At 41.1% G+C, this 72,089-nt stretch overlaps 2 protein-coding genes, 1 long non-coding RNA gene and 1 pseudogene across 4 annotated transcripts; all 4 read left to right on the top strand.

The window, feature by feature from the left end:
• The first annotated feature begins 13,266 nt into the window (after positions 1-13,266).
• LOC134637810 (filamin-A-like) lies at positions 13,267-16,056 on the top strand. 2 transcript variants are annotated; one of them, XM_063488334.1, is made up of 4 exons: positions 13,267-13,415; positions 13,622-13,825; positions 15,755-15,872; positions 15,982-16,056. In XM_063488334.1, exons 1-3 carry the CDS (start codon positions 13,301-13,303, stop codon positions 15,775-15,777), a joined length of 342 nt encoding a protein of 113 aa, XP_063344404.1. In that variant the 5' UTR covers positions 13,267-13,300; the 3' UTR covers positions 15,778-15,872; positions 15,982-16,056. The 2 variants fall into 2 exon arrangements, with proteins under 2 accessions (XP_063344404.1, XP_063344405.1); XM_063488335.1 differs by lacking the exons at positions 15,755-15,872; positions 15,982-16,056 and adding an exon at positions 14,945-14,997.
• A 2,120-nt stretch (positions 16,057-18,176) lies between these two features.
• Positions 18,177-19,846, top strand: LOC134637820 (uncharacterized). Its single transcript, XR_010095179.1, has 4 exons — positions 18,177-18,822; positions 19,279-19,426; positions 19,580-19,702; positions 19,821-19,846. It is a non-coding gene; the product is annotated as an uncharacterized LOC134637820 (long non-coding RNA).
• Positions 19,847-25,628: 5,782 nt separating this feature from the next.
• LOC134635377 (piggyBac transposable element-derived protein 1-like) lies at positions 25,629-27,299 on the top strand (annotated as a pseudogene).
• A 2,670-nt stretch (positions 27,300-29,969) lies between these two features.
• Positions 29,970-52,852, top strand: LOC134635375 (von Willebrand factor A domain-containing protein 5A-like). The gene is given in 17 exon segments (XM_063484764.1): positions 29,970-30,012; positions 30,638-30,840; positions 30,930-31,152; positions 31,470-31,636; positions 31,720-31,834; positions 35,280-35,455; positions 35,536-35,624; positions 36,550-36,694; positions 37,160-37,239; positions 37,315-37,429; positions 40,458-40,555; positions 40,557-40,596; positions 40,672-40,775; positions 41,516-41,736; positions 52,008-52,162; positions 52,550-52,673; positions 52,764-52,852. Coding segments are annotated over 17 exon segments (2,178 nt in total). The 3' UTR covers positions 52,844-52,852.
• Positions 52,853-72,089: the final 19,237 nt, after the last annotated feature.

Genomic DNA, 72,089 nt, shown 5'->3' with positions numbered 1-72,089 from the left:
CCAACATTTTTAACATTCACGTGACTTAAGTAATGTAAACTTGCTTGGGTTACAATGAAAAGCTCACAGTACAGTCCTGTAAACAGCAGTTAGAAATGACTTCAGTGGCATTTTTGTCCATATTTAGAAGAAACCTTTCCTTCAGATCTTAAACTGAAGTCCAAAGTTAGGACCAGTTTTTTTCAGTGTAGCTGGATGCTGCTAAAAGTTCAACAAGAACAAACAACACTGAAAAGTGAAAGGCCTCGCAGAAGTTCTTGTGGCAATTCAAATTGAACAGTTTATGAAGTGCAAAGAGAAGGGTTCAAGAACCTTGAAACCAATTCAGTCCTCTGTAGTTCATTGCAGGCTGTTTCACTCAAGCGGTTTGTTTTTCAGAACCTGCACCTTCATGGGTCGGTTGTTCCCATCCAACTCCATCAGCACCTTCTGAAGAAATTCAAATGTGTATTTCAGGTGCTTTGAGTAGCTCAGATTTAGACTGTAGATTAGTCCAAGCAGGAGCGCACACCTCTTTGCCACATCAATAAGCACTTGCAGCACAGTGCATCCTTCTATGATGACACCAATGTCCTCAGGTGAATCTGCAGAGTCTGCTCCTTCATCTCTCACAACATAGACTCCCAAAGTCAGCTGCCTCGTTTCTCTGCTTGCACCAAGATCCACATCCTTAAAATGGAAAAGAAAAGTTAATTGCATACGGATTGTCGGAGAATTTTTGTAAATAAAGTCTGCAACACGGAAAGAGCTGTGGTCAAGCTATTTATTACTGGGCGCAGGAGAACGGACACACACATCAAAACATCACAGGTTCATAGTAATGAGCCTTCTGAAACACAAGTGCTGCTCCCACTCCTTTATGCATTCCAAGGAAGAGGGAGGACATTACAAACTGATCATACCACACATCACGCACCTCGCTATGAAACCTACGGAACCTAACGGAACAATGGGAATGCTGTTTTGTTCCCTTGGCGTTATCAGCACCTGTACAGAGAGTTGTCTTCTCCAACTGCTCAGGCTGAAATATGTTCATCTAGTTTTAGAAACTTTCACTGAACAGTCTATTACAGTGTCACAACTAAGGATATGCATAAGCACTTAAATACCTTAAATGACAATAATAGAAATTTTCTATTACATCCCACCTTTGACTATTTTATCAAATCATAAATAAAATCACCAAAAGGAAATTTCTAATTCAACACCATTCAGCATCAACAGCATTGCATACTCAGAGAGGTTCACTATGTGCATCATTCTACAGTGTTAGAGGGAATATTTTACACTTAGTGTTCATTCTGACACACTGTCCTCTCGTCTTCATCTGAGACTAGAATTTGTATGCAAAATATTAGTAATTATACTCAGGAAAAAATTCCCAAAACATCAGATTACACGTGGAAATGTGAAACAGCATTAGTTCTTCACCTGCTTTAACACTTTACTTAAATGAATTTGTTCATTCATCACAAGCTCTTGATAAGTAAGTCATTCAGTGTGAAACATTTTTATCAAACCTCATAATAAAATCCATCATCCAATGTTTCCCATTTAGTGACTGTTTCTGTAAAAGAATCATTATCATCAGTATTGTTAGGGATGAAGACACATCACCAAACATCACACACACACTCCTTGTGCAATTCTATTTTGCCATGTCCAGATGTTTGTCATCAGGGACAGTGAATACAACTAAACCTGTGGATGAATACAAAGAACATCTCACTGATATCAGTCATAAAGTCAGTCTAAGGTAACACCACAAGTTGCCACGTGTTTCCACACAGCTGCAAATCCTCTTCTGTCCACGTTCCAGCCTTGTCTTGTGTCTAACCCTAACACTAACCCTGATCCCTCTTCAGTGACACAGAGCCTCGCTCTGCACCTCACTAAGTTGGAGCTTGGCACGCCCTTGTTGGAGGAGAGCATTTTTCACGCCTCACTTTCTCATTCCAACGCAACTGTAGGATGAAAGGGGCGGAGCACATCGTACACCCTTGTTGTCTTCCTCAGGGTCTAACACAGGCATCTTTCTCAACCTTTTGGGTTGTTACTGTGGCTCTGAACTCTTCACACAAACGGCTGTAGCTCAGATGGCAGAGCTTGCCATCACCAGTGTGTAAATGTGTGTGTGAATGACTGAATGTAGTGTAAAGCGATTTGGGGTCCTTAGGAACTAAGTAAAGCGCTATACAAATGCAGGCCATTTACCATTTACAGAACACAGAAAAATCATTGAAAATTGTAGAAAAATCAGCAAATAGTAAACCTGGAATCCCTCCTTTTGACACATGGCCCTTTCCATGTGGCAATTTAACAGAATTAGGAGAATGAGGAAAAGAAAAAGGTTAGGTTACTGTCTCTTGGACAATATCAGGGCTTCTCCTGTGAAGTAGCTTCGCTCCGGGCGTGTAAACCTGTGCTAGCAAATGAAATTAGTGTGCTTTTCATGTTAGGTCTGCTTAACTCCTGGTTTCGACACCACATCTGCTCTGTAATTGCCTAGAAAACAGAATCTTTGACTTAATAGAAACTTCACATTTACAAACAACTGTAGGTCACAGGAGTAATAAGGCATCCAGCACTGCAGCCACTATTTTGTCATGTGCAATGGATTTCTCTCACATCAGGAAAAACATTCTTTCCATAATGTGCCCAAATCATGGATCACCCCGCGTGTTTATTCAGAATTACTGTAAATAGTGAGTGGTCTTAAGCAATATCACTCACTTGTTTCAATGTTTTGACCTCAGCAACTTGAGAGAAAGAGTGATATAATAATAACACTAAGATGTTCTGTGATCACTGCACATCCTGCTTTATTTTCACTGGTGTCTGTCTGTGTGATGCCAAATCCTCGACAAAAAGCCCTGAGGGTGGCTGTCTCCTCCTCCACCAAGGAGCCACTAAAAAAATACATAAAAATTGTATAAATATGGTTACAGCTGTTGATTGTTTGTTTGTTTTTTTCTAAAGTACAAAAGCCGGCATTGCCACATAAAATATTTCATTTTTGTTTGATGCAATGATGATGATGCAGTGTGCATAAAGTTAAAAGATTAAAGCTAATAAAACAAATTTCATTTGATTCAATTTTATATGTGTGCATGAGCTAACTTGTAAAGCCATTTGGTCAGCTGAGTTGCCTTTAAACCTGCTATAGAAATGACATTGGACAATGGAGAAAGGATAAATTGAACCCATTCATAACCATTCATGGCCAGCTTGATCCAAGCTTGGTAGCCATGACAACGAACGACATCCCACAAATCCCACTGAGCGCAAGCAAAAGGGTTTGTTGCACACCCTGCAACTAAATCGAATCATCTAAGGGTGTTTACTCACTTCATGTCACTTCCACGATGTTATTTCTCTCTCCTACAGCTTCCATAAACATGATGAATTCTGCAAATTAGTCGTTGACGTCATTTAGCCACTTGTAATGACTTTACGGAAAGTCAATAGCGATTTTCCTTAGTGAGAAGTTGGCAACACTGTTTGAAGCAGACACACATTGCCAGGGTTGTGCTTGGATGAGCTGACTGGGTAAGGCCTTGTGAGCAGCTAGTGACAATGGCAGGCGGCAGGGATGCACTTTAAATATAACAGAAGTGGCTGCATTCTACTGGCAGACAGACGTCAGAGACTCAAACTTGGGTCATTAAACTGCTTGGGTCCCATTTTGTGAAAGCCAATCAAAAAAATACGTAGGCGTTGACTTGTAATTTGTGTGGAACAATATTGCACAAGAAACTTTATATATATTTAAGAAAAAGAAAAAAATAAAAGATAAATGTCCTTTTTTTTCAGCCTATTACTGGCCGGCTGTGTGGTACACGGCGTTAAGAGGCCAGCATTCAGACTCCAGAGTTTAACGACCCAAGTTCGAGTCTCTGACAGTCTGTCTGCTATAGCGGGGTGGGCCTAGCGAAAAACGAAGCTCCGGGCTGCCTCCTTTTTCTCTCTCTCTTTTTTTTTTTTTTTAACATATATTTATTTATATTTGAAGCTCAGGGAAACACTTAGTTTTAACGCGGCCTTTAAGGTACCCTATATATGTCCGTTTCACATCTTATCAGTCCATACAGTGGGAAGGGCCAATCTTCACCTGATACTTTCTGCACAAGCTTTTATCACACTGGAGCCGCTGTTTACAGGTAAGAAATGGACTGTCAGCAAGTGTCAGTAATGTTATAGTGGCTGTGTGGAGTAGCATAACCACTGCTAATATAACACTTTTCACCTGCATTTCTACATATTACAATGTCTTTTACCCTCTTTATGGTGCTAGCTTAAAGTCATGCTGTAAATGTTAGCTTATTTTCTAGTCAAACATATTAAAACCATGTTAGGACAGAAGTATTACCTTCTATCATGACTAATTACCTTACTAGTTAATAAAGTTACGGCTAACATGATAGTGCTAACCCATAACCCCGAACTCTGTAATACTGTAAATGATGAGTGATTTAAGTTAACACTAAACGTTAAACAGTGTCTCCTGAACATTTATAATCAGGTTTGAGTCTGGCTGCACTGAGTTTTGAAGATGCAAATTTAGCATGATGGCTGATGGTGCTGTGTAAGCTTCAGTGTTGGGACTAACGCGCACGAGCACGGTAACTAGTTATTATGCCAAAACCAGGAACGCGTTACTCGTTACTGGGATTTAGATAGGCTCGTTATTCGTTACTTCGTGTGGTGGCTATCGGGAGCTTCCACAGATTCAATAACATTAGCAAGTGGTGGAGGCCAGCAGGTGGATGAAGGAAAAGGGAGGCAAGAGGAGAGACCCAAAGCGGTCCCAGTGTCAGGTGAACTGAACTTCAGGTAAGAAGTTATGACCTGCAGTCTATCTGGGTCAGATAGAAACCAAGTTTAGGTGGAGTTTATTTTCGTTATGCTGACTTTTTCGTACTGCGTACTAGCTAGCATGACGAAGTTTCTATACAGCTGGGTGGGTGCTATGTTACTGATGTTGAACTTTATTTTGTTCATACGGTTAATTATTAGAGTTTCCAACCTTCCCGTAAAAAACAGAATCCTCTGGTATTCAGAGAAAATATTATGCGTTTGGTATTGAGGTGAAAAGGAACACAGTTTGTCCCGGACTTCAGCTACAATGAAAAAGACACAAAGCTGGAGTTATGCCTCTTCTCCTCTCATTCTCTCCCCCTCCCTCTCCTGTTGCTACTTCAATCATGAAACTGATCAATGATCAGCTGATCGGCTTTTCTCTCTTGTTTATTTATCGCCCACTTTGCGCCAGAAAGAGGAAACCAGCGGATGTCGTGCTAAACAACAGCAGCACGTTTAAGCTTGATCAGCTGTTGTTAGAATTTATTTAATATTAATTTCTAGTATCAGCTGATGTTTGCTGGAGCCACAGCTGTAAAAGCTGCTGGTCATGATATGGGTTTGGTTATCTGGTGAGAGGGAAAGATGAAGATGAAACCAGGAGATGTCCTTACTGAATCATCAGAGCTGAACAGGTGATGGAGAAACAGGTTTACCTTTTAGGTGACATGAATGAGTTGAAGTTATGAACTGTTTCTGAGAGACAAATAACACCAGGATCCTTTTCTAAGTAGCGGACATCTGGTAACTGTGCAGGGGCGGGTCTAGCAAAGTGTTGCCAGGGGTCCATGTAGGGCATTAACAGGGAAAGGGTGGCACAAGGAAATACTTTTCTTTCTTATTCTCATTTAAAATGTCTAGCTTTTAAAAAAAGAATTATCTGAGTCTTACAACAAAGAATTGATAGATTGATACATATATACCATCAGAACAGTGTACATCACTGTCACAACAGTGTTTATTTTCATTCAAAGGCTTTATGATTTTTCCTATAATGGTGGGCCGGTCTCTAGTCAAAATGCCCGGGACGATTTTTTTGTCCCAGTCCAGCTCTGTATGCAGCTCATCTGCAGTCTGGTGTTGAATACATCTTCCTATTCAGAAGGCATAATTTCCGAGTTCTGAGTACAATCGAAAGCACCACGACTGCAGTTTTTGTGTTGGATGTAAAAAGCAGGCTAGAATCATGCGGCGGTCAACGACGGTCCAGGCGTGGGATTTCTCTCGTGGAAATGTGCACATTATTTTTCCTTTCTATTGGTAGGTGGCACAATGCCCTTGTGGCAAGTAAGCAAGCTAGAAGACTGGCAATCTTGCTGGGTATCCAGTTACAGAAGCAACACATTAACCAGAGAATTCTGAGTAAATCCAAAGTTACTTTCCCTAGTAACTAGTTACTGTGAAAGTAACGAGTAACTTGAAGTAACTGAGTTACTTTTGATAGAAGTAACTATTAATGTAACTAAGTTACTAATTTAAAGTAACTTACCTAACACTGGTAAGCTTCTACTTACCTTCTACACTGTGTTTAACACAGATTTCAGAATAGCAAAGAGGAGCGCTGTTGCTTCATCCTTAATACTTTAGAGAAGAACTGGATTGCAAATCAAAAGGTCCTTAATAGCTTTTTGTCCTCCCCGACCCTCAAAGCCAAAGTTCAGCCATGAGAGCTGATGGGACACGATGAGTAAAAGTGACATAATCAGAAACAAAGGTGATTAAGATAACATAAGATAACCTTTATTAGTCCCATACGTGGGAAATTTGTTAATTACTTCATATTTGCAATACTTGCAAATACTCTATTTGCATTCTTTGGAGAAAAGAATATGAAAAGGCTGTCTGCGATTTTGGATTGATGTCCTTCTCCTGAGGCTCAAAGAAGTAGGGCAGTGTCACAGTCCTTTTGGCAGCAGAAAGCTGCTGAGCGCTGGAAAGAAGCACGGCCATACCAGCTGAAATGTCTCACTGACACAGAAACTGTTGGTCATCCTCTGTTTTGCTACTGTCTTCACCCTGCTGTTATTTGGTCTCATCTCAATAACGTACTTTTCTATATAGCTAAGCTTGATGAGCGATGCCTTGTTGGCTGACATTTATGTCTTTGAGCGTGTGAGAACTTTAATAATTATAAAACCACATGAATTTGACAAATGTCCTTTTAACTGTCAGCTCATAGTGAAGTACACTGAGCCACCCTGAGCTATAATATCAAAATAGAAGCTGCTACCTTTGTCAAGAGTGGCTGGATCTGAGTGCGTACTACTTTCAGTTATTCAAATTTGCTTAATTTGTTAAAAGAAAGTCCTGTCTATGTGCAGAGAGTGTCTTCCAGAGGAATGGTTCTGTGATGTTCTACATCACAAACATCAGCCACTCCACAACAGAGAAAGTGTTATTGATGTTTTTTTGAAACCATTCCTCCAACCACATGTATTATTAGAGTGGACGGTCAAAATTGCACTAATATACAAGGTATTTCCTCATGAGATACTCAGTTTTGGTTTTCATATGTTTCTACAGCCAGTTAGAAATAATCTATTTAAGTGGTTTTCTCTCTTTTGGTAGCTCGCATTCTGCCAACAGTGAAGCTTCGAAACTGCTCCTGTGGGGACGTAAACTTCACAGTGTCAGCAGGAAAAATAGTGATTTTAATCAACATTAATAGTAAACAGCAACCTGCTATTTAGGTTAGGGTGAGTGAAGTATTTCTTTGATATTGTTTTTCAATAAGCAGATGCAAATATTTATTCCTCTGTTATATTTCTGTACATACAGTCTTTATGCCAGTAGCGATGCAGTGCAGCACAGCTTTCTTGATGAGGAAGAGCAGCTGTGCTGTGATGTCAGCTTCAGCTGCCCAGCATGCACACCTGAAATGTTACCATCAGTTGATGGTAACAGAAAGCTATATCACTTTCAGCAAAACGAAAGGTGCTCATTGTTGATGTTCTTTGTTTTTGTGTTTTTATGCATTTATTTATAAAAACCTTCCATGGTTGAAGACAGCCAAGTGTCTGCATTTGTTGACACTTTACAGAAGACAGTGACAAATGCAAGTTTAGTTGATTTCGTTTTTCTCTTTTTGGTTAATTTGACATAATAGTTTTTTACTATAGTAAACAAATGTCTGTCTTCTGCAAAATGATTAGTGTTAAATTAGAGTAAATGAAAAATTTTATAATTCCTTGCTATTTTATTAATTGTGTTACATGTCATAGACACGGGGAAGAGGCACCATGGGGATTCCCAGTGGACAGCAGCACGAGAGACTTCAAGGAAGTGGAGGTCGCTGTGTGTCGACATGGATTAATGTGTCTTTTGTGTCACTTTCACTTCAGGGACAGCAAACAGGTCGCCGTGGTGTATTTCAGGAACGGTTACATGCCTGACAACTACACTTCTGAACAGGTCCAACTTTTGATTTGCACTCAGAATGATTACATCAAAGAGTTTAGTTAAAAACACTCAAATGAAACCTGCAGACTTGCTTAAAGTGATTCGTATTCATGAGAAACTGGAACGTCATTATCATTGAGTTTATTTCTTTCCCTGCTTAGCAACACCAAGTCTAGCCCTGATTGGCTGATATAAGTGACAACAGACCTGTCGCTGTGTCAGTCTGAATGGGTGATTAGAGACCAACACATGTTTGTTGCTGTTTCATGTTCTCCGCAACATTGTGTGCAGTTACTGCAGCTGTGTGTGCATTCTGCTGGCAGGAACAGGAAACAAGTGAAAGAAAACTGGCGAGCACCCTGGAAGGAAAAGTTAATCTGACATAACAAGTTAAAACAGTTTGCAAGTTTCAAGCCAAACTGCTGAATCTACTGTCCAGGTTCTCCTTGATAGCGTGACTCTGTTGTTCTCCTTCATTCTTCTGTCTCTGTCACATCTCAGCGTAATATAAACCAACTATTGTGACGCTCTGCTGGTCGGTGTGCTGGCTGTTTTGTCAGGAATCTCAACCAGCAGAAAGTTTGTACGAACGAAGCTAAAAAACCTGTGACAGCGTGTAAAACGTTATTAGCAGCAGTGAAATAAGATTCTAAACATTAGTGAAATCGTAGAGGCTATTTTATGCTGGAAAAATTCTTCTAGCACAAAGTGTCCCAATAAACTGAACCTTTTAATACAGAAATACATCTTCTGTCATGTGAAGGCTGTGTGCAGGCAGGAGTGGTAGTAGGAGGATCCAATGTGCAGACACTTGGAAGCAGAAAGTAACTCAAACTCAGATTTATTGCTAAACTCAAACGGAAACAAACTTGCAAATAAACTTACGCAAACAGAACACACAGCATGAACGAGGGTAGATCGCAACACAGACAGATGAAAGCACAGGGCTCATATACACAGAGGGAGCAATCAGGGAATGAGTAACAGGAGGGAAACACAGCTGGGGCAAATCAGGCCTAACGAAACAGGGGAAGCAAAACCAGATAAAGTAACATAAGACATGGACCTCCAAAGTAAAACAGGAAACATAACACAGACTGAACTTACACACACAGACTCACAGGCAGGCACTACAACAGAGGGAAGAGAGACGTGGGACCAGGGCAGACACAGACACTGACTGGACACGGGGATACAGCAGACAGGGGAGACAGCAACTATGGATCACAGACAGAAAACCAGAAAACTAAAACTCTAACAAAACCACCCAGAGAACCTAAACTAAGAATAATCTTATAACCCATAAAGCAAAGCTAGAATATAATGAAATAACAAAATCAAAGAACCAAAAACACAAAACACTGGGTCGAGGACCCAGGCACACTAACATCTAATGATAAAAAGACAAGCAGAGAATTCATTGTCTGTTTTCAATTGCAGAGCTGGGATGCTCGTCTTCTGATGGAGCGCTCTCGAGCTGTGAAGTGTCCAGATATCAGGGCTCACCTGGCTGGTACCAAGAAGGTTCAGGAAGTGCTCGCCAGACCTGGAGTCCTGGACAGATTCTTCCCAGACCAGCCTCAAGCTGTGCAGCAGATCCGAGCGACATTCGCTGACCTCTACACTCTAGACATGGTGAGAAAAAGGACACGAGTTTTTCATTGTTTGGAAAATTTGGCATTAGATAATCCTCACCTGGGTGTTGATGTTCAGTGTAAGCAATATCATTCACATTTTATTCCTCTCATTTATTTCTCTGTGGTTGCGCTCGTCTACAGGGTCCAGAGAGGGACAAAACAGTATCAATGGCCTTGGCAGCAGCAGAACGGTTTGCCTTGAAGCCTCAGCGAGAAGGAGGAGGTACAGCGGGAGGACAGAAGCATCTTTAAAAATGTTGAGAATGCAGCAAATGCTGAAACTTCTGTTTATTGCTCACCATTTGTTAAACTAGGGAAGCTTAAGCAGTGCATGGATCTGCACACACATGCAGCATTTGCTTGCATTCCATGTATGAGCTAGCCTCAGTCAAAACAGTGACGACACATACATGACTGCCTGCTGTTTTGCATTACTGTGTATCTACTGTGATTCATGCATGCTGTACTGTGACTGAGATAATAGTGTATACGAGACACACTTGACAACAACATTGATTAAGATGTGAAAAAGCTACCAGATACAAGTTGTTAGCAAGTTATGGCTGACTAACCACCCTGCCTTACATCACTCTGGGCTAATACTGTAAAAAACAATCATTAGTTTTCTTTGTAATATCAGATCATTTGTTTTGATAAATACATAGGTCAGTATCAGGGTTCACATGAGCTATTTTAGCAGTAATTTTACACCTCCACTATGACAGTATTTAGCTGTTAATCATGTTAGCAAGGAAGCTAGGGTTTGTAATTCATTCTTAATTTAGCCACGCTGCATAAATTTGGATGATAACACTTTTGAAATTGGCAGTTTACTTTATCGGGCAATTATAAAATCGTATTTCTTAGGCTGGCTTTTAAGAAAGGAGAAAAGGTATGTATCAGGTGGCTGGGAAGAAAGATGGAGGTGGAAAGGATGTGCAAGCTATGGGACAAAGTTGCTGAGACTAGGTTAAAAAGAGGTGACGATCAGTGAGCAGGAGTGTGGCTTCGTGCTGAAAAGAGCACAAGAGATTCTCTGGAGAGAAGGTGAAGGAAAGTCAGCTGAAGCAAGACAGTTTGTGGAGTTTGTGTTGGACTGTATGTTATGCTGGGAGCCTGGACTTTGATTCCAAGTTAATACTAGCTAGTGTTTCTCACTGGTTTTTGGGCGGTGGAGTAAAAGGGATTGGTTGGTGGCTGTTTCTAATGTTCCCTTGCCTTTACTTTGTTTCCTTACAGGCAGGGTAAAGACATGGTGATAAATGAGTGTGTGGGCCATCTGCTGAGGACCAAGAGCTCAGGACACTCAGACGGGGGCGTCGCAGCAGGAGTCACCGTGCTCCACAATCCTCTGCTGTTCTGAGATGTCACACTCCTGCCTGCACATATAAACCACAGTGAAGTCAAAGTTCCACCTGCACCTCCACCTGTTCTTGCAACAGCATGAAAACTGACAGAGGTGAGACAGCAGAAGAGTTTTTGTTTATTTTTGTAATAAGTTAAGGAATTAAGTTAAGAACAGTGATTAATTAAATTGTTTCTTGCAGTTTTGATTTAATGATTGTGTTTAGGATTATTTCAGAAACATGTTTAGAGGATCTTTGTAAGCCTGTATTTACTTTAAAAGAAGGGAAGCACTTCATTCTACAGAAAAGGTGACACATTACAGATGAGTTCATAAAAAGTGTCTCTGTCACTCTTTCAAGGCTGTCACTTTTTCTTTTTTACTGGAACAGCATGGTAAAGTAGGTCTAGGGTGCCATCTTGTGGCAGTGTGTTGTTACTACAACATATGAAATTGTGTTTCTATTGGAAATATAATTCAGCGCCACCGAGCCGCTCTCTCAGTTACAAACTGAACCTGTTTTTTAGACATATAAATCACTAAGCACAGTGAGGCCTTTGGTTTCTTATTCAAAATGCATGTTGATTTTTATAAGGTTGAAGAGCAGTTAGCAGTGCATTCATGGACATCTTTAAACTATTAATTGAAGAATCTTTGGTCATGATGGCATGAACTAGAAGCGCGAGCTCCAGGTGAGACTGCAATGAATGATTAGTTTTCATGATTGTTGCCTCAAGACCTGAGATCATGGTGGTGGGCTTGTGATGGACACACTTTTCATGGCTGAAAGCTCTCCTGTAGAGGCTAAGCCTAGGCTTGAAGCCACTGGGGTGTTCGTTGGCGGAGATGACGTGATGTCACTGGTATGCATGAACTTATTAAACTTGATACAGTCCAATAACTCCAGCCTTACTCATCTTGTCCTTCAGATTCTTTATTTCCAGGATTTAACATAGCAGCGCAGCGGTCACAAACTGTTTGCTTCCTCCCGACATTCTTGTCTAATATTATAAATGGATTGATCTGAAACGTGTAAGTGTGACAAATATGGAATAAGATACGAAATCAGAAACGAGGCAAAAAAAATTTCACAGTGCTATAGTCTGTAAATGGTCTTCTTTTGGCTATAGTAGATCTTTAAATTGTTCCTTTTTTAATTGTTTGTTTAAAATTGTTTTCTCTAGTTTAAGGCGTACGGTCCAGGCCTTCAGAGCAGTGTTCTGGCTGTTGGAAAACCCACTGAATTCACAGTTGATGCCAAGCAAGGAGGAAAAGCTCCTCTGAAAATTATAGCCCAGGTATATCTGGCTTTGTATATGACCACAAATATGTTAAATATATTGCATGTACCGTATTTTTCGGACTATGAGTCGCACTTAAAATCCGTTAATTTTCTCAAAAATCGACAGTGCGCCTTATGTATGAATTCTGGTTGTGCTTACTGACCTTGAACCGATTTTATGTGCTACACAGCGCTCAAAAATCTGTCAAAAAATGTTTTAGTATGAATTTGGTAAGCTACGAAGTCGCACCGCTTGATGGATTGTAGGAGCATTACGGCTACGTAGTCAGGAGCCTCGCAGAGTAACACGTACTGTGCTTCAACATAATATTACTGTATTGTGTGTGGATAAGGACCCCAAAATGGCACCTGTTAAGAGACATGCTTACGAAGTGGATTTCAAACTCAAGGCTGTCAGTCACGCAGTAGAACGTGAGAATAGAGCAGCTGCGAGAGATTTCAACATTAATGAATCAATGGTACAGAAGTGGAGGAAGCAAGAAGAAAGAGTTGAGTAAAGTTTGACTTATCTGACTGTTGCGTTTTATAATCCAGTGCGCCTCATGTATGAAACCAGACCTGTTCATCGACAGTGCGCCTTATAAACTGGTGCGCCTTATGGTCCGAAAAATACGGTGTGTTAAATCTGATAGAACTAATCCCTTGTCTTCTGCACAGGATGGTGAAGGCAATTCTGTGGATGTCCAGGTTAAGGATAATAGCAACAGCACATACACCGGCACCTACACCCCACGTAAGCCTGTGAAGCACACTGTGATGGTTCCACTGGACATAGGAGAGCTTGACCTCAGCCAGCTGACAGTCTCTCTTACAACACCCTCAGGCCCAGAGGAGCCCTGCCTGCTGAAGATGCTGCGTAACGCTCACATTGGTGAGTGTCCGTCTGATAAGTGAGAAGTTTGCTAAACAATGAGACTCATCAGAATTCAAATGCTTTATTAACCCCTGAGTAAAAGACAGAGAGGAGAAAATAATCAAAGTTAAAGCATGGAGAAAGAAGCAGGAGCAGCTGAAACGGGCTGCATGCACACACAAGAATAAGCGTTTGTTAACATCTGTTTTGTTTGTCTGTCTTAGGAATCTCGTTTGTTCCCAAGGAGATTGGTGAGCACCTTGTTAACATCAAGAAGAACGGTCATCATGTTCCCAGCAGCCCAATTGCTGTTGTGATCAAGCAGTCAGGGATTGGTGATGTGAACCGTGTGCGTGTGAGTGGACCGGGGCTGAGCGAGGCCAGGACTTTTCAGCCTGCAGAGTTCATCATTCACACTCGTGATGCAGGTATATGCTCAGTGAAAGCATAGATAGTGTGATATTTTTCTTTTTAAACATAAAAATAGAATATTTTTCAGTCTCATCTTGTTATATTAGGCTTCATCTGCTTGAGCCTTTCCATTGAAGGACCCAGTTACGTGGGCATTAACACTGAGGACCAGGAGGATGGCTGGTGACACGATGTGTTGCTTTTTGAGGCCTTTTAGCCTGTTTCACTTTGTCAGACAGGTTCTATTTAACTGATTTCCTGATTCACAAGTCTGCAATTAATCAGGCCTGAGTGTGTTTAGTAACACTGAACTGAAGTTTCCAACATTGGTTAATCACAGTTAACTCGTGATTTAACAAGAGGGGCAATTTGTTTTTACACAGGACCAGGGAGGTTTGGATAATCTTTCTCCCTAATCTATGAAATCATCATTTCAAAACTGCATTTTGTATTAACTTGTGTTATCTGTGTCTAATATTAAAATTAGTTTGATGATCTGAAACATATAAGTGTGATAAATATGCAAAACACTAGGAAATCAGGAAGGGGGCAAAGACCTTTTCACATCACTGTAGACGTGATTACAGAATACCTTTTACATCCTGGATTACAATACCATATCCATCAACGGCAGATACTGGTTTCCATGACACACAGATACTGGAGTGGTCTGACCTGACCACACTCGCACTGCTTACCTGCAAAGTGTCTAGAGACACGGAAAAAAGCCAGAAAACAAAGAAAAAACACAAAGCCAAAGAATGTCATTTGCACACTAGCATGGACAATAACCGTAGACACAGTGCACCCAGTAATTTTTGAACTTCCAACCAAGTATCAAGAGCAGTACTGTCATTGTACCGGTACTAGCTGCTGTCTCATTGTTCAGAGAGCCCATCATTATGCAGAGAAAGGAATCTGTGTCTCTGGACCAAAATGACTGTACGTGTAGTGCTGTAGAAACAAGACTGCCCACAAACCTTGATGTTTCTATATGAGGAGACCTTCAAGTATGCATATCCTCCTGTAAGGGTAAAGTTAAGGGACGTTTGCACTTTTTGCATGTAAGCCGGTCGGTCTTAACTGGAAGTTGCACTTGAGCTGTCTTGGCATCTTTCCCTTGTTTGACTCACCAGTTTTGCCCTGAGCTGAACTGCTGCCTCCTTCTCTGTTGTGGTACTCAGCGGTGACCAACATGCTGTAACGTGTATCTGGCTGCAATGACTCCAGCATCACCTGCTTCTCTCCACCAGGGACCAGCACCTGCAGACAACAAACCACACTATCATCCCAACACAGTCAGAACTCATTTAAAGTTTTGGGACTTATGGCATTTCTGGAATTCTCACACATGACAGCCGGCTGAAGGCCAGAATAGTTGAAGATGTAAAGACTAGAACCCACTCACAGTGTGACCCTGGCTATCAGCTCCAGTCAGTGCTGTGTAGGACACACGATACTGGAGGACATGAGCATCGGGAGATACCCAGCTGAACACCATGCTGATGGCAGTCTCATCAGAAACCGTGAGGCTGGAATAAGAATAAGAAGTGGAATAAGAAGTGGTAATCTGTGTACTGTGCTAGTGATCTGCATAATTCACTTGAGATGGTCATTTGTTTGGATGGCTGAAGTCGGCTAACGACTCAGCTAATTTCATCAGGCTGCTAATGAAACATCTAAAATGATAGATGGTTAACTACACAACGGAAGTAACAGCATTACAATCACTTGATTTAATTACATTTTTCCCCCCAAACCTTTGATCCAAATTAGCAAAGTACTGCAGCCATCTGAACCTTCTAGGTGTTACATGTTACAGTGTTCCACTCTGGCCAGCTTTAAAAATGGAAAACTCTTTGTTTGGTTGACCCAGTTCTGTAAATGAGGCTCCTTTCATTTGTGAGACTGTTGTTCTTCTCTCCCCTTTGGTCCGCCCTTACAAGGTGAAGGTGCTGCCCACCCATGATACCAGCAAGGTGCGTGCAAGTGGATCCAGCCTTAACACCACTGGAGTGCCCACCTCTCTGCCAGTGAAGGTCACCATTGATGCCAAAGATGCAGGTGAGGGACTGCTGGCAGTGCAGATCACTGTGAGTGCATGAACATGGACCACACAATAATGTATTCAAAGCATTGATATTTAGGTAACAGTTTTTGTTTTCTCCTGAAGGACCCAGAGGGGAAGCCCAAGAAGCAAATATCTGTGACAGCCATGATGGGACCTACCTGGTGTCTTATGTGCCAGACATGACTGACAGATACACCACTCTCATTAAGTACGGAGGAGACGAGATCCCTTATTGACCCTACTGAATCAGGGCCCTGCCCACCGGAGATGCCAGCAAGTGCACTGTCACTGAATGTTGTCCAGTGGCCAGGTAGGACTTTCTTGGTTGCTCATACACTTTTAGTTTTCTTTGAAAACGGCCCTTTAAGTCACTTGAGCCATGACTTGAGTAAGCACTGTCCTGTTGAGTTTGTGGGCTCAGATGACACTTATTGTAGAAACGATGAGAAATCATGTTTTAGTTTTTTGTAAATTATAGTCAAACATACAGTGAACTAAGGTATTCTTGTTGGTTAACAGAGCAATGCGATAATAAAAGTGGACAAAGCACATCGAGTTGCCACAAATATTTTTGTATATTATGCAGTTTACATAGTCGAAAAGGAGTATAAAGGAATGTGGGGCCTCCCTGCTGCTGCCGAGTCGGCTGCAGTTTGCTTTTCTCCACCCCAGGGAACCAGGATCATATTTTTAAAGGGTTTCTTCTTTTGGATATAAAAGTGTCATTATGTGCATGCACTGGACATAATCAGAAAAGAAGCACTCACAACAGTAACCGTGTATGGAGTGAAACCTGGAGCTGGACATGTAACGTGCCCCACTTTCTTTTAAGCCCATCCACCACCCCAGCATCCACCTGTATGCTCCTGGAGTTCTATGACTAACATATTTGCAGGGAGTGATCCACCCGAAGACTCGGCACCGAGCTCAAACTGTATTCTGCTGCTGTGTTTAATCAGTGAAATTAACTTGGCTTTGTTGCATTTTATTCTTTTTTATTTTCTTTTACAAGTTGATTTCTGTTGTAATTTCTGGATAAAAGGTAAAAGTATTACAATTGTTATATGAATAAAATATAGTTAAAATGTCCTGTGTATGGTTTGCTCAGCTGAAGCAGACCTAGATGTGGTTTGTGAAGCCTGTCTACCTGAGCTCCAGACAACCCATCAGACTGCAAGAAGCCTGTTTAAGGTAAGTCTTTATTAAGGACCGCTGTAGTCTTGTGAGTATTTGAGTGCAAAAATGAGTGGTCTCCAGCTAATTTCGAAAGGCTGGTTGCGCGATGAGCACGTTGAGCTCTTTTAATATAAGAATTTTCCCCATTCTGTTCGCCCGTCATGTGGCCACATGTGGCCGGCTAGCAGGTTAGTAACGTCCGGGTTCGAGCCCTCGGCTCACCTGGCTCTCCATGTTCATCTGCTAGGGGGAGGTCCAGGCAGGTGATCTTGGAGTGAAAATTCCAAGGGATGAACCTTGTTCAGCCTGGGCCTCCCCTGACTTATTTTTTTTGTGTGTGTGGTTTGTTTTTTTTCTTTTACCTGCCAGCAACAAACAGCCCAGCCCCTTTTATGGGACCTCCTTGTTGTCATGGCTACCAAGGACCACTCTTCTTGTGCCAACAAGTCATTGCCTGACAAAACATTATTTCCTATGTTTCTCTGTGTGTGTGTGTTTTTTTTTTATCTCCAATATCTTTACATATCTTGCTAGATAGACTTCCTTGAACAGGGTTTACAAACGCCTTATCCTCTTTGTCCACTTAAAATATCTTTACACAACTATTCTTATATTTCTTGCAACATCTGCTGTCCTCTTGCCCACATTACTCTTAAAAAACACTTTTTTAACGTCAACCACATTTTTGGAACTAGATAAATAAAGCATATATAAAAGTCACTACCAAAAACTCATTGCAGCTTGTACGTTGTTATAGGAATGTTGTTTGTGACTCAAGATTACTTGAATTCATCCATGAAGGATACATTTGATATATGTTTTCACATATTATAGACCAACAAGTTATTATAGCAGTTTAAATACGAGCGATCGGTTTTTGGCAGATGATCATTTTTTAGCAAAACACCGCTAAGCACCAAGTCATCCATCCTTTCTCCTTTTCTTCTTTTCATGCCGCCACCATGGGAAGCGCCCACAAATGTGTCATTTCACACTGGCAGCAGGCTGGCGGAGCTAGCTGTGGTGCTTGTTTTCTCTGACTTTGCTGTTTCACCGTGTTTAGATAACGTGTCATCTGCAAAAGGTTGCACTCATTTTCCTGCTTTAGCTTTGTACTCACACACACACACACACACACACACATGTCTGGTTTGCTATCCTCGTGGGGACATCCCATTGACATAATGCTTTCCCTAGCCCCTTACCCTAACCCTAACCATTAAAAATGAATGCCTAACCCTAACCCTTACCCTAAACCTAACCATAACCTAATTGTAACCCTGACAGTAAAACCGCATTTTGAGTGTGAAAATTGCTTTCAACCCCAAGGGGACCTGGATTTTGGTCCCCACGGTGCAGAAAGTCCCCACCAGGATAGTAAAAGTCAGATTTTGGTCCCCACCAGGATAGTACGAACCCGTACACACATACACACACACACACACACACACACACACACACACACACACGTGTGTGTTAGTTTAGTCTGTTTCAACCTCTCTTCGTGTGGAAACACACATATCTAGAACTATTCTTTAAGGATGTCTGCATTTCACACAACTGTCTAATAGGATAAAATAATTGACATTGTATACCCAAAGGTCAAGTCTGGATAAACGTGTATATGATCTCCAACTTGAATGCAAAGCCAAGGCATATAATTGTGTGGTGTGTCAACTCTAATTTGTTTCCTCTCTGTGCAGGGGGATGACTGAAGCTATCACCTTGCTAATCCTTGCTGTCCAAACTGGCCTCATTGAGCTGCAGGTCATCCACAGAGCCTTCCTCCTCTCTATCATCTTCTTTATTGTTGTTGCTTCCATCCTGCAGTCCATGCTGGAGATAGCTGATCCTATAGTCCTAGCCCTGGGAGCATCTAGAGACAATTAAGATAATATACCAAAGACTTTTTTATGTGTTTATTTTTAAGAAAACTCTGTGTCCCGCTGTTTGTTTTATTTTTTACTGATCATAAACAACTATTAATAACTATGGGCAGTTAGTTAATTATCACAGAATTCATTATCTATGGTCATCAGTACAACTCATGCTAACATCATAAATTAAGTAATACTAGGGTGTACTGTCCTTCTTTCTTCATTCCTAAACAGGCAGTTAGTCTTTTTGACATCAATAAATGTAATCTGACTGAAAGTGTGTTTGCAAAGCCTGCTATCAACCTGACTGCTTTCTCATATGCTGGTTTTGCTGCCCGTCCCGTAGGAGTTTGTGGAAGCACTTCCGTGCAGTTTCTCTCTGTCCCTTCCTGCTGACCTTTCCAGCGTACATGGCTTATATGATCTGCCAGTTCTTCCACATGGACTTCTGGCTTCTCATCATCATCTCCTCCTCAATCCTCACCTCTCTCCAGGTAACACACAACCGCATCGCAGTGACATCGCAAAAACATTCAATTAAATAGTTTAAACTTGCTCTACCCAAACAGTTCAGCCCAATAATAATTAAACATGTATATTTGCTTGTTTTTTAATTCCATAATAACTCTGAAACACTCTACCGCCAGGTGCTTGGCACTCTGTTGATCTGTTGTTCACTTCATGGTGGAGGAGTTTCGTAAAGCTCCAGTGGAGAACGTGGATGAAGTCATATATTGTGTAAATGGGACCTACAGATGCTGGAGTTTCTGGTATGTGTCACACACACGTACAGCAACTCTTTGCTAAGTTCTGACTGTAAACAGACACTGTCATGTAATGCATCAGCACTGTCTCTGCCTCACTGTCAGTGATTTGTTACCTCACCAGGTTGCGGTGTGCGTGGTGTGCTATGGTGTGCTATGGTGTATCAGAGACTGTATTTGGCGAGTGGAGTGTGATGGGAAGCACCATCATCTTGGTCCACTCGTACTATAACGTCTGGCTCAGAGCCCAGCTGGGCTGGCAGAGCTTCCTGCTCAGGAGAGATGCTGTAAACAAGACAAAAAGCCTCCCCACAGCTAGCAATACACAGCTGGAGCAGTATAATGACATCTGTGCTATCTGCTTCCAGGTATGAACTGTTTTTATCTTTATCTAAAGAGGATGCATGACCGAGAGTTAATCTGGGGCTTTAAAAGCTAGGCTAATGTGAAATTTGATTTGTTCCAGGACATGACCAGTGCTGTGATCACTCCGTGCAGTCATTTCTTCCACGCTGGCTGTCTGATGCCCTCTCTGTCATTCACAACTCAAGAGCCAATCACCAACTAACGGTGGAGCTACCCAAGATACACCTGCAGCCAATCACATCGTCAAACCTCCATTATCATCTTCCTCTTGTTCTTCTTCTCCTCTTGCAACTGATTCTGTGCTGCACCAGTCCCCTGCAGATCACCCTTCTGCATCTTCTTTCTCTACCTCTTACACATCAGACACACCCGACGCTCCTGCATCTCTCTGCCATTCTGTCGCCACCTTTCACCAACCAACTTCACAGGTACTGACCTAAGCAGAGGCGAACCCTGCTAAACCCGAATCCCCCCCTCAGCTAAAATCAGTCTCCCTTGTGGACAGCCAGGAAAACTCTACTGGTCCATCATCACAATCTAACCCACCAACTCCCCATTCAGTGGAACCTGTGTTTGGGTGTTAATGGTAGCAGGTATTTAGTATTGCACACTGATATATGTAAAGACTCCAGTGTGTGCATATGTGGTGTACATTCACTGCTGTTGTGCAGTGTACAGTCTGACAGCAGCTGGAGGGAAAGGCCTCCAAAATGTCCCCTTTGCACACTGTGGGTGCAGCAGCCTGTCACTGAAGGGACTGCTTAGTGTTGTCAGAGTGACCTGTATGGGGTGGGAGCTGTTATCTGACAGAGAAAACTACCTCCACTGGGTCAAGAGGGCATCCCAGAACAGAGCTAGTTTTCTTGATCAACCTGTTCAGTTTCTTCCTATCCCCAGCAGACCACACCATAAAACATGGACAATACCACCAAAGAGTCCTAGAAGGTCTTCAGGAGCGCTCCCTGCTCCCTTCCAAATCCCTTCCAAAAGACTTCTCTGTTGCAAATACAACCGTCTCTATCCTTTTGTGTAGATGGACTCTCTGTTGTTACTCCAGATCAAGGTCAGATCACTTATATGAGTCAGCTATCTTAATGCCCATTCTCTGGATGTTCACTGGTGTAGGTGGATTCCACTACCTGCTCCTTGTTTTTCCGAGTGTTGATCTGAAAATTGTGAAGGATTAAAATATTCCAAGAGCTCAAATTACTTCACCAAAACATGTTTCATTCATATTTTATCAACACAAATTGCACAGGTTTATTGAATATGAATAACTTGTGTTAATTCAACTCAATTGTTTAAGCTCGTGCCAAAGCAAAACATCTGTGTGCAACCAATGTCCACTATTGAACTAAGTAAACTCAGCATGTTTTTTTTCAGTGCATAATCACATTTAGTGTAATAAACTATTAAAGCAGAATTACATATTAGGATTTAGCCAAGTGTTAGGATGTAATGCAGAGTAGTATTTCTAGTAGGCTTGTTTTGATATGCCTGTTTTCATTTTATTTTCTAAATTTTAAAGAAGGCTTTAGAAAGGTCAAAATAAATCTTCTGTAAGGGAGTATCAGCTATTCTAGTAGAATTTATTTTACCAATGCAAGGGTGCATTAGTACCTTGTAATACAACATATCTATTTCATAAAGGGCGAACACAAATTTCCAAAGAGACTTCCTGGCAGCTGCCATTTTAAGTATAACCTCTGGTACGGGTACATTCAGTTTGCAGCAGCTATACAACAGTGGCCTCTAGAGGTGTTTACACACTATGACCAAATCAGACAATGCAACACAACACGCAGGTCGCCCCAATGAATTGATTAAGCTGGTAGCAGTGACTTGTTAACTTATCATTTGTCATGCATATCTCCCATGAATGATATGAAATCATTTAGAGACATAACATTGACATCACAAAGTAGAAGCTGCAATCAGTTTTTAGGAAAGTGAGTTTAATAAGAGTAGGTAAAATAATGCAGTAATTTCTTAGATTTTATAATCCCTTTATAAATCATGTTGGCTACAGCCTATTTAGCAGTGCAACAAGAGCATTAGACAAACAAACAAACAAACAAAAACAAAAAAGTTAGTACCCAGGGATAAAAATGTTGTATATGAAAGGGAAACCTAATGGACAGATGTGATGCCTGAACAGTGGTGGCTTTAAGTGATGTATCAACTCAAACATGCATCCATCGTCTATGTCGCATAAGTACGATGATCGGTGGTGATTGTTGGCGCTGCTTTGGAAGCAGAAACTGTTGGTTTGAAAGCCTTTAGTGTCTCCTTGTGGCGGGACTCTTATACTGCACTGTACGATGTCGAGCAGTGTCAGCCGTATGCTAGAAAGTGATACATTAAAATTTCTGGGGTCACCATGAAGAGCTTACTTCCTTTCTTAGTCAGTGTGTAAAATGTGGTACTTAACAGATTGAAAAGAAAAATGATGGCACCCTTGTAGTTCACACAAGTGGTGATGATTCAGGGTTTTAATTTGTAAGGTTTAATTTTTGAGCCATCATAAATTTTAAAACAGGAAAGTTTACTATTTAACATATGTTAAGTCAAAGCTAATATAGCTGCTCATATATAGCTACTTATAATTTGAAGACCAATGAGTAGACTTCCCAGGATGGAAACAGCACTCTTTGTGTGGTTTGAGAAAACAGTCAAGTTGTTAAGAACTATGACTGAGAAGAATCCGCCTGTGTACAGCAGCAGGCTGCCTTCCTAGGATTTGGATATCCTCCGTGCGCTCGTCTCTGCATTATGTGCATTACCTCTCTTGGAACGTTAAAACCACAGCAGCTTTTTATACTTTTTTTCATTCACTATCAGCTTACACGTAAAGTCTACTCTGAAGAAGATTATTCAAAACATGCAACACAGTCACCAATCCCAGCAAATTCACCCCTAAGTCCGACTGTACAATACAGAAAATAAAAGAGCTACATCTCAGACTCTACAGGCTTCAGTTAGCATGTTAAATGTGAAAGTTCAGTTAGAAAAAGACTGAACAACAACGGCCTGAGTTGAGCAATTAACCAAATTGACAAACATTGCTCTAAATAATACTCCCCTAATCCAAGTAGTCACCCAAACCTGGACGTGGATTTAGAGGTCTGAGGGCCATCTCACACATTTATTCAGAATAAAACAAGTTTAAATTAAAATTAAACAAATCAAAATCTTATGGACGTATCCCTTTTACATGTTGATAAAATGTTTAGGATGACATGGAGATATAACACTCATGCACCCTGAAAAAGGTCTAAATATGTATCAAAGGGACATCAGTGGATTTCTATGGGGCAAACGTACTTAAACCAGCCACTGTGACCATTGCGGCAGAGCAGAATGAATGATACTGATGGGGACTGTGAGGGTTTGTAGTTAAATTCCTGCTCTTACAGGATCAGTGAGTGTCTGTTTAACTCTCTGGGGTCCAGGGTATAATTGGCCGTTTTTGACTACTTTTGATTTTACCTCTATATTTCACCTTTAAAATATGCTTTTCTTGTCTTGTTTGGTATCATTATTTTCAGCACAACCTCAAATATCTGAAATTTGAGTTATTTTTTCATTTTGGTATACTATATTAGCACAGTTGATCTAAATTCAGACGGAAAATTCAAAATCCGAGTAGAAAAAAGTTATATTTGTTACTGTAAAACCCACAAACATGTTTAACGAATCATTTTCATAACTTGAAATGCAAATATAAATTGTACATTGCTGAAAATGATGCACAAGTTTCGCAAACAACAAAGTTATATGGTACTATTTACCTAAAAATGCAGCCAAGGCCTCAGGCATTTTTTATATAACCATTTAAATCTATTTACAGAACAATCAGGTGTGCTGCATCAAATAAGAAGGCACACAAATTATTTGTGCCAGTCCAAAAAATGTAGTTTGTGTTCAGTATAAGACAGAGGAGAACACCACAGGCCTAAACCCCGCAGGTCTGACAGCAGGAGGTGCATCAGTCCAGTTTTCCATGTGGGAACAGCGTTTACACTGGAATCTGCCTTTGACGGCTTTTTTAGAGCAAATCTGAAATTCAGCAGTCTAACTGACACACAATACAAAACAATAACTACACAACAAACTAACTAAAGCCTCCAAACAAGCTAAACGTCACTAATGTCTCACATGAAAACTTACTCTCTCTCTCTCTCTCTTTCGCTCGCCCGCTTTCCGTCGCGGGTGTCACTCCTAAAAACTTCCCCTTCTCCCTAAACAACCAAGTGCCACATGTTGCCATATCATTTTTTTGATTGGCTGACATGGTAAACTCTAACACTAATAGGGAAGGGGTGTTTTTTCTTTTTCTTTTTTCACTCGCAAGCGGAGAGTGTTTGCTAGCGCTGTCTGTAGAAAAGCCGTTTTTACCGTTCTTCCCGCTGTAAACACCGCTGTTTTGTTCAGAAAAAAGCATCGCGTGCATTTTTTATCATAACTCTGGTTTTACGTGGCCCTCCGACACAATTCAAAAACTGCTATATAGTTTGAAGTCCGCACTTTTGACCCAAGTTGAAATGGAGACTCTGACTCGCTGCATCTTGTAGCTGTGTCGTCTTAACCCTCTGGGCTCTATCCTGGCCATTTGTGGCCACTTCACTTTTCTTTTTTCAACCATTTTTGTTCTGTTAATGCAAATGGAATGAAACTGCACAAAGGTGTGTATTTTTTTCAGCTTTTCAAATTTTCAACATCAGCTCCATAATAATGTTAATAATTTACACTATACACCAAATTGTTCCTCTTGACTCTATCGTGGCCATTTTTGGCCAGTTGAAACCCATCATAACCACCTTTTTTGATTCCTTGTTATTGGCAGTAATATATCATGCAATTTAGGTAAAATTGCTTTTATTCTAACCTCAACACATGAAAATTGTAGTTTTTAATGTTTTTTGTTTTTGTTTTTTTTTGTTTTTTTTTACCAAATTACACCATTTACCCATTTTTGGCCAAGCAAGCAATTTCATGTAATATTCTTAGTTTTCTGTAGGGGCGTTTGATGGCTTACTGCACTCCAATGGACCAAAAGAATGACACAATTTTGATTCAGGTTTGATCTTAAAGATGTTAGACAAAGGTTTGTGTTTGTGCATGAAAAAAAGTGCCAGTGTGAAATTGCAGCACAACTTTGCATTTGCAAGAGAGAAAAATAAATTATGTTGCCATACGTCCAAGTTCATGTGAATGTCTCTTGATGCAAGCTATTGAGCTTTGAGCATCCTGGGGAATTTTAGCTTTGATGTTCATAATGAAAGCACCTCTAGCTTTGTTCTTTTCATTAAAAAAAAATGCACACCCAAATATCTACTCTCCCAAGAAAAAAAAGAGAAAGAACTCACAGGACACTTTGCAAAGTTCAAAGCTGCAGCTGTAGCATAAACAACAACAAACTGGCACTGTTTGTAATTCTGTCCTGGGGTTTATACAGGTGCAGTCATTGGTAAAGCTATAAATAAACCCAGCAGCTTCAAGATCATTTTTGCTCTGGCAAGATGGCAAGACGGTCTTATTCAGTGCTTCAAGACTTGACTATGTGATGTGCTCAGAAAGCGAAGATGACGAGAAATCCTCTGCATCTGAAGAAGAGGCATCTTCTTCAGTCTCCTCAGAGAATGACAGCATTACTACCAGTGATGAGGATTACCATCCAGTGCCTGATTCCTCTTCAGCAAATGAGGATGATACAGAGACAGCAGTCGAGGCAGAGCGGCTGATGGCAGAGAAGGTAGGAGAAGTGGCAGAGGCCGAGGAGCCGGTGCCTGAGTGGATGTCTCGTTCTGGGAAAATTGAGTGGTTTTCCACTGCTGAGGAGACCATACACTACAATCCAGTACCCACTGGTATCACTCCAGGGCCCACCCTGTATGCAGTTGCCCGCATTAGCACCCTGAGATCTGCATTTGACCTGTTTGTGACAGAAGAGATCATTCAGCTACTGTGCACCCACACAAACCTGCATGGGAGGCTAAAGTGTGAGGATTGGAGGGATGTGGATGAAGTGGAGATGAGAGCCTACATTGGAATTTTGATTCTAGCTGGCGTCTACCGCTCAAGGCATGAAGCAACGCGTGGTTTGTGGGCTGACAAGACCGGACGGGCAATATTTCGTGCTACAATGCCCCACTACCGCTATTCCCAGATTAGTGCTAACATCCGCTTTGATGACAAGCTCACCCGCCCGGGACGTTTCAGGAACGATAAGCTTGCTGCATTTCGCATTCTGTGGGAAAAGTGGGTTGCTCGTCTCCCCCTGTTGTTCAATCCGGGAGTTGATGTGTGTGTCGATGAGCAGCTGGTTGCATTCAAAGGTCGGTGTGGATTTCGACAGTATATGCCCAACAAGCCTACAAAATATGGCATTAAAATCTGTGTGACCTGTGATGTGGGAACCTCCTATGCCTGAAGGATGGAGATTTACACAGGAAAATCACATGGAAGTTCCCGGGACGTTAATCAGGGAATGAGAGTTGTGCTACAAGTGGGGCTCCAAGGACACACTGTCACTTGTGACAACTTCTTTACTTCATTCAGCTTGGCAGAGGAGCTCCTCAGAAGAAAACTAGCTCTGGTTGGCACAATCAGGAGAAACAAACCAGAGCTACCTCCCCAGCTTGTTCAGCTGCGACAGAGGAAGATTCTTTCATCTCTCTTTGCCTTCACCAAAACAGCCATGGCAGTCTCCTACATGCCCAAGCGAGGGAAGAATGTGCTTCTTTTGAGCACAAAGCATAGGGAACCAGCAGTCAGTGATGGGGAAAAGAAAAAGCCAGCAGCAATCCTTGACTACAATAGGTGTAAAGGTGGAGTGGATAACCTAGACAAGGTTGTTGACACCTACAGTTGTCGGAGGAAAACCAGTCGCTGGCCACTGGCTCTCTTCTACAATCTTCTGGACGTCTCAGCATACAATGCCTTTGTCCTGTGGAAAGCAGTGCATCCTGAGTGGGAGTCCACCAAGACCTACCAACGAAGGGTGTTCCTGGAGGAGCTGGGCCACATGCTGGTGACTCCAGCAATTGCAAGATGGCCTTGTGCCCCACGCTCAAAAGCCTCAGCTGCTATTGTTGCTGGGATACAGCAGTCAGAATCAGAGTATGACCCACAGCCCATCAACAAAATGAGGAAAAATATGTCTGTGAAGGTTCTCAGTCATCCAGGTCATCGTAGACTAAGGAGCTTGGAAAGAAAAGCGTCTGGACTTCTTTGACTTGCTTGAAGACGTTTCACCTCTCATCCGAGAAGCTATGAGGAAAAGGTGCGAACTGTGTATAAACAGAAGAAGAGCGGCACCCACTTGCTCCAGCTGTGGAAAGGGTGTCTGCAAAGATCACTCTGCTGTGGTTTACGTGTCCTGCCGTCCCTGAGTGCGCACACAGATACACACACACAGACACAGACAGATACACACACACACACAGATACACACACACACACACAGACAGATACACACACACACAGACAGATACACACAGACACAGACAGATACACACACACACACAGACAGATACACACAGACACAGACAGATACACACACACACAGATACACACACACACAGATACACACACACACACACAGACAGATACACACACACACAGATACACACACACACAGATACACACACACAGACAGATACACAGATACACAGATACACACACACACAGACAGACACAGACAGATACACACACACACAGATACACACACAGATACACAGACACAGACAGATACACACACAGACAGATACACACAGACACAGACAGATACACACACACAGACACATACACACAGACACATACACACAGACAGATACACAGACACATACACACACACACAGACAGATACACACACACACACAGACAGATACACACACACAGACACAGATACACACAGACACGGACAGATACAGACAGACACACACAGACACAGACAGATACACACAGACAGATACACACACACACACACACAGACAGACACACACAGACACAGACAGATACACACACACACAGACAGATACACACACAGACAGATACACACAGACAGATGCACAGACACAGACAGATACACACAGATACACACAGACACAGAAAGAGCATGTATTTTGTACAAACAAGCAATAAAAGGCCGCTTTTGGCATGACTAACAAAGTGGGAGTTTCTTTTTTGGGGGTCATTACTCACAGGAATAATACAAAATATTAATATTAATAATAATTATTTTTGTTACTGGCACTGACCTGCAATGATGATTTTTTAAAAAAAATTAGGTTTCGTTATTCAAATGCTGAAAAAATTTGAACTTTATTGCTATTTTCCCCCCAAAAACAGTACAAGTAGTAATATATAATTTGACTGGTATTCAAAGGGTATAATTTCTGAATTTGAATTATATTTTGGTTTTCATGACTAGGACTGGTTTTCATTTAAAAAATCAAGTTGGTCTAAGTAGAAAAATGTTTTAATATATAATAATTTTATAGTATTTTGTACATGTAAATAAGGAGTGGCCATTTTTGGCCACGAACAGGCTGAGAGGGAGTTTTTTGGTTTTTCTGCCACTGCAGAAAAAAACAATGTTGCATAAAAGTCATTGATGCTGTTAATTATTGCTATGCATCTAACCTTTATCATGGTTAGAAAATAAATCAGATGGCATGTATTATTTAGAAAAAAATGAACAGCCCTGATGCTAATCTAAAAAAATCAAGTCAAAAAAAGTGGAAATTTTTCTTAATATATATGAATTTTATAGCATTTTGTAAACGTAAACAAGGGGTGGCCATTTTTGGCCACGAACAAGCTGAGAGGGAGTTTTAATGTTTTTGCTCTCCCTGCACAAAAATAACAATGCATTATAATCAGTGTTGATGTGAATCAATTACATGCCCCAGACTCTACTATTAATAATACAAGAAATTTGAGTGGCACTGCAAATATATGAAATTGTCAGTTTTGAGGTTATCTTCCAACTGGTGCAGAGTGCAAAAAAATGGTGTATAAAGGGTTAAAAATGTAAAAAGTAATTACTATCTTATATTTATGGAAAGAACTGATGTTAGTTAACAATGTTATGCAGAAAAAATGGCAAAAAAAAACAGAGAAATAATAAAACTTACAGACCTAATCTTTTGGTGGCCACTTTTGGCCACGAACAAGCTGAAAGGGTAGTAATTTTGAACAAACCCAGAGGGTTAAATTGGTCATGTGATTTTGACGTGCCGGCACGTCCGGCGACCCCAGAGGGTTAATGAGAAACAAATTTCAGTGTGAAAAACTGGTGAAGAAAATATTGTACAGTGCTCCAGGCTGCATAGACGAGATATTTCCTGCATTTCCTATCAGGAGGAAGCCTCAACCCAAACCCAGTTGATGCTGGAGAGATGACATTTCTTGGCTTGCTATTTATGTGTATATTTCAATTATTTCAATGATTCAACGATTTTATAACAATTACAGGATAGTAATATAAAAGTATATTCTGCGAGTCCATAAACAAAGTCTGTATGGCTAAGTGAGGCCGATGACAGGAAGAAGATAACAAGAGAGTGAAAGTAATGGTTGGTTCTAACTTGGGTATTTGAGGGGAGATCCTGTTGTCATTGGTTATTAGCCGTGTCAGAGGAAAACTAGGTGAACATTTTAACCCTCAACCAATAAGTATTTACAGCAATTATAATATTATTATACTGGAAGTCGGATCATTAAAATTTGTTCATCAATTCAAACATTACCAGGATGTTATCCAATGAGATTAAACTGGAAATACAAAGTTTATTTTTTTGCTGTTTAATGTTTTATAATGCTAAGGAGTTCCCATAATGTACAGGAGCTATGAAGTTTATTTTAACACTAAGTCCTTAAATGTTTTTGTTTCACAGATACGATGATGAACTGCTGTGGTCTGCTAACTGTCCAAAAGGAACCAGGTACTGACAGAAAATAAAGAAGCTTCTGTTTTCTCTGCAGCCTCTTTTCATTCATCTAATATTCAAATGTAAAGACTTTTTTCATTTGTAGTGGCACATAATAATATACAATTACTTTACCATGACTGAGGCTGTACTCAACAGACCCATCTCAATAGCTGGATGGTAATTGCTCTTTGTTCTTACATAAGAATTGCATCGAGCTTCATGGCCATTTTCAACTTCTACTGACTAAAGTAAAAATAATAAAAACTTGTGAGTCTCCCACACTGACTGGTGAAGATATCAGGATGGTACCAAGTCATGCTGAGCCTCTACAAATTTGTGAAGTTGACCATATGCATCCAGGACAGTGGGCTGCTGCTGCATATGGCTATGAGTCATGCAGAGTATATCCTTATGCTACAAAAGCACAGAAGAAATTTGATGGATGAAAAGCAAAAAACAAGTAATAAAAAATAAATAAAACTTTGTGACCCTGTTGGACAGTCAAGTTTAATTACCATCTTGGTTTAATGGTTGGCTTTTGTGTAGCTGAAATGTAACACAAGAAACAATCTGTGAATCAAACATTTGCAAAACATCTGTATGTTTTATGCATTTATGATTGTTCTGTTTCTGTCAGTTCCTCTGAAGAACATTGAGGTGGAGCTTGAGGTGAGGGACCATGTGGCTACAGTGGTCTCCACTCTGAACTATGAGAACAAGGAGGACAAACCATTAGAGGCTGTTTTTGTCTTCCCTCTGCCTGGAGATGCTGCTGTCTGTCGTTTCAGTGCCCAGGTTGGACAGACACAGATTGTAGCTGAGGTGAAGGAGAAACAGAAGGTGAGCTGGACAGTAAATATAACCTGATTATAAATGAGATTCAAAATAAACACAGTGAATGTCACTGACATGTGTCACCTGTGCTTCAGGCTCGTGAGGAGTATGATGATGCTCTGAGCTCCGGTCAGCAGGCCTGCCTATTGGAGGAAAGTGATCAGAGTCCAGATATATTCTCTCTGAGTGTGGGCAGTCTGCCTCCAGGAGAGAGCGCCTCCATCAGGTTGGAGTACGTCACTGAGCTGGCTGTACAGGCTGATGATGGTCTGAGGTTCTGTCTGCCTGCTGTGCTCAGCCCTCGATATCAACCTCAGGGTTGGACAACTTCAGAATACTTGGACCAGAAATGCTTCAATGACACTTTTGAAAATGAAAAACCACAACACCAACGAGTCATGGCAGATGGCTGAAACTGGTTCTGTTGGAGGTTTTCTGTTGAAAGTCCGTTTTTCATTCTCACTGTTGCCAAATTATTGCTCATATTGGGTCATGTTGCGGTTTCTTTGTATTATTGCAGCATTTAGAGTATAAAGCACTTTGAGGTAACTGTTTTGAGGTTCTTAGTAACGTAAAGGATTTCAGTGTAAGCAGCCTCATTAATTACAGCATATTTTACCTGATGTTGTGTGCAGATAGTGAAGGTGCAGGTGTCCAGGTGACTTCTGCTCCAGCCTCTCTGGTGCCCTACAGTCTGTCTTTTTCCGCCCGAGTGTCCTCTCCTTGTCCAGTCTCTAAAGTAGAGTCCAACTGTTCCCTGGACCCTCTGCAGTACCTCAACACTGATCAAACCCAGGCCACGGTAGGTAGAGTGCTGATGTGTCTGCTGTGTGTGGTTGTTACTTATTACTGAGGAATAAATATGAATGTGTTTGTGGTGTGCAGGTCAAGCTGGCTGCAGGACACAAGTTTGACAGAGATGTTGAACTGCTGATTTATTACAAAGACGCCCACCAGCCCACTGCTGTGGTGGAGGCAGGACAGGCCTCTGCTGAGGCAGGTGAGTAACATTAGTGTTGTTATTAGCTTTTTAGTAAAAAATATCATTATCCATATTCTTCAGCTCAGGAGTTATAGTTGTGATCAGAAACATACACTGGTTGTGGGCATGACTGTCATGGTAATCTTGGACTTTTAATGATCTTTGAACTGTTTTTTACAGAGTGGATTTATTGTCCAGCATAGATCTTTAATGAATTTGAAAAATAAGAATTGATAAGCTTGCATAAGTTTGAATGTATTTTGGATTTTCTCTAATCCATACATGGTTCAAAGTTTACAGTGGTCTAAAAAAGTGTTTTCCTTCTTCCTGATTTCCTTTTTTTTAAATTTTTTTTTTTAGATTTTTTAGATTGTCACACTTTCAGGTCATCAAACTAACTGAAATATTAGACAAAGACAACAGAAGTAAACAAAAAATATAGTTTCTAAATGAACGTGTTTTATATGAAAGGGAAACCTTCACAGACATATGAAAGGGAAAAAAATCCAAACCTACATTGCCCTGTGTGATAAAGTGATTGACTGACTTTTTAAGGTCATGTCACGGCATCTCAATCAGATTTATGTCAGGACTTTGACTAGGCCACTCCAAAGTCTTCATTTTTTTCCTTAAGCCATTCAGAGGTGGACTTGCAGTTGTGTTTTGGATCATTGTCCTGCTGCAGAACCTCAAGTGTGTTTCAGCTTGATGTCACAAACAGATGTCCAGATATTCTCCTTCAGGATGTTTTAGTAGAATTCATGGTTCCATTTACCACAGTGAGCCTTTGTGTTGTTTTTTGTCAGCAGTGGTTTCCTCCTTGAACTTTCCTGTGAATGCCATTTTTGACCAGTTTTTTTTTTTTTTGAATTGTTGAATCATGAACTCTGACCTTAACTGAGACATGAGACAACTATGAATTCAGGAAGGGGACAAACACTCTTTCATACCAATGTCCAGCTTTCGTACCAATGTGTAGCTTAAGTACATACATTCACTTAAATCTTTTATTGAGTGGTGCTTAAGGTTCTGCAATTTCTTTAAACTTGACAAAGCCAAGGCCTGTTAACTTCTCATTTGCGATCATGATTGACTACAACTGGTACAGACATGGAAAAAATTGTTGGGACCCTCTGGCCAATGAAAGAAAAAAACTCACAATGGTCACAGAAATAACTTTAATCTGACAAAAGTAATAATAAATAAAAATTCTATAAATCTTAACCATTGAAAGTCAGACATTGCTTTTCAACCATGCTTCAAATGAATTATTTAAAAAATAAATTCATGAAACAGGCCTGGACAAAAATGACAGTACCCCTAGAAAAGAATGAAAATAACGTGACCAAAGGGACATGTTAATCCAAGGTGTGTCCACTAATCAGCATCGCAGATGTCTACAATCTTGTAATCAGTCAGTGGGCCTATATATAGGACTCCAGGTAGTCACTGTGTTGTTTGGTGACATGGTGTGTACCACACTCAACATGGAGCAGAGGAAGCAAAGGAAAGAGTTGTCTCAGGAGATTAGAAAGAAAATCATAGACAAGCATGTTAAAGGTAAAGGCTATAAGACCATCTCCAAGCAGCTAGATGCTCCTGTGACTACGTGTCATTCAGAAATTTAAGATCCATAGGACTGTAGCCAACCTCCCTGGACGTGGCCGCAGGAGGAAAATTGATGACAGCTCAAAGAGACGGATAATCTGAATGGTAACAAAAGAGCCCAGAAAGACTTCTAAAGAGATCCAAGCTGAACTTCATGCTCAAGGAACATCAGTGTCAGATCGCACCATCTGTCGTTGTTTGAGCTAAAGTGGACTACATGGCAGACGACCAAGGAGGACACCATTGTTGAAAACAAATCATAAAAAAGCCAGACTGGAATATGCCAAACTACATGTTGACAAGCCACAAAGTTTCTGGGAGAATGTCCTGTGGACAGATGAGACAAAAATTAAACTTTTTGCCAAGGCACATCAGCTCTATGTTCACAGACGGAAAAATGAAGCATATCAAGAAGAGAACACTGTGCCAACTGTGAAAGATGGGGGAGGCTCGGTTATGTTCTGGGGCTGCTTTGCTGCATCTGGCACAGGGTATCTTGAATCTGTGCAGGGTACAATGAAATCTCAAGACTATCAAGGGATTCTAGAGAGAAATGTGCTGGCCAGTGTCAGAAAGCTTGGTCTCAGTCGCAGGTCATGGCTCTTACAACAGGACAATGACCCAAAAGACACAGCTAAAAACACCCAAGAATGGCTAAGAGGAAAACATTGGACTATTTTAAAGTGGCCTTCTATGAGCCCTGACCTCAATCCTATTGAGCATCTTTGGAAGGAGCTAAAACATGCCGTCTGGAAAAGGCGCCCTTCAAACCAGAAACAACTGGAGCCGTTTGCTGATGAGGAGTGGGCCAAAATACCTGCTGAGAGGTGCAGAAGTCTCACTGACAGTTACAGGAATCGTTTGATTGCAGTGATTGCCTCAAAAGGTTGTTCAACAAAATATTAAGTTGTGGGTACCATCATTTTTGTAAATAATTCAGCTGAAGCAAGGTTGAAAAGCAATGTCTGACTTTTATTGGTTAGGATTTATAGAATTTGTATTTATTATTACTTTTGTCAGATTAAAGTTATTTCTGTGACCATTGTGAGTTTTTCTTTCATTGACCAAAGGGTACCAACAATTTTGTTCACGTCTGTAGTAACATCATGCTTAAACTGGTCATATCTCAACCTGTTTGCATAATTTTGACCCTGTGTGAATTAGAGAAAGTCAAAAATAATGTCACCAAAGATGACTGCATTCTTATTTCACCCTCAACCCCCCCCCCCCCCCCCCAAAAGCCAAATGACAATCATTTACATGAATTTACATGATAAGTGAATATAAACCACAACTACAAACATGTTGGTGTCATGTGAAGGCTGTGTGCAGGCAGGCAGGAAAGGAGGAATGATGGACTCAAAAGTTCAGACTTTAAAAACAAAGATTTATTACTAAATGACAAAAACAGAAAATTGGCTAAACTGGGAATACAGAAACTAAACTGGCAGGCAGACGGACGGAGCACACAGCATGGGATAATGGAGATCACGACACAGATAAAGGAAAACACAGGGCTTGAATACACAGAGGGGGCAATCAGGGAATGGAAGACAGGAGGGAGAGATACAGCTGGGACAAAACCAGACACATTAACATAAGACACGGACCTTCAAAGTAAACACAGAACAGAGGGAGTCTGGAACCAAAGCTTAAGACTACAAAATCACAAACCAAGATGAACTGGAGGAATAGAAATGTAAAACAGAAAGCAAAACCCTCACAGTTGTAAACCAAGATGAGAACACAAAATAAAGGTACAATACTGAAAACACTGTTAGGTACCCCAACAGTTGGAATATATATAAAAAAAAATTGTAAATTTGACATTTTTCTGTCCTTTCACGTGTTTCAGACTCTCTGATGGGTGACCCAATGGTGATGGTGAGTCTGTACCCTGAGTTCACCCAGTCTGTTATGTCTTCAATGGCTTCATGTGGAGAGTTTGTGTTCTTAGTGGATCGATCTGGAAGTATGGACTATGCTACCAATAACAGTGAGCAGTGGGAATCTCGGATCAGCAGTGCCAGGGTATTTATGATGTGGTGTTAGAGTTATAAAACCTTTCCTCTCACACAGTGGCCTCATCATCTTCTCCCTCTTCCCTGAAGGATACTCTGCTCCTCCTGTTGAAGAGCTTACCAATGGGCTGCTATTTCAACATTTACAGTTTTGGGTCCAGTTATGAACACATCTTCTCGTGAGTGACTCAGTCCAAAAAACTGTGCTTCAGTCAATGATGTCACTTGTGTGTAAAGTGTGTAATAAGATATCTGCCCTAGTTACACCAGATAATTCATTTCTAGAATACTTACAGCTCATTTAGGTAAGCTGTTGTTATGTTATGGTTCTAAAAGGCAGTTTTGAAAGTGCATGAGTGAAACTCATTAAATTACAGTGTAGAATTTGGCAGTGCTAAACAGCCATCAATCACTTATTGTCAGGGTTTGCTGTGTGGCAGGTAGTGGTTGGACCCAAACACAGGACTCTGAGATGGAGTATTTAACTTGAAGGCAGCAGCTTTTATTCACTGGCAAAAGCAAACTGAGAAACACAATATATGAGCACTAGAAATAAAACAAAAACTCAAACTAGGAAGAATCACCTAACATGACTCACAGCTAATGCGGAGGAAACGACAACTAACAGAGAAAAATACAGGGCTTATATACACCGGGGAGTAATGAGGGAACAGGAAAACAAGAGAGAAGCACAGCTGGGGCTAATCCGACATAACAAGACACAGGAAGCAAAGCAGGATACACTGACATAGGACACGGACTAAACACGGCAGGAAAGAGGAAACACGGCACATAAGCAAAGACACAGACTCAGAGACACGGGCTTCACACACAGACGTGACTGACTCGGTAACAGAGGGAACATGGAGACAAGGGTGATTAGACATGCGACTGGGGACTAGGACAGGCACAGAGAAAACATGGGGGCAGAGACTAAACACAGACCAAGAAACATACAAAGGGAGGAAGAACTAAGATCACTAAGCACAAACGAAAGATAACCAAAACCAGGAATAACAATCAAAGAATATTAAACCAAGAACTGAAACACAAACACTGGGTCAGAGAGCCAGTATTGTGACACTTATGTGTATCTCATGGCAGTAAGAGTGTGGAGTACAGCCAGAAGACCATGGAGGAGGCTCTGAAGAAAGTTGAGCAGATGGAGGCTGATCTTGGAGGAACGGAGATCCTGAAGCCCCTCAAACACATTTACAGCCAACCCTGCATTCAAAATCAGCCTAGACAGGTAACACACACACACACACACACACACACACACACACACACACACACACACACACACACACACACAGTGTGTGAGTTTATATTAATAAACCGATAGGTAAATTAATTCACCATGATATCTGCAGCCAGTGTTGGGTGTTCCTGGTCTGCCACAAAGCAAATATGGTTAAAATATGGTCTCCAAATTTGACAGATCTCAATCCAATTGAGCATTTGTGGGACAAACAAGTCCGATCCACAGAGGCGCGACCTCACAACTTACAGGACTTAAAGGATCTTAAAGATATCACAAGTCACCTTCATGGATCTAGTGGACTCAATGCCTTCATGGGTCAGGGCTATTTTGGTAGCAAAAGAGGGACCAGCACAATATTAGGCAGGTGGTCATAATGTCATGTCTGATTGGTGTATGTGCATTACTTTCAGCTTGTATAATTTGGCCTTGCATGTAAACTCTCCTCTCTAGCTGTTTGTCTTTACTGATGGAGAGGTTGAGAACACCAAAGAAGTGATCGATCTGGTGAAGAAGAACTCAGGCTCAGACAGGTAAAACAGCAAAAAGATGATGACATGTGCTGCGTACCAAACCTGTGTGTTTTAAAAACAGCTGTTGTATTGCAGGTATTTCTCTTTTGGGATTGGCGAAGGGGCCAGCTCTGCTCTCATCAAGGGGATGGCCAAGGAAGGAGGAGGTCATGCTCAGTTCATCACAGGGACTGACAGGATGCAACCAAAAGTAAGACGATAAGTTATAATAATAATTATTAAAAAGGCAATATGATGGTATTAGAGATGGACCGATCCGATATTACGTATCAGTATCGGTCCGATACAGACCTAAATTACTGGATTGGATATCGGAGAGAAATAAAAAATGTAATCTGATCCGAAGTATCACAAAATCACCTCACAAAATGCGCTACTTGGCGTAACCCAGCTCGGCGCATCGGAGCAGTATGCGTCACGTGATAGAGCGGCTGTTGTCTGCGAGACCTGTCGGCGGTCTGTTGGAGCCTCGCTCGCTACATGCTTCCTAACCGCGGCATTTCATCTCGGCGAAAACTATCCCAGAGAAGTAAAGCAAGTGTGTAAGTTCATCCCTAAATGTTTGCATAGTATTTTCACGTTAAGCTTAACAACTGATATATTGAGCCACAGCTGGACTGGTTCCATATTGAGGTGAAAAGGAAGCCATTTGTCCCATACTTCAGCTAGAATTAAAAAATAGGCACAAAGCTGGAGTTATTCTGTCTTTGCTGCGCAGTTGCATCTACTTCTCTCATTCACTCCCCCTTCCTCTCCTGTTATTACTTCAAACATGAAACTGATCAGTGATCAGCTGATCGGCTTTTCTGTCGCAAGCAATGTTCCCTCTAAGCTGCGCACGTGCGCAATTGCGCACTGCTGGCACGGTCTCTGCGCACAGAAAATCTGTGTTGCGCACAAAAAAAACTTACCTGAATTGAAATTAAAATTAATACTTCAACAATCCTGTTTTGCAGTGTTAGTCAGTGAGTGACTGGCTGCTCCCATATGGGATTAGAACGATGCCACCTTATCCAATAGTCCAGCCAATAATGCGTATATACGCAGCCAATCAACGTCGTTGACAGGCTATGACAGCGTCCTTATGTGCCGACACCGGTGTTTAAGCTGGCTGATGTGGAGTGAAGCCACGTTAACGACAACGTGTACAACCATTGGAGATGTGAGCAGGACAGACAGAACAATTGACAGAAAAAGTGTGGACTTTATACCAGTTTTTAAATTGTGTTGATAGGCCACGTAAAACCAGAGTTGTGATTAAAAAAAAATATGCAATGTTTGGTTTTCTTCCTGAATACTGTCGTTGTTTATATTTACTGCGGGAAGAAACGGTAAAAACGGCGTTTTATAAGGAAAACGCTCGAAAGCACTCTACGCCTGTGAGCAAAAACAAACCCCACCTCCCTCTCCCTTTCCTATTCGTCCAAAAAAGTACCATGTCGACCAATCCAAAAATGATATGGCAACGTGGCATCTAGTTGTTAAGAAACGGGGGGAAGTTTTAAGAGTGACGGCGTGTTTTGAGATGTGAGAGATTTGAGACATTTAGCGCAAATCTTGTGTAGTTAGTGTGTAGTGTAGTCAATAGTTTTGTTGTGTGTGTCAGAACAATGAGGCGACTACTGAACGTTACAGGTGTTACAGGGGTGATACATCTCCTGTTGTCAGGCCTGCAGGAATCAGGCTGTTGTTCTCCTTTATCTCATAGTGGACAGAAATTATTTTTTGGAGTGGCACAAATAATTTGTGTGGCATCAAATTTGATGCAGAACAGCTGATTGTTCTGTAAATAGTTTGAAATGTTTATTTAAAAATGCCTTGGCTGCATTAAAAAAATAGCTGCAAAAAACTTTGTTATTTGCCAAACTGAGTTACTTTTTTGAAGAAGTAACTATATAATTTATTGCCCAACATTGGTCATTATATACTGTATTTTGCAGACAGAGAGTTACAGGACTCTCTCCCAGACCACAGACTCATACTCATAATACAAGTCAGAGCTTTATAAAAAAAAAAAAAAAAAAAAAAGAAAGTTGTGTTTTCAAAATAGGAGTTCAAGTTATTTTTTACTTCCAATAGTGTTAACATACTACACAGGTCAATGACTAGATTTTTTTTAAAATTTTCATTGTAAGTGAGCTAAAGCAGTTAATTAAAAGTAGTCTAACATAAATGTAAACGCTGTAATTTGATTAGTTTAATAAACCATGTAACTTGGATGGATTCGATGCTGGCGTGACCACAGTGGACACGTCTGATGTCGCTCACAGTGGTCCAAGGGATCGCTCAGGGAGTTTGTGTGTTCACTCAGACACGTGAAAAATTAGAGGGAACATTGAATATAAGACTTATTAGTTACTATATACAATAATGGATTTCTATACATGTAATCAGATGACCACTTGTGTTGTAAGATTCAGATAATTATTTATTCAAAGTTTTTAAATGACATAACAAAGAAAAATATTTCTTTGTGCCCCCCTTCCCTTACCTTCAACTCATTCATGTCACCTAAAAGGTAAACCTGTTTCTCCATCACCTGTTCAGCTCTGTTGATTCAGTAAGGACATCTCCTGGTTTCATCTTCATCTTTCCCTCTCACCACATATCCAAAAAGATATCATGACCAGCAGCTTTACAGCTGTGGCTCAAGCAAACCTCAGCTGATACTAGAAAGTAATATTAAATAAATTCTAACAACAGCTGATCACGCTTAAACGTGCTGCTGTTGTTTATCCGCTGGTCTCCTCTTTCTAGCGCAAAGTGGGCGATAAACAAACAACAAAGACGGGACTTGCGACCTGGCAACCCTATTAGTTAGGTAGGTAAGTACTCTTTAAAATACCAGAATAGGGAGGATGGTGTAGGTTTAAGTTTATTAGATTGATCAGTGTTGCTGAACTATAAAATGTTTTGGTGGAGTGTATTTTTTGCATATGGGTATAACAGAGTAGCTTCAGTCTCTTGTTTTTTAAACTTGAGTATGAACTTATACAAAATGCAGCAAGATATTTATAAAAAACAGTTTTATTGATTACAAAATACGCTATATCGGATTCATATCGGTATCGGCAGATATCCAAATTTATGATATCGGAATCGGTATCGGACATTAAAAAGTGGTATCGTGCCATCTCTAGATGTTATTATTTGGACAGAAGACATAATTTCAAATAAACATAAATGCATAATTGTTTTCTAATTCTTGTTGTTGTCAGGTGATGCAGTCACTGCGATTTGCTCTGCAGCCAGCTGTGGTCGACATCTCAGTCACATGCGATTTACCAAAGGAAGTGTCTGTCACTGTCCTCTCTCCAGGGTCAGAGGTCACTGATTTATGCCCAGCTCACTGGACAGGTAGGAGCAGCAGCCTCTGATGTTGTTTTGATGACAGTAATTAATGTGACTTCTAACACCGTAATTCTGTGTCAGAGCTCAGAGGCAGCAGAGGGCTGTGTGACGCTGAAGTACAGCCTGGCAGGTCATCCCTCTGAGAACCAGCTGCACTTCAGTCTCAGACCTGCAGAGGACACTGGGTACAACATGTTTAATGTAGAGCACAGTGCTCTGTGGGTCATGACCATGAATTGAAACTAATTACAGCAGGGGTGTGTGGTTGGTAGGATGGAGAGGTGGAGCAGAATGGTTTTAGGTGCTGTGCCACCTGTGAAGAGCTCTGCTGATTAACCTCTCTCCTCATGTAGTTGGTGCATGGCTGAAGGCGAGAGTTCAGAGTGTCACAAACTACTGGTTTTCTGATTTTCATGAACTAAAATCATCAAAGCTAAAGCAAAAAAGGCTTGAAATATTTACTCTGAACTTTTTCAAGATATCTTTATGGTTATAGATGTTCTAGCATATGCTCCAATGGAACCACTGTTTTGGGGGGGAGATTTTAGTAAATGTCCTTTGACTGAGTCAGTGAATAACTTCAAGTATCCGACAAGATGAGAACAAATGTAAACATACGGCACTATCAGAGGAGCTAATCGTTTTTTTTTTGTCAGATCACTGTACGATTCACTTGGTCCCCACTTATTAATCAGCCATAAAGAAAGATAAACTGAGTTGTTCCAGTCTGGACTCTAAACTGCAACTGAGGGACTGCTTTGACTGCATCAGATGCTGCCTTTTTACATGTTCATCACTGTTGACCCCGAAGAGGACACAGTGGTGTTAAAAACAGTAAAATGACTGGTAAACTAATATCCTATAATAACACGGTATTAACAATGACAAGCATTAGAATTCTGTGTGTTTTCCTTCTTATCTGCAGACTAACAGTCCACAGGTTGGGTGCTCGGACTCTGATTTGTTCCCTGGAGATGGAGGAGAGAGAGCACAGAGGACAGCAAGATGGAGGCGTGAAGGAGAAGGTGGTGCAGCTCAGTGTCCAATCAGAAGTGAGCAGTTCTTTCACTGCCTTCATTGCTGTCAACAAAGACGATGGAGAGGCGATCCAAGGACCTCTTGTGCAGAGAAATATTCCAACAGCCCGTGAGTTTTTTTTTCATTGTCAGGGATTCTAACAGCTAGTCCTTTTACTGAATCAGAATAACAATGAGAAACCCCGTCCAGTTTATTTTTAAAAAAATCAGAATCAGAAAGGGTTTTATTGCCAAATGTTGAGCAGGTTTACAACATTAGGAAATTGCTGTGGTACTTAGTGCAAACATACTGTCGGATAACGCTTAAATAAACATAAAAATAAGAATTAAAAGTGCTAAGTAGATAGATATATACATGAGTGCAGGTGGTGATCAGTGCCAAACATGGAATGATGCAGTGAACACAGTGTAGGGTCATGTGTTAGTGGTGGGAACAGTCATATGGTTATTGTTCATGAGTCCAACAGCAGAGGGGAAGAGACTGTTCTTATGGTGAGAGGTTCTGGTGCGAATGGACCGGAGCCTCCTGCCTGAGGGGAGCAGGTCAAACAGACTGTGTCCAGGGTGAGAAGGGTCAGCTGTGATCCGAGCTGCACGCCCCAGTGTCCTGGAGGTGTACAGGTCCTGCAGAGATGGGAGTCTGCAGCCAATCACCTTCTCAGCAGAGCGCACAACACGCTGCAGTCTCTGTTTGTCCCTGATAGTGGCTCCAGCGTACCACACGGTGATGGAGGAGGTGAGGATGGACTCGATGATTGCAGTGTAGAATTGCATCATCGTCCGTGTTGGCAGGTTGAATTTCTTCAGCTGCCTCAGGAAGTACATCCTCTGCTGGGCTTTCTTTATGACGCAGGTGAGGCTCCCACTTCAGGTCCTGGGTGATGGTGGTACCCAGGAAGCGGAATGAGTCCACAAAGGTGATGAGGGTGTCAGTCAGGATGATGGGGGGGAGTGGGGCTGTGTGCTTCCTGAAGTCCACAATAATCTCCACTGTCTTCTGGGCATTCAGCACCAGGTTGTTGTGGCTGCACCAGGACAAAAAAGCAAAACTAAAACTGTCACCAACATCTGAAGCTAAAAATAGCTGAGCATCAACGAAAGGAATACTATTATGATGCTATGAGGAGAATATCAGAGTTAGTCCAAGGAACACCAAAGCACAACTTATTGGTTAACAAGTTAATGAAGCAGTAGATGCCTACAGGCTAATGTGTTCGCCACAGAGCATTAGAAAGTAAAAAGCTGAATGGAAGTACAACACACATCTGCCAGTCTATGATATCACGTCTTTTTCATCCTATATAGTGGCAATGGATTGCTTTTCATGAGCAGCAGCATATAGAACATGTAAGTACAAACCTGAATGAATGGCAGTGGAAACAATTTTTTTGCATGGAGGCATGCTTGTGTCTCTGAGATTTAATAGATTTATATTGTACATATAGGTGAGTGTGAATGCCATCACCACAATGGTAATGTAAAGTGCAGAGAGACACAAAAGGGCAGTGTATTTTATAAAAATCAGCAATCTTTTTTTTAAATTAGGTTTTTATTATTTTGAATTTTATTAAAAAGATCTTGATGCATGCTTAGTCATCCAGATAAAGAAATCCCAGAAAGCTCATTGACCTCATACCGCAGGTGATACCCAGTAGAAGCTACGAAAAGTCTGTAGGGTTCAAAGAAGACACATAAACATGGTGTACCTTTAAGACCCACTATCTGTTTGATCAACTCAGCCTCATAGTTTCTGGCTTTGGTCTTCAACAAATTGTTAGTCAGCCCTAAACACCACAGCCACACCACATCCAGAACTCCTTGGATTTTGTTTAAGGTGAAAGATGTCATTATGGATTCGCATACAAGGGTCAGTACTACAGGAAGAAACATGGGTTCCCCACTTTCACCCACTGCAGCCCATTTTTATATTGAGGAAGTGTAAAAGAAGTGTCTGTCATTCTACCCTGGAACACCACTGGGCCATTGGTATAGGTGTGTGGGTGACACCTGGCTGAAAATCAAATCTTAGGGCAGCTAGCCTTAGACTGAGATTTCCATCTGTAAAGACTGGGACCCAACACACTGTTACTGGGACCACTTTCAGGAGGGTTTATTGAAGTTGCACACATATCGGCACCCCGTCCACCAACTTTACAGTTGGCTTCTCTGGTCTCCGGCTTCACTATAAAAAGGAAAAGCCTCGTTAGGACAATCATCACCACCTGTCCCTCCAGCCTTCCTGGCACCGCCGCCTTGAGCTCGCTGCCCCACCCCTCCCCTGCAGCTGCAGCTAAGCCACAGGCCACACCTCTGCCACACCATCAGTAATGGGGGACTTTTAAAAATGGATGTGTACCATAACCCATCGCATATGGATCAGTATTTATTTAGGCAGATAAAGAAGAGAGTGCTGACAAATGATGACAAAAAAGTGCCAGGATTATTCTACATAGTTAAAGATCATATGAAGCACTCAAAATTAATATTACAGATGGAAAAGTATAAACAGACATGCATGGTGAACAACATTGATTCTGTTTCTGCCCACCATCTTGGATGTGTTAAAGGGTTCATTCACAAAGTTCAGGTTAACAATGAAGTAAAAACTGAGGCATCTGCTACTCAGCATATGCAAAGAGGTGTCAGCCGAACTGAAACATCTGCTCCAAGCAGGCATCATTGAACCAGTGGATGCATCCGATTGGCTGAGTCCTCTAGTGGTGGCAAGAAAATGTAAAGGTGACTTGAGACTTTGCGTGGATCTGGGGGAACCTAATAAAAGCGTAATAATGGACGCATTAAAGAAGAACACAATGAACGTTTGCATGCTGTTCTCAGGCCTCTGAAGGATGTTGGTCCGCAGATCTATTCCAGTAAAGGTTCATTCGGGCAGACACATATTCCATTCCTGGGACGTCATTTCAAAGAAGGGCTTATGTCCTCACCCAGTCCACCTGACTCCCATCTCTGAAGCTCCTGCACCAAAGGACATGGCTGCACTTTGCTCCTTCCTAGGTTTAATGTTGTGGTTCAGCAAATTTTTGCCGAACAGCGCAAGAGTAGTTGATCCACTTGAGAGCTTATTTGAACAAACTAGAATGAACAGATGCAGCAAATGAAAGCTTCATTAAGCTGAAAGCAATGCTCCTCTTGGACCTCTTGTGCAGAGAAATCTTCCAACACCCTGTGAGGTTTTTGTTTTTTTAAAGCAAACACTAAAAGTGTCCCCCACAGCTCTGAAGATAAAGATCACTGATCATAAATAAAAGGAATATTATCATGATTAGGACAACATCAGAGATGGTTCAAAGCACATTTCTAATGCACATGTCAGTAGCATTAGAAAGTTAAAAAGATGAATGGTAGTACAAGATACTAACCCTCTATGCATGTCTATAAATACTAACCTGTCCTGAACTCATACTCTAGCTCCTTTTTTCATCTTACAGCTTCATTAGACTCCTGTTCAGAATCCTATGTTTCATATAAACTATGTAAGTAAAAAGCTGAGTGAAAGGTGATGGAAACTGTGTGTGTGCATGGAGGTGTGCTTGTGTCCCTGAGATTTAACAGATTTAAACATTTACCTGACTGTGAGTGAAATCAGCACAATGAAAATGTTAAGAGCAAAAAAGCATAAGAGTGTACTGTTATACTATTACAGTCAGCAGGTTTTTGTTGTATTTTGCATATCAATTTTTTGATATAGTGAAGAGCAGAATATACTAGAGTCAGCTCAGTGGATCCTAAAGTACGACTCCCTAAAAGGGATGGCAGTTAAACAAAACGTGAGATTTACTACTAAACACATGATTCAAGGAATCAAAATAAACTGTGGAAAAAAACGAAATACTGTTGAACAATAGAACTAGGTAATTTCACAAATCTGACCCCCAAAAAGTGTAATGAGCAAGTGGTGTAAATACTGCAGTGACCAAATAGAGATGAGAGAACTGTGAAAGGGAAAAAGTCTTGAAATGACACAAGAGTTAGGAGATGAAACCAGACTGAAAAGAGGAAGCTCTAAAACCCAATTGTAGTATTTGTCTTTGTGTTATATCACCAAAATAACATCAACTTGGTGCTGTTGTACTTCAGATACCAGAAAGATCTGACTCTTTCATTGTAGGCAAAACGAGTGCTCCATTGCCCATAAGTAAGTAAAATTTGAATGACAAATCAACACACACACACATACACAGCTATGCAAATAAAGGCACAGAAACTAAATATTTCTGTTTTAACTTGAAGTTTTATATATTAAATACTGTATGTAGTGTAGCTGCAGTACTTGCCTTGGTAGACAGGATGCATGCTACATCAGTAAATGAAGAAAATCAGGTTCGTACAACATTTTGCAACATTTATAATTTAATTGAACATATTTACATTTTACATTTTTGTTATGAGTTTTGAGGCACCACATAATATCAAAATCCAGTATTTTAGATTATTTATTGTATACTACGAGTGTGCAACAATAAGTGGGAGTAGAAGAAAAATTTGCATTATGTGTCAAAAGTTTGATTACACTTATTCATAGAAGGATTTGACTGTGTTTACTATTTCCTACAGTTTACAACATTCAGGACTTCAGAGCTATAAAATAACACAAATAAGATTATGATACGTCAAAAGTCCAAATAAATGAAATTGTGTTTTACATTTTATGTAAACTATTTTGCTTTTATTAGTTGGGGACATTATCTCCACTTGCCTTCTTAATGTATTTGGGAATGTAATTTCTGAATGAGTTACAGGTCCTCGCAGGATGTAAAAACTAGACTGCTAAGATAAACCTAAAATACTGTTTGTAGTATTTGTGTTGTATTTATATATCACCACAGTAATATTAAAAATCTGTACTTTTGTTGTTATTTTAGCAAATTCTTGTTAAATGTTTTAACCCTAATTCATTTTTTTTTTAACTCTTGACTTCACAGTTGGTACCTTCCAGAAGTTTAGTCAGTGGGTAAGTATAAGTAAAAGCTGGATGGCAGAACAGCACATATGTTTAAAAATAAATGTAAACAAACCAACACATTTCTCTTTGAACATTTGAAATGTTGAAAGTAAAATGCTTCGTCTGTATTTCTTTGTTTGCCATTATTAACATATTAACAGAGAGTATCTTAAAGTGGTGACTGAAGAAGGTTGAACTTTTACAACATTTTGATATATTCCGAATATTATTGAACACCACATAGACTTGAAAGACTGCTTATAATGAGCTGTAAGGTTCAGCAGTAAAATCAGAATCCAGTAGCTTCATTTATATTTTGTTTTCAAATCATTTGGACTTAACTGCTAAATCAAACGTGGCAGACAGGATGGACAAGTAATAGGAAAAGAACTAACATGAAAAAGCTTAAGACTAGAAAACAATGGAAATAGGCAATTGTGCAAATCGAGGATGGTGAGCAACTGGTAGAAATACTTCAGCAACCAATAAGAGAACAGGATGCAGGCGAGGAGTGGTGAGGAAACTACTGGCAGACAAGTCAGGGAGGTGAGAGTAACAAGTTGTCTAATGACTGAAGAGTTAGGACATGAAAACAGAACAACCAGACTGACTGGAGGAAGATATCAGACATTTTAAATACTATTTGCAGTATTTGTATTTCATCCAAATAAATTAGAAAAAGTCAGTCCATTAATTGTTCTCTTTAACAAATTCTTATGAAATATCTTGACTCCCTTTTCTTTCTTTCGTTTTTGTTTTTACTTCACAGTTGGTGATCGTCTGTATAAAAGTAAGTAAAAATTAAATGGCACAACAACATATCTTTATCTTCATGCATTTTCAAAAACACAGACGCAAATGTATACATGTATATGTATACATGTATACATACTCTTTTTTTTTTTTTCAAACCATGAATTTTAATTTCTGGGCGAGGATACAGTTCCAACATTAATATTCAAAGTTGTATCTTTTTGTGATTTTAATTATAGTTTTAAATGACTCACTCGTTTTAAACACTTGTAATGTGCTCTAAGTCAGTGTGTAAAAAGTTGCATTTTTAAAAACTTTACATTTTAACAAGTTCATAATAATAAAGATTTGTTGTAATGTCTTTATTTCTTCTCTTTTTTTTTTATCTAGAACTTTTTTCCTCAGAAGCTTCACAAGGTAAGTGAAACACTAAACAGAAAAGAAACAAAGATGTGTGTTTTGTGTAAATACAGTAAGCGACAGTTCCCCAGCCCACTGTCACTCCAGATACACGACTGTGGCGTGGTCAGCATACTTTACCTTAACTGATATTGGTCAACATACTTTACCTTGAAGATATTGTGAGGAATGCCAGGGTAAGCTATGGTCATTTTAACCCCTAAATAACCAGCAACAGGAGTGCCTTGTGTAAGACTGAGAATTTCAGAGGAAAAAATCTTTTGTATTTCCATGCTGCAGTCATCTTGCATGGACACAGAAATACAGAAATAACCCCACGCTGTCTCTGCAGTCGTTTACCTTAACTGAGACAGATTTAATCACAGAGTGATTATGCAGTGCCTCTGGGGAAAAATACCTCACTATATTTATTAAAGTGCAAAAGGATGGATGCGATTTCAGTAATAAGCCGTTATTAGTGTAGTTTAAGACAGACGACAGTCACAATATATAAAAATCAAGGACAAGGCACCCTATATATCAATACATTTTTGGTGTTGAGCAAATTATTATTCTATATTCTAGCTACTGCATGTAGAAATTGTTACAGCAATCTTGAGAATACGTGACATAAACAGTAAACTACAACAGCAAATGAGCAATGTTGAGCTGTTAAGCTGCTGGTGGTGGTAGCAGTTGATTCTACTTTATGCCTTTTTGACAGAAGATCCACTTTTCTCCTGCTGAATAATTTATTAGTCTAATATTCTAATAAGATAAGATAACTCTTTATTGTCACTGCACAGTCATACATAGTACAGTAGTACAATGAAATTGGAAAACTGTCCTACATCGGCACTACATATAACACAACACACGACACGATACGACACATCACAACGCAACACAAACAACACAACACAGTATATTAACTTAGTAATAAAAAAAGAAGAAGAAGTGTATGTGTATTGCACACTGTTATTATTGCACATTAATTATTATTGCACCTTGTTATAAATATAAATATTATTATTGTTATTGTTTTTACCGTTGTTACCTCCCCCCCAAAAAAGTCCAGGGAGGTAGCCAATCAGGTCAGCTATTTGCATTGATTAGAGCTATTGCCCTGTTATAAAAGCTGTCCTTGAGTCTGTTGTCTGGGACCTCAGCAGCCTGAACCTCCTGCCAGACGGCAGGAGCTTGAACACCCGGTGTCCTGGGTGTGTACAGTCCCGTAGGATGCTGCGTGCCCTCTTGAGACAGCGAGTGCTGTACAGGTCCTTCAGGGAGGGAAGAGGATGTCCAGTGATTTTTTGGGCCATATTAATGACCCTCTGGAGTGCCTTCCTGTGTGTTGTGGTGCAGCTGGAGAACCATACACCGATGCAATATGTCAGCACACTTTCAATGGAGCAGCGGTAGAAGACGGTCAGCAGCTCCTTCTTCAGGTCCATTTTTCTGAGGATTCTCAGAAAGTGGAGACGCTGTTGGGCCTTCTTTAAAACCGCAGAGATGTTAGAGCTCCATTGGAGGTCTGTGTCTATGTGCACACCCAGAAACTTGAAACTGGAGACCCTTTCCACGCACTGATGCTGACAGGCTGCAGCTCAGACTTCCTTCTAAAGTCGACTTTTGTCTTGTTGGTATTGAGGTCCAGGTTGTTATCTACACACCAATCTGACAGCCTCTGAACTTCAGTTCTGTACACCGTCTCATCTCCCCCAGAGATGAGCCCCACCACGGTGGTATGATCTGCAAACTTGATGACTGCGTTGTCTGGGTGGGTACTTACACAGTCATGTGTGTACAGAGTGTACAGTAGGGGACTCAGTACACAGCCTTGTGGAGAGCCAGTGTTGAGGCTGAGAGCTGAGGAAAGATGAGGCCCCACTCTAACTCTCTGTACACGGTCTAAGAGGAAGTCTCTGATCCAGCAGCAGGTGGTAGAAGGAAGTCCAATTTCCAGCAGTTTAACTATTAGTCTGTCCGGGAGTATCGTATTGAAAGCAGAGCTAAAGTCAACAAAGAGCAGCCTGGCGTAACGGCCATGCACTTCCAGGTGAGAGATGGTGGTGTGGAGCGTTGTAGCAATGGCATCTTCAGTTGATCTGTTAGCTCTGTATGCGAACTGGAGCGGGTCGAGTGTGGGTGGCAGGCAGGACATGGTCAATTGTATATGACCAATTGATCCCATACTTGAATGCACAAAGTGTTCAGGAGATTTTTCAATCTGGTTTTAAAGCAATGCATAGCACTGAATCAGCACTTTTAAGAATTTTTAATGATATCATCATGTGATTCTGGTGAAAGTGTCATTCTCATTTTACTCGATTTAACTGCTGCATTTGACACTGTAGACCATGAAATTTTAATCTCGCGTTTGGAGCAGTGTGTCGGTATAACAGGTGTGGCTCTGAAATGGTTCAGGTCTTACTTAACAAATCGAACCTTTTCAGTTCGCTTAGGAAACTGTGAGTGCTCCCGTGCTCCGTTGTCTCATGGAGTACCACAGGGTTCCATTCTGGGCCCTATCCTGTTTTCGCTTTATTTACTTCCATTGGGCTCAATTCTTAGGAAACAGGGACTGTCTTTTCACTGTTATGCAGATGACTGCCAGATTTATGTTCCTCTTAAAAAGAAAGATGGGTCGTCTGTAAATCGTTTGCAAACATGTCTGGAGGACGTCAAGTCGTGGTTGGCGGTAAACTTTCTTTGTTTTAACGATTCTAAAACTGAAGTAATGGTGTTCAGACCTGCCTCCACTGCTGTTCTGTGTGTTGATTTGCAATCCCTGAAATCATTCTGTAAACCAGAGATTGTTAATCTGGGTTTTAAAATGGATCCTGAGCTTAAGCTTGAAAGCCAGATCGGGTTGGTTGTAAGGTCTAGTTTCTTTCATCTGAGGCAACTGGCCAAAATTAAGCACTTTCTTGCGAGACAGCAATTCGAAACAGTAATCCATGCTTTTGTAACCGTTCGGCAGGATTACTGTAATTCTCTTTATTTTGGGGTGAGTCGATCTTCTGTTTCTCAACTGCAGCTAGTTCAGAATGCTGCTGCACGCCTTTTAACTGGTATATCACCCCAGTTTTATATTCACTTCATTGGCTGCCTGTGCATTTTAGGATCCATTTTAAGCTGCTTTTATTTGTTTTTAAATGTTTGTCCAATGCTGCCCCTCTGTACCTCTCTGAGCTTCTTCATCCATACATACCTTCCCGGTCCCTCAGGTCGGCAGACCAGCTCCTCCTGAGTGTGCCCAGGACTAATCGTAAGCTCAGAGGGGATCGGGCGTTTGCTGTGGCAGCACCAAAATTGTGGAATGAGTTGCCTTTACATGTCAGACAGGCACCTTCCTTATCTGTTTTTAAATCATGTCTTAAAACATATTTATTTACCTTGGCTTTTAGCACAGCAGGACTTGTTGATGTCTCTTAATATGTTTTCTTATTAATTATATTATTTTTAATTTTAAGATATTTTATATGTAATTTAAACTGTTTTCTCTCTGTTTTATTTTTGTAGCACTTTGGTCAACATTGTTGCATGTAAAGTGCGTTATAAATAAATATGCTATGCTATGCTATGATGTGACGTCGGACCAGTTTCTCAAAGCACTTCATTATAACAGGTGTTAGAGCAACTGGTCGGTAGTCGTTGAGGCTGCTAATGTTAGTACGCTTTGGCAGTGGGACAGTTGTGGCTGACTTTAGGCACGGTGGGATCCAGGACTGGGACAGTGAAGTTTTGAAGATCTTAGTGAAGACCCCAGGACCCTTAATAATAAAACAATAATAATAAAATAATAAAACAGATAAAAGCGAGGATTTACTGTTAACAAGTTTTCTTTGCTTTAGTGTCTTCTGACCTCTTGGATTTAGCATATTGGCCACATATTTTTATTATAAAGCATGAGAACAAGACCTTATATAACATCATTTCGTCAGTATTCATCTGATCAGGTTGATTACTTTCAAAAGTTATTCATTAAAATCCGACTAACTTCCGCCTGTTCAATTCATAAAGTCTAATGCTGGGGTGTGTGGTGTTGTCAGTTTTTAGGCTGTTGTAAATACACAATTTGTCACATGAATTGCTTTGGTAATTATGTTTAACGTTACATTTTTGACAGATATTCAAATGAATCAAATAAGGCTTTATTTCTAACAGTTTAAGGTGTAATGGTTTGTGCATTGGTTAGTCATATACACTTTATGTTGTCTCATCTAGCACCATAATCAGGTTTTGTTTTTATTTCATCTTAGATTTTCCAGCTGCTGAGCCCGAACAGCCACCCAGAGACCCTTTGCTGCAGTTAGTCTCCCTGCAGGAGGCGTCTGGCTGCTGGCTGCTTGATCCAGCTCTGGCTGCTGCACTGGGAAAGACCAACGAGGAGGTGGAAAAGTCAAAGCCTGAAAAGGTGGGCTGTTGCTTTGCCTGTTGAAATAGTAACACAAATGTATGATACTGTATAACAAATTCCATAGCATGATCTGAATGAAAACTAGAATTACAACACAACAGAAAACAAATGGAAATAAAGTCAGACTAACTATAGGCCTTCTTGCTGCATGAAAATAAGCATCTGTATATCAGACACTCACACTCATGAGCAACCACTGAGCTGCACTAAAGTCTGATATTGTCCAGTAACCACAAAGCAGCAGAAATCATTTTCATCATCAAAAGTTCTTAAAGTATATCACTGTCTTATTTTACATTTATATTATTATATTATTTGCAGAAATTAAGATGATGATTTTCACGTTTCCTGTTTTATCTGATTGTCTTTCACTTGATGAATTAGGCCAGCAGTGAAGTGTGGGCCACCATCCTGGCTCTGATCTGGCTTCATGGTTTCAAGATGGATGCAAAGGACGAGTGGGAGCTTCTGGCTGTGAAGGCTGCCTCATGGCTCCAAGCTCACAAAGGTAGTAATCATCACAATGAAAATAAAATGCTATAGTCAGCTTTTCCCCCCATATCAATTTCTATAATCATTGTGTGTTTTGTGTTTTTAGCAATGTGTGTGTCAGAGTGTGTGGATGCTGGAAATGTCCTGCTGGGTTGCAGCGTGAAGAAAGAAGCTCTGGGACTCTGAGGGTTTTCTTAAAGTGACCTCACCTTCAGGACTGTTAAGCAGAAGGATACTGACTTACACTATACTGTGTTGCTTTCTTTAGTCTGACCCTTTAATTGTTATAAAATCATTATTTTCCTTGAATCCAAATTGGTATTTAACATTGGATTTAACACTGTAACACGTGTCTGCAGAATTATCTGAATACTCCAAACACACTTTCTGACAGCTACTGTAGAAGCTCAATCAGAAGGTGTGTTCATTCTTTCTCTTCCACTAGATGTGATTGACTTGTTTCATTCTCACTAACAGAACCTCCTGTCAAATGTTGCTGACTCAACACTAATAAAACACATGATTTGGTAACACAGACTTGGTTCTCTGCATTAAAGTCTTTGTGTTTATGTGTTTTTCTGGATGAACACTTCATTTTCTCTTTAAATGGTGGCATTTAGAAGTGAACTCTTCACTTGGTCTTGTAGCCAGTTACTTCTGAATTGCTCTTTGTCTGGTCTCTCACCTAGGACTTGTTTGCCCCTGCAAAGTCCCCCACCACGATACAGTACTGATTCATCGAGGGTGATAGATAAATATCTGGTTGTAAATGTTACTTTAGAGTGTGAGCTTCTAGCTGCAAAGGCTGAGTGTACAAAATGGAAGTAAACACAAAAGTAAGTGTTCAGTTTGTGATGGTTATGCTGAGTTGCTACAGTTGGTCAGTTAAGATTTAAGTGTGTGTGTGTGTAAACAGATTTACTACATCATTGCATCATCCTAGTGCCTGTATACAGACAGTTTGGTAAAGGGCATCTGAAGTTATGCTTCATATTCCATATAATGACGCAACTGACATGTGGTCTCTGGGGCTGGTAGCTGTTACAGGGGTGCCACTCTACCCTGGGAATATGGATTATGATCAGCCATCAGATTATATACTAGACTCTGGCATGAGAACTGAATATTATTTCATAAAAGACAACTACAGCGAACAGTGCTGGACATTTAAGACTAGAAAAACAATTTCAATATGAGACGGGATTCTAATCCCAGGAAACTCGATATATAAAAACCTCAGCGCCTTGATGACCTGAACAGGTTAGAACGGGAACTGAAAGTGGCCAACATTTATTTATCAGATGTTGGCTTTGGATGCTGAGGCTGAAGGATTTGTGATGAAATGTTTCTCCCACTGAAAATGCTACTTCCACAGGAACAGAATCAACTTTTTGGGATTCTGTGCTTAATTACAGACACTAGTGCTCAAAATACTCTAGTAAAGGTTGAGGTTATGATCCAACTTCTTTATTCAAGTAAAAGCGAAAAAGCAGAGGCTCTAAAATGTACTAAAAGTAAGAAAATAAAAAAGTAGCTCTTTGGGCGACATTTCTACCACTTATTTTTCTCCAAAGCTAACTGAACCTTGTGCTATATTAATGTAATAATAAAATCATTTAAATTAATGGGATTACAAGCTTGACTTCAGTCTAAATTTTGATTCTACTAAATGTGTTCAGCTTGAATCAGTAAAATAAAACAGCAGCAGATGAAAAGTACAATTAAAGAAATCTAAATGTTCTGTTGCCTACATTGTAGAGGGTGAGTTTGCCTCTAAACAGGAAAATGAGTAGGGCAGAGGTTACAGTGGGATTCATGAGGTGGGGAACCCTACAATCAGCAGTGTTGGGCAAGTTACTTTGAAAAAGTAATTAGTTATAGTTACTAGTTACTTCTTCAAAAAAGTAACTGAGTTACAATATTCTAAAAGTAATTAACTTCTTGAAAAGTAACTATTGTGTTACTTTTTGGCCATTTTTAACTACTCTTGATTTTCCCTCCACATTTTACCTTTAAAAACTGTTTACTTTGCCTTGTTTGGTATCATTGTTTTCAGCACAACCTCACGTGTCTGAATTTACAGTCATGTTTTCATTTTGACATACTGTATTAAAACACAATTGATCTAAAATCAGACAAAAAACATAAAATCAGAGTAGAAAAGTTATATTTTTTACTGTAACAACCACAAACATGTTTAATGAATCATATTTCATAACTTTAAATGCAAATATTAATTGTCACTTTTAAAATCCTATGCACAAGTTTTGCAAACAACAAAGTTATTTGCATCCATTTACCTTTTACCTTGATTTTTTAAATAACCATTTCAAACTATTTACAGAACAATCAGCTGTTCTTCAATAAGATGCAACACAAATTATTTGTGCCACTCCAAATATTTCTGTCCACTACAAAGGAGAACATCACAGCCTGATACCTGCAGGTCTGACAGCAGCAGGTGTATCACTCCTGTTTCTACCTGGAGACAGCAGTCGCCTCATTGTTCTGACACACAACACAAAACTATCCACAACACTACACACTAACTACACAAGACAACACATTAACTACACACTCCAAACACGCGAAACGTCACAAATCTCTCACATCTCAAAACTCTCTCTCTCTCTCTCTCTCTCTCGCTGTCACTCCTAAAACTTCCCCTGTTTTTTTTTTTTTGTTGTTGTTCGTAAGCAGAGAGTGCTTGCTGCGCTGTCCTTAGACAGTAAATGTGAGGAAACTATTGAGGAAAAAACACCGTATATATTGTTTATCATGACTCTGGTTTTACGTGGCCTATCAACACAGTTTATAAACTGGTATATATCACCTTGTTGCTTTGTCTTTAAGTGGTCATGTGATTGTCTTACCACAACTACTTTATTCTTCCTCAGTCAAACAGCAGCACTCATGCCATTGTTTTGCCTCCTTAGCTCCAGGTGTTGTGCTAGACAGTGATCGTGATTACCGTCCGCAGGCGCGCCCGCAGCTGCTTAAGGCCTTGTGAATTGTTTCTTGTTTCCTGTTTTATTGTGAAGGTCCGTGTCTCATGTGAGTGAATTCAGTTTTGCTTCCCCTGTCTCTTCTTGTCAATTACTTCCAGCTGTGTTCCCCACCTGTGTGTAATCTCCCTGTGTTCTTCTGTGTGTATTTAAGTCGTGTCTATTCATGTACTAGTCGCTGTTCTGTCTGTAAGTGTCCTGTGTATTCTCTGTGTGTTTTCCCTGCCATCTACCTTCTTATCCCTCTGCTCACCCTCCATGTTCATGTTTGCTGTTTAGTAGTTTAGTTTTTCCCAGTTTACATTATCTTTAGTTCCGTTTTGCCATTTTTCACCTTGTGCTTTACTTTACAATAAACCACCTTCACAGCTCAGCGAGTGCCTGCGCGTGGATCCTGATTGATTTTCTCCACACGGCTCATCCCTTTGGCCGTGACAGTAAATCAGAATGTGCAAAGAATTAGTACGGATGAAAAAAGGGCAACTATGAAGAGTGGAGAGGTGCTTGGTCCAAACGACATACCTGTGGAGGTATGGAGGTGTGTAGGAGAGAGGGCGGTGGACTTTTTAAGCAGGTTGTTTAACTCAATCTTGGGCAGTGAGAGAACGCCTTAGGAATGAGGATGTGTACTGGTGCCAACTTTCAAGGGGAGGAAGAAACTGTTGACGAGGTGCCAAAGCATGTGTAGTGTCTGTCTTATCTTCTGATGGTTCTTACTTTATCTTATAATTAAAATAAGCATACTTGGGATGGCAGGCGATTGTTTTCATGTGTCTGTTCATTAGAAACAACAATGGTAAAACATCATCTACCTCCGCTGACTTGTTTATTTCCCACATAAACATTTCACATTAAAGACGGGTAGAGTTTGGTGTCATCAACATAACAGAGAAAATTGATATTAAATGTGTAGGAGAGATGACCAATTGGAAGTAGCCAGATAAGAAATGGTAGAGGTCCCCGAGGACACCAGTAGTAAGTGGAAATGGCTGGAATTTGACATTTTTGAGTTGAATTAACTGAGTGCAGCTGAAGAGAGGACGAACTAGTTCAGGTGTGTGTCAGTAATATCAAGTAAGGTTTGTTATACCTGCATCATTTATATTGTTAAAGCTCTAACTTTGATAACAGAGTTAATGGCATATTTCAACTCTGAAGCAAGTTTTCACATTTCATTTTGATTTTAATCCTCTGTAGACCGCTGTCTTCAATCATGTTATCATTGTGAGTCTTAACCAAGTGGTGGATTAGCCTCCACCTCTGAAAAGGATAGAGTGGAGTGAAAAACAGAAAAGTCAGTGTAATGTAGCAAAAATAGGAAACATTAGAACTGCAAACGTTTTCTTCCTTGTCTGCAGATTAACAGTCCACAGGTTGGGTGCTCACACTCTGATTCGTTCCCTGGAGATGAAGGAGAGAGAGCTCAGAGGACAGCAAGATGGTGGTGGTGCAGCTCAGTGTCCAATCAGGAGTGAGCAGTTCTTTCACTGCCTTCATTGCTGTCAACAAAGACAACGGAGAGGCGATCCAAGGACCTCTGCACCGCAGACATATTCTACCCCCCTGTGAGTTTTTTTTTTTTTTTAAAGCAAAAAAAGCAATACCATGAAACTGTTAATAGCAGGATGCCAGAGTCAATAGAGAGGACTCAAAAGAGCAACTTAAAATCAAACTATTTATGTAGTAGGTGTTTCTTTGCCAATGTTTTTTTCCCTGCATTAGAAAGTAATAAGCCAAATGGAAGTACAACACACATCTACGCATTTCTATAAAAACTGACCTGCCCTGAACTCATAATCTCTCTCTCTCTCTTTGTTTTTCCTTAAAGTGATGGCTGTCCATTCTTCCTGTAAAAGTGTAAGTATAAACCTGAATGAATGGGAGTAGAAACTGTGTGTGTGCATGAAGACATGCTTGTGTCGCTGAGATTTAACAGATTTATGTACGTTCACGTAGCCAAGTGATAATCATATATAATAATCATTGAATAGTAATAATGTTATTGAACAGGTTAAACATTTAGATATTACAAAAAGTTGCAAAAAAGCAAAAAATAATACACACAGCTGTGAAGTCAGCTGCACATGAATAACATTAGTACAATGACAACTTTAATCAGAGTGAGTTCAGAAGATCCAAAAGGGCTCCTTTGATCAGCTCCATCACCTAGTGGGGGTGGGGGGTCATAGTTTGATCCCACCTTCACTGTTGTGATTGGTGTGGGGGTAGGGACAGGCTTAGGGCGTCGGGGGGTTCCCAGGAGCATCTTCCTTGGGGGGCTCAACCCGGGGTAGCGGTCATGGCCAATTAAGGGCTCTGTTGGCTCTTAGGTGACGGTTTCCTCGTGGCTGCGTGCAGCGGGGCTAGGGGAGGGTCTGTGCTGATGGACGTGGGTTACTGACCTGGTAGCCTGGCTGCCCCTGGGTGGGTCCGGGACAGCCGTGAGGTTCTGGGGGCGCTCCGTCTCTGGGCTGGGGCCCTGGCCGGGCCTCGGGGGCTCGGGTCCTGGTTGGTGTGTTGCTGGGGTTGTGGGCGGGTGGGTATATGGGGGCCCAGTCCTGGCGCAGGGCGCTGCCGGTGCATCGAGCCACCTGGGGGACTCTTCAACTGGTCGGGGAGGTTGTCACATCTTGCAGGAGCTTTCCTCTCCTCAGGAATTCTCTCTGCAGGAGGGGGAGATATAGGAGAGGTGGAGGAAGATCTCAGCCTGGGCGTCTATTGTCTTGTGTAGTCTGGAAGATGAGTGGATGATGGGGTGGGTGCAGTTTTCTCTGTAGTGGGGTCGGGTGGGCTGTCCCGGGCTCTGTGGGGCCGGGCGGCGCTGCTGCACTGGGCCCTGGTCCGGATGGGCCTGGGCCCCCTTTCCCTGGCGGGTTGCAGAGCATGGGGGTGCCTACTGGGGTCAGCGGGGGAGCTTGCCCCTCCCTTTCTTCCCTCCCCATCTCCAGCTGCCTCCCTCTTCCCGCTCCACCACAATCACCCACACATGCAGGGCCTTGGGGTAGGGGTGTGTCACCAGGGTGCAGAGGAGGCATCCCCCCCCTCTGTCCCCTTCTGGCTGCCTCTGCCTCAATTTTATCTCACAACTTAGACATTCACATTACTCACACTCTCATAACACATACATATAGGATCTTGGGGGTGGGCTCACAACACGGACTCCAAATTACCATCAGGGTGTACACCGCACCCCTGGCGTCGTTGCCCACCTCTCAATTTTAAATACACGTAGACATTGAGGGCTATCAGGAGGGGCTATGCGCTTACCTGCTGCTCTCTGGCAGGTAGCTCCATGCCCTCCTGGGTTTTAATTGCACCTTAGAACACATATACATCAACACTACATATGAGCGGGTAGAGGGAGGTTTGGAGTCTTCTCACACCCCCGGTCTCTGCGGCCTGCTGGAGCGGGGGGGCTAGGAGGAGGAGTTGGCCGTCCGACTGGGGTCTGGTGTGTGGGGCCTCCCTGCTGCTGCGGAGTCGGGGCAGTCTGCTTCTCCCCACTGCAGGGAAAAGGGTAACACCACCTGGGTCTGGGTGCAGTTTCCCCCTCCAGGGGCAAGGGTACCTAGACCCGGTTCTTAGAGTACGCTTGGGGAGTGTGATTGTGTGTACAGCGTCTCTTTATGTCTGTCTCCACGTTGGTTGAGTGTGGAGTAATTGCCTATGAGAGCATGAGGGTGGGAATGGATGTTTGTATTTGAGTGTGCCTGTATGTCTGTGTCTATATGTCAGGTTGGGTATCAGACGCCACCTCTCTGGGGACATCTCAGGCCCTCCAAGGTTTGGAGGCCTATCTCCCCCCACCACTTCCCCTGCCGGTGGCAGACGCCCTCAGACATCGATGCGTTGGTGGTTCTTTGTGTCCGGGGGTGGGCGTCCGGGTACACACCGGCTCACTCCTTGGTGGCTGCTTATCCGGGCCTGGAACCTGGGGCTCGCTCGGGCCACTTCGGGGGTGGGGTGCCCTCGGCCTCTCGGCCTGGGGCTCGGTCACTCAGGCACAGCTGGCTGCCGGCGGAGCTCACGGGCACGTCACTGCAACCCCCCCTGGCTTCTGCTCCGCGGCTGCTGAGTGATCCCTCATCTGGGACTCTCCTCAGCTCTTTCTGGGACAGTGGCGCGGCTGCCCCTCTGTTGGTCTTCCTTGGTCTCTTGTGTTCTGGGGGCCTCTGGATGTCTGGAGTTTTGATCTCCTCCATACCTGCTTCATGCCCTGGAGGATGGGACTGTGGCCCCCCACACCCTCTAGCAGATCATTACATTAAGGAACCTTTTAAATACAAGCGCGCTCATGCTCACAGGTGTACACACAGGTGCACACACAAACTACACCCTTTTTGGCTCCTACCTCAAAGCACACTGTGCGCTGTCGATCTTACGTGCTGCACAATAATGTTTAATATTAAGTATTTAGTGTTATATTCCCATATATCATTGTGATGTTGTTTATTCTATTACTCTCGTTTTCTTCTGCTTGTTTTCTTTTTTCTTTCTCAACAGGTGATCCAGGTGATCGATATATGTATTTTTTGTCTGCTTATTTTGCTGGTTTTTGTTTTTTGCCCTTTATCCCCGTCCCTCTTCTCCGCTGTTTGTTTTTTTTTGTTTTGTTTTTCCCCCCTCTTTCTTTCTCCCTTTTCTTTTCCCCTGTCCCGTATCTAGCAAGTAAAAAAAATAAAATAAAATAAAATAAAATAAACAATAAAAGGTAAATCAAATGGACCATTACGGCAAGGCTGGGATGGTCCATTTGGTAAAGTAAATCCGTTGGGCATCTTTCTTCGCCTTTAGACAATAATTCTGATGGCAAAAGAACCAAACGGGACAGGTTTAAAAAAAAAAAAAAAAAAAAAAAAAAAAAAAAAAGAAGATCCAAAAGTGAGACACTAAAAACAAGCTAGTGAAAGCAAAAAGTGACTTTGAAAAATTTATTTCAAGGAATTAAAACACTGATAGGAAAAAAAAACTAAACATGAGAAGAATGGCAATCCTGCAGCGACCAATCAAAGAAGATTGTAATGGCTGCATTGTAAAGAAGTGAGTAAAGAAAGCTGAATTTTTTTTTACTTTTTCTGAGATATGCAGAGTTTTAACGAACAATTTGAACACTATTATTCATTTACATTATTTGTTCTCTCAACAGAGATGGGCAGTAATGCGTTACAAGTAACGTGTTACTGTAATCCGATTACAGGCACTTGCCCTGGTGGCCATTCTTTCAGTGGGCATTTCTCAACAACAACTACAAACACTAGTGAAGTGAATGGGCATTTAATTAAATAATTAAACATTTAATTCAATAATTAATGGCATATTTAATTAATTCATTTTGTCACTCCTGGCCCTCCACACCTCACTGCCATGATTGTTTGTGTAGTTATTGGATTGTAAAACTACTAGAATAGAATAGAAAACACATAAGATGCAGTCTCTGTTTTTTCTTCACCTTATTGATTTGAGCTGAACTGAAATAAATCTGTTCTTTTCTGTATGGCAATGACCAGGACCTGTCCCAGCTGTCTCTGGTGGATTCAGTATTGTCTCCAATGTTTCTGATAACTTCCAGTTTGGCAAGTTTCCCATGGAGGTGAGCAATGCAGTGACTGACAGACTACCCCTCCTTGATTTAGGACCCATGCCAAACACTGAGTAAAGAGTTCCTTGAGAATCCCGTTTATTCTCAAAGAGTGAGAATAAACGGGATTCTGTCTGACCCAGTGTTCTCCTCCACAGGTTCTCCTCAAGGTTGCATCTTATCGCCCTTATTATTCATTCTCTATACAAACATGTGTCAGAGCAGACATGAAAACAAGGGCCATCATTAAATATGCAGATGACTCTGTTATTGTCAGCTTACTGAAAGAGGGTGAAACTAACCACGGTCCAGTCATTGATGACTTTGTTCAGTGGTGTGAGGAGTCTTATCTCCAGTTGAACATATCTAAAACTAAAGATATGGTGATTGGTTTTAGGAAACAACAAAATGGGCACGGAGTCACTTTAATTAAAGGTCAGAAAATAGAGCAAGTACAATCATATAAATATCTTGGGACCATAATCAATGAAAAACTGAACTTTGATCAGAATTGCACATCAGTTTGTAAAAAGGGTCACCAGCACCTCTATTGCCTTAGGAAACTTGCTCATTTCCGCATTGACCAAAAAATTTTAACTTTGTTTTATCGTTCTTTTATTGAGTCTGTTTTATCCTTTTGTTTGGTGGCATGGTTTGGTCAGACCTCTGTCACAGAGAAACACTCACTGAATCAGATAGTGAGATGGTCCAGTCGTCTGATAGGTGAGCCACAGTCTTGTTTAGCCTCCCTGTACTCTAAGCAGGTACAGAGGATGGCTTTATCAATCCTTAGAAATGGTTCCCATCCTCTAAGGGGTGAATTTCAGCTTCTTTCCTCAGGATGGAGGTTTCTGTTTCCGAATGCAGGACAAAGCGTTATAAAAACAGCTTTGTCCCTGTTGCTGTCACTGAATTAAATAAGAACTGTTTTTGAGTCAAAACAAATTACTATATGCTACAGTGAGGTTTATATTTTTACTAGGTATGTGTGTTTTTGAAGGGATGCCAAATGCTATCATTTTTCTGTAAAGCAAATTTACCTTGCCTATGGGTATAAATAAAGTTACCTTGACCTCGCATTAAACCTGCATAGCTGTTTTCACATTTATAACAAATCACCCAAGTGACCGGCCGTGATCGTATAGTTAGTGCTCTGAGTTGTTGCCTAAACAACCCCTCTTCAAATCTGAGTTACAGCAGAGAGAATATGGCACTGAAGCAATGATGACAGCTTTAATAACCTATTTCATCTTCAATTATTTTTTTATGAAATTCTCTTGAAGTAACAACTGAATTTCAACCAACTCAACTAGCTCTGCATATTTTATTTCCTCTGTTAAAATAAAACGTGGTGGAGCCCAGCTGTAATTGTACCTTGCATTAATATGGTGTATTATTGATGGTGACACAGCACTGCTTAGCATGTCGTCCTGAATCTCACAGGTGTGCCGATGACCTGTGCAGTATATGAGGCCCTAAAATCCTGGTGGATTTCTGGGATACGAACAGGAGGGAGTCATGTGAGCTCTATCAATATTGCACCACTTACGTCTCAGACCTGTATTTATGTATTTATGCACTGAAATCGCGCTGTAATATCCAGTTAACTGTCCACATTTGTACTCTGTTTTTCCATTTATTATATTTTTTTTCCCATTAATTTGTCTGAAAAAAGATCCACGTAGTAACCAAAGAGAGCCTAAATCGATGGTCTCTAATAGCAGCCAAATTATAAGAGCTTTCATTAGTGATGGTGAGATGAAGCCTTGTGATGAACTGAAGCTTTCCAGCCAACTGGTCGACTCATGGTTCGAAGCATTGAGACGATTCATTGGCTCTACTGCGCCATCAAGTGGACGATTAAAGTCAAATAGGCTCAATGATTATAATGATGTGATGTGTAAACTTAATAAATAAATTGTTTTCATGGTTATTGTCAAGAGATGTACTCTAAGACACTTCTTCAGCTGAGAATCAGAGAGGAGAAACACACAGTTTTACTTGCATGCAAGGGCAGCCAGAGAGCACTCGCACTTGGAGTGAGGGCTCCGAGACTCGCACTCTGCCACTGCCCTGGTCTTTATTTATACACAAGAAGAGTAATACAACAGTGAATACGTTTGTTCAGTGGAATGTTGATGCGTGAGCATGTGCGGGTGTGTGTGTGTGTGTGTGTGTGTGTGTGTGCACGCGCGTGTGTGCGTGTGCCAGGAGAGGCTCCTCTACCTGGTACAAAGTGAAACTGCTTATTAAGCTCTTATCTAGCAGGTACTGCTCCTTCCCTGCATGATAACAGGTCACAGTGAATCAAAACAGTCTGAGTTATAAAGAGGTCATCATGCAGTATTCTATCATATGCAAACTTATATTATGAAAAGATTATACTGACTACTAAGTACAATTTTCTATTGACAGTTATTTATCCCAAATACTGTCTCAGTATGTCTGATACAAAAGAGAAAGTGGAAACTATCAGGACAGAGTTTTGGTATAATTGTGTAACTGTGTAATCATGCTTATGTACATCTGGATAATGACACAAACTAGTGTGTGGTGCTTCACTTTTTAATAAACTAAAAGACAGAAATCAGATTATAAGATCTGTGGTGTTGTTGATTTATATTATGGTACTTATCATTTGTGATATTTATTACTGTGTGCATACTTTATTAGGAGAGATGAGATCTAAATGTTGCCAGACAGGGGAAAATCTACTCTTCCTTGCTAGTTCCATCGAAGGAGAAATGTTCCAGTAAGTATGTAACTGGGACATAATCCAATTCCACAACACAATGTGATGGGAATCGGCTGTGTTTTGCTGCCCAATTTATTTAGAATCTGGCGCAAACCGGCGAGTCAGTTCCTGAATCAGTCATGTGGTACGAACTGCCCGCGAGGCCTCGAACATCACTGCATACGTAATCAAAGCAAGCCTCGATACGCGCTTCACAAAACTACCCCGAGATTACCGACACACGCTTCAAAGCTTCGACACACAGGAGACATCACTACTGCACACAGCCTTCACACGACAACAGGTGCACCACACTGCTAAGTGTGTTTTGTGTTTAGAGTTTTGGTAAATGGGAGACTGAGCTTTGCAATTGGTGTCCTAACCAGATGAATAGTGTTTTAAGATTTTGGCAACTGTGGGATTGATTTGATGAAAGAGTTTTCATAGTTGACAGTTTAGTTTTTACAACGGGGTTTAGTGTTTTAGCAATTCAGAAAAACTGTAATACACCTGTGCTTTTCCCAGCAACTGAGGCTTTTACCCTGCACAGTTTAAGGTATGATAAAGCACTTTCCTTATAAATGGCACAAAATACACATTTTAGCTGGGAGCTGGTCATTCACAGGGGAAAGGCCCCATTGTACAATAACAATAGTAATAATAATAATAATAAATTATTCTTAGTCAGGCAAGTATATCATATACCAAACATGCTTCCAAACTAATGAAATTTTTTGCATTCTTCACATCAGGTCAAAATGTACTTTTTTAAAAAAAAAAAAAAGTCACCGGCACTGCGGAAATGGATCTACAGCACCACTTAAGAAATTTTAATGAACTTCTAACAACTTATTTACAGCTTGAAATACATGTATGACATTTATTACACACAGATTCAGTGAACCCAATCCAAAGAGGAAGTCTGGAAGTCCCCGTCATTTTGAATGTAAAATGACATTTTGGCACAGTTTTAGTGTTTTCCAGGCATCGCTTGTTTACACATTCGCCTGCAAAGTGAGAGGTCACTGGTTAAATTCCATTTGGTTACTTCAGGAACTTTTTGGGGTTACTTCAGAAAGGGACATCTTCGTCAAAGCCATGTTTGTGGTGGAATTTTGATCATTTACCACTGGACATAAGATTTTCATCTCTAAAAATGTACTTTGTCCAGTCTGTCCCAAACTTCACATGTTTGATGACAGTCTGGCGATGACTACATGCCAATATCTGGTCAAACATGGTGCCACAGTTCTCATATAACATTTTAATCAAGACTACCCCACTGCGATTGAAGTATTTCTTGCAAAACAATCATAACCAAACAAAACCTTTCCTGTACTGTAAATGAACAGTAGGACAAAAAGATTACTAGTCATTGCGGAAAGCACAATGAATGTTTTTGTTTACATCGTTGGAACGAGGAAAAATTCCCCCACCACAAAAACAGAAATACTCATGAAAGCAACCTGCAGTGCAGACACTGAATTTATTACTTCCTGCACTAGAAACCTGCCGATGTTACTGATATGGAGAGATCACCAGTCTTCCTTGTCTATATCTTATTATCTCCTGTTGAGATGTTGCAGCAGAAAATGCAGCCTGGCCTGTTGAAACACTATTTTTTTTCAGTGTTTCAACTGAAAAAATAGAATGCCTTTGATCCTTTGTGATGTCATAATCTTGCTGAGAGACAAAACCCTTAAGTAGGAGCTTTGCTCTGTTAAACGTTACTGCTTAACGGACCTTGACCTGACAGCAACCAAAACCTTTTTGGAGAGTTTTGAGAGAATTTCGCGTTTCTCAGCAATTCACTGACCAAGCCGACACATTTCACCATGTCAGCTAACCCATCCTTCAGCTCAAATGAGCTTGAAATAGTTGAAGGGAGCATTTTGGGAAACCACTACAAGGTAGAGGCTTTCCTCGGAGAAGGGGGCTTTGGTATTGTAGCCAAATGTCGTGATACCATGACCAACCAAGCTGTGGCTATTAAAGTCAACAAGAGCCGCCCTGATATTCTGCAACAGGCAAAACTGGAAATTTTCATCCTGGAGCAGCTGCGAAGGTTGGATCCAGATGCCGCCAACATTGTTCAATGGAACGGCTTTTTCCACGACGGAGAGCGGGTTTGCTTAAATTTTGAACTCCTAGATCAATGCCTGTGGGACTACATACGGGACCCGAATAACCGGCGTCTCCCCATAAGTGAAGTCAGGCCAATTTTAGGTCAACTCACAAATGCTCTGTCTCACCTGGGTTCTGTGGGAATAGTGCACGCTGACCTCAAACCTGGAAACATCATGGTTGTGAACCGCTATGAGTCTCCAGTCAAAGTCAAACTTATAGACTTTGGCCTCGCATGTCCTGCGTCTGCAGTGATGCCTGGTGACCGTGTGGGGACGGTTGGTTATTGTGCACCTGAGGTTATGCTTGGCCTTCCTTACAATGAAGCAATTGACATGTGGTCTCTGGGGCTGGTAGCTGTGGAGCTTGCTACAGGGGTGCCACTCTACCCTGCGGAGAATGATTATGATGTTCTGAAATTCATCATAGAGACTCAGGGTCAGCCACCAGATCATGTTCTAGACTCTGGTGTGTACACTGAAGACTATTTCATTGAAGACAAAGACAACCAACAGCGCTGGACATTTAAGACTGGCCAACAATTTCAATATGAGACAGGATATGAGTCCCTGGAGACAAGATACATAAAACTGACGCGTCTCGATGACCTCGAGCAAGTAATGATGTTTAGACGAGGACCAGAAAATGGCCAACGTTTGTTTGTCAGCTTAATTAAACAGATGTTGGCCTTGGATGCAAACCAGCGCATAACACCCTCGGAGGTTCTCCGGCATCCCTTTTTCAACCCTAAGAGTTCCCTGTGCATTGACGCGAGTAGCACAGGGGGACAAAACCCTGTGGTCTTTCAGCACCCTTCAAACTTGGAAAGCAAGAGATCACAGAAAATCAACTGCAGTTTCCAAAACTCGGTTGAATTTTCTCAGCAAGTATTCGTCCACACGTCAGCCAGCCCATCCTTCAGCTCAGATGAGCTTGAAATAGTTGAAGGGAGCATTTTGGGAAACCACTACAAGGTAGAGGGTTTCCTCGGAGAAGGGGGCTTTGGTATTGTAGCCAAATGTCGTGATACCAAAACCAACCAAGCTGTTGCCATTAAAGTCAACAAGAGCGACCCTGATATTCTGCAACAGGCACATGTAGAAATTTTCATCCTGGAGCAGCTGCGAAGGTTGGATCCAGATGCTGCCAACATTGTTCAATGGAACGGCTTTTTCCTTGACGGAGAGCGGGTTTGCCTAAAATTTGAACTCCTTGATCAATGCCTGTGGGACTACATACGGGACCGGAATAAACAGGGTCTCCCCATAAGCGAAGTCAGGCCAATTTTAGGTCAACTCACAAATGCTCTGTCCCACCTGGGTTCTGTGGGAATAGTGCACGCTGACCTCAAACCTGGAAACATCATGGTTGTAAACCGCCATGAGTCTCCAGTCAAAGTCAAACTTATAGACTTTGGCCTCGCATGTCCTGCGTCTGCAGTGATGCCTGGTGACTGTGTGGGGACATTTGGTTATTGTGCACCTGAGGTTATGCTTGGCCTTCCTTATAACGAAGCAAGTGACATGTGGTCTCTGGGGCTGGTAGCTGTGGAGCTTGCTACAGGGGTGCCACTCTACCCTTCGGAGAATGACTATGATTATCTGAAATTCATCATAGAGACTCAGGGTCAGCCACCAGATCATGTTCTAGACTCTGGCGTGTACACTGAAAACTATTTCATTGAAGACAAATACAAGCAACAGCGCTGGACATTTAAAATGGAAGAACAATTTAAAGGCTCTGTTCCAGGGACAAGACATGAATCCCTGGAGACAAGATACATAATACTTACACGTCTGGATGACCTCGAACAAATAATGATGTTTAGACGAGGATCAGAAGCTGGCCAACGCTTATTTGTCAGCCTAATTAAAGAGATGTTGGCCTTGGATGCACACCAGCGGATAACACCCTCTCAGGTTCTCCGGCATCCCTTTTTCAACCCTGGCCTCTCTAACAGGTTCCCATGTATCAACACTGAAAGACCATACAGAGTCAATCCCCAGCATGGCATCTTCCACCCTGGACAAAAGTGATAAAAACACAAAATGGGGTTGGAAAAGGATATTAACAGCAAATTGCACTGCAAAAATTAATTAAGCTGCTCCAAAATGATCACTTTGGCTTTTTTTTTTTTAAATTTTCACTCCCCCCACCCCAACCAGTCGCGGCAGATGACTGTCCCTTCCTGAGCCTGGTTCTGTCGAAGGTTTCTTCCTTTTTAAAGGGAGTTTTTCCTTCCCACTGTCGCTAAATGCTTGCTCATAGGGAATCGTCTGATTGTTGGGGTGGCCAAAACTCTAGGGGAACTAGCAATTCTTGTGAAAATTAAAAAAAAAAAAAAAGCCTACCAATATTCAAAGCAGAGCAGCGGACACCTTACCATCACATCAGTCCTTCAATCAGACCTAAAACACCATGTTTACAGAAATAAATTCCATACAAATTGGAAATCAATTGCGTAATAATTGTTGTTTTTGATTGTTTATAAATATATAGTGCTACCCTTCAGCCTGCTAGTAGACATACCTGTGTTATAAATGTGAAACTCCTCTGATTTTCAGAAAAGTTGACCTCTGACCTTGAAGTCAAGGTCACTGAGATTTAAGCTTCAGAGATTTTCAGTAGATGGTATTGATTTGAAAAATCTACACAATCACAAACTTGGGTGTCCACAGCACCTCGCCATATACAAAAGATTAAGAGGTGTTTTTTCTAGGCTTTTATAAAGATTACAAAACACAAATAACAAAAATGACAACACTATTTTGATGTTGTCTAATGTAGCGCAAAAAACGAAACAAACCCAAAAATTAATAAATAAAGTAATTTTTTATCTTAAACTACTGGATAACAGCTCTTTTCTAATAACACTGAAGATGCTGTTTAACTGCTTTTCAGCAGTAGTGCCCTACTAATTAAAGACTTGTTACTTATAGAGGTACTTCATAAATAAGAGTAAAAAAAAAATAAACATTAAAAAATACAACTTAATTCTCTTTTAAGACCTGAGCAACTGTCAATGATGATCGCTGGTGCATTGCAACCATGATTGCACTGTGACACGAATGGATGGTTATGGGGCCAATTTTGTGAATAAACAACACTTTTTAAAAAAATGGGTATTTAAACCATCAGATCTTCTAACAATTGTGTGTGACAAATGAACAAAAAAGTTGCTCCGATGACAGTAAGCTTTTCTGAAATGCCTGGCAGATCTTTATTGTGAGAAATGGGATACAGAGGCCTCCACGCAGCACATGTGAGAGTCATAGAGGAAGGCAACACACAGGTGTAACAGGTGATGGCTCAGGTCCAGTGAGAGTCTGAACACAGGAACTCACCTGACAGGAATGTACTTGTCATCACAGTTTTTCTGAATTGCTAAAACACATTTCCTAAAATCTCATCTCTTTGTGTCAAAACACTAAACACAAAGTGTAAAATTCAAGTTACACTCACATAACCTTTAACTTGTCTTGCAAAACCAAACATTTGACCCAAAACTATTTGAACTTTACTCAAAATCAACCACTACTGTCAAAAGCCACACAAAACCAGCCAATGTGCAAACACAACTTAGCAACGATTGCACACTACAAAAATAAATACAAAACACTGTGAGATAGCTGGAAAATAATATTTATCTATTCATTCATTTATTCTTGTACTCACATTTTAACAAAAAAAGAACTGCAGTAAAAAAAAGTTATATGTACATTAAAAATTATATATTTTTACAGCATACTCAGATAATTTATCCTGTCTCAGCATTACGCCTCTGTGCTGGGTCAGGCCACAGGACTTCATCCACATTACATGCTATGGTCTCCCTTGCAAGGCAACAAGGAAAGAATCCTTTAGCATGCCGAATCCAGCTCTGGCAAGATTCCACTCCTATCTCACCACAAGCTCCATTCAATGCTTGAAGTAGATTTTCCTGTGTGTAAGGGTTTCGGTCGTATACTTTCCATCTCCATGCTGAGAAAAACTCCTCAATAAGGTTCAAAAAGGGAGAGTACGGTGGAAGAAACACATTGATAAAATGCTGCTCATTGTGAAACCAATTGCATATTCTTGGACCTCGGTGAAAGCTCACATTGGCCCAAATGATATGGGATTCTCTGCCTGCTCGCGATCTCTCTAATCAAGCAAAGCATCCCGTAGACCATCTAGGAATGTTACTATAAGTTCATTGTTGTACGGCCCAACAGTAACATGACTGTGGAGAACCCCATAGCTGCTGATGGCAGCACAGGTAGTTACAGTTCCACCACGCTGGCCAGGCAGTTCAATAATGGCACATTGACCTACGACATTGAGACCTTTTCTTCTCCTTTTTGCTAGATTCAACATGTATGTTGTCTTCTACATTCCCTTGCTGCATTTCACACAGTCAAATTGCATTATTCTGATGGACCATATCCACAATAAGTGTCTCCTGGTGTTGTGAGCACCCTCATGTGGCCTTCCTTCAAGTCTAAACAAAATACCATTTAGTTATAAGTATACTTGTATACATAGCACATGTATACATTATACTATTTCATTTACAGAACTAAAATTAGTTTGTTGTGTAAGGCCTCATGAATACATTTTCATGGATGAAGCTGTATTCAGTCTAGCAAAAAGCAGAAGAAGAGATTGCAACATGTGTTTTCAATTTTGAGTGGTAGTGTGTTAATGATGAAAACAGTGTGGTAGTTGTGTTTAACTTCTGTAGCCTGTGTGCACCATTCTGGGTACAAGAGTTAGGCTGCCTGGGTCGTCGACCCAGTGTTCTGTGTTTTTGGCTCTTTGATTTTGTTTATTTCATTATATTCTAGCTTTGCCTTATAGGTCATAGGATTATTCTTAGTTTAAGATAAGATAAGATAAGATAACCTTTATTAGTCCCACACGTGGGAAATTTGTTTTGTCACAGCAGGAAGTGGACAGTGCAAAAGTTATGAAGGACAATTAGAATAAAATAAAATAAGAATAAATACAGTACACAACTGTACAGAATAGAATAAAAATAGAATACTATATACAGTAGAATAAAATAGAATAAAATATACAATAGGATAAAAATAGAATACAAATGCTATATACAACAGAGTGAAAAATACAACGGTGCCAGAAAGATTATTGCACATTTGTGTTATTGCACATTTGTGGATGTGTGTGTATGATCAGTTAAAGTCTTTGTTGTGGAGTCTGACAGCAGTGGGGAGGAAAGACCTGCGAAATCTCTCCGTCCCACACCGTGGGTGCCGCAGTCTCCCACTGAAGGAGCTGCTCAGTGCTGTCACAGTCTCATGGGAGATGTTGTCCAGCAGGGATGACAGCTTAGCCACCATTCTCCTGTCACTCACAACCTCCACTGGGTCCAGAGGGCATCCTAGAACAGAGCTGGCCCTGCGGATCAGCCTGTTCAGTCTCTTCCTGTCCCCAGCAGAGATGCTGCCACCCCAGCAGACCACACCATAAAAGATGGCTGAGGCCACCACAGAGTCATAGAAGGTCTTCAGGAGTGGGCCCTCCACTCCAAACGACCTGAGTCTCCGCAGCAGGTACAGCCTGCTCTGCCCTTTCCTGTAGAGGGCGTCTGAGTTATGAGTCCAGTCCAGTTTGTTGTTCAGATGAACACCAAGGTACCTGTAGCTGTCCACAGTCTCAATGTCCATACCTTGGATGTTCAGTGGTTGCAGTGGAGGATGTTTGTGCCTGCGGTCTACCACCAGCTCCTTGGTTTTACTGGCATTGATCTGGAGGTAGTTCAGCTGGCACCAGTCCACAAAGTCCTGAGTCAGTCCTCTGTACTCCTTGTCGTCCCCATCAGTGATGAGGCCGACTATAGCAGAGTCATCAGAGAACTTCTGCAGGAAGCACTGGGTGGAGTTGTGGGAGAAGTCTGCAGTGTAGATGGTGAAGAGGAACGGAGCCAGAACCGTTCCCTGTGGGGCCCCCGTACTGCAGACGACCCTGTCCGACACACAGCCCTGAGTC

The sequence above is a fragment of the Pelmatolapia mariae genome, linkage group LG10_11 (assembly GCF_036321145.2).
Source record: "Pelmatolapia mariae isolate MD_Pm_ZW linkage group LG10_11, Pm_UMD_F_2, whole genome shotgun sequence".
In the NCBI taxonomy this organism is placed as follows: domain Eukaryota; kingdom Metazoa; phylum Chordata; class Actinopteri; order Cichliformes; family Cichlidae; genus Pelmatolapia; species Pelmatolapia mariae.
Note: the sequence above shows the minus strand (reverse complement) of the source record. Positions and strands in the feature narration are given on the sequence as shown.

Excerpts from the sequence above, each read along its gene's own strand:
- LOC134637810 (XM_063488334.1), top strand. The coding sequence starts at position 13,301 with ATGGTTCCACTGGACATAGGAGAGCTTGACCTCAGCCAGCTGACAGTC. Across the intron at positions 13,416-13,621 it reads GCTGCGTAACGCTCACATTG|GAATCTCGTTTGTTCCCAAG; the intron begins GTGAGTGTCCGT and ends TGTCTGTCTTAG. Across the intron at positions 13,826-15,754 it reads CATTCACACTCGTGATGCAG|GTGAAGGTGCTGCCCACCCA; the intron begins GTATATGCTCAG and ends CGCCCTTACAAG.